The following is a 63,034-nucleotide window of genomic DNA, read 5'->3' on the forward strand; positions in this document are numbered from 1 at the left end:
GGGCCGAAGCCCACCTGCATTAAGCACGACATTACTACCTCAGCTGTGTTGGGCAATGCAATGGGATATATTTATGTACCGCCGGTGGCTTCCTGGCACCCACCCATGCTGTGGGTCCACAGGGAATTATAAATGCATCTGTTTCCACTTGTAAAGAACCCCAGTCTGACTGGGGCATGCAGTGTGGGCCGAAGCCCACCTGCATTAAGCACGACATTACTACCTCAGCTGTGTTGGGCAATGCAATGGGATATATTTATGTACCGCCGGTGGCTTCCTGGCACCCACCCATGCTGTGGGTCCACAGGGAATTATAAATGCATCTGTTTCCACTTGTAAAGAACCCCAGTCTGACTGGGGCATGCAGTGTGGGCCGAAGCCCACCTGCATTAAGCACGACATTACTACCTCAGCTGTGTTGGGCAATGCAATGGGATATTTTTGTGTATCGTCGGTGGGTTCCAGGGAGCCACCCATGCTGTCGGTCGACAGGGACTTCACAATAGGGAGTTGTACCTGCCTGTGTCTATGAATTAAAAAGCCCGGTCTGACTGGGGCATGCAGAGACAGCTTGACAGAATGAATAGTGTGTGGCACATAGGTTCCCCATTGCTATGCCCACGTGTGCAGCTCCTGATGGTGGTGGCACAGGATTCTATTTCTCATTGCTTCTGTACAGCATTGTGGGCTATTGCCCCGTCCCTTTTAAAGAGGGTCGCTGCCTAGCCGTGCCAACCCTCTGCAGTGTGTGCCTGCTTTTCCTCTGGCAGACGCACTTCTAAATAGACATGAGGGCGGTGTGGCATGAGGGCAGCTGAAGGCTGCGCAGGGACACTTTGGTGTGCGCTGTGGGGGGGAGGGGGGGCGGTTGGGCAGCATGTAACCCAGGAGAAGTGGCAGTGGAGTGTTATGCAGGCAGTGATTGTGCTTTGTTGGAGGTAGTGTGGTGCTTAGCAAAGGTATGCCATGCTAATGAGGGCTTTTCAGAAGTAAAAGTTGTTGGGAGGGGGGGGGGGGGGCCACTCTTGCCGCTATTGTGGCTTAATAGTGGGACCTGTGAACTTGAGATGCAGCCCAACATGTAGCCCCTCGCCTGCCCTATCCGTTGCTGTGTCGTTCCCATCACTTTCTTGAATTGCCCAGATTTTCACACAAGAAACCTTAGCGAGCATCGGCGAAATACAAAAATGCTCGGGTCGCCCATTGACTTCAATGGGGTTCGTTATTCGAAACGAACCCTTGAGCATCGCGAAAAGTTCGTCCTGAGTAACGAGCACCCGAGCATTTTGGTGCTCGCTCATCTCTACCTGCAACCTAATCTAGATTTCCTGTCACTAGCAGAGACCAGCATGTAACTGTGAAAGTATTAAGGTGATTGTTACACTTGTCATTCATGCGTTAATACAATTTCAAGTCTAAAACTTTTAAAGTAGTACAGCCCTGAATGAGTTATTCTTGGTAATGGGGAAGTTTGAACATTCCCTAGAGATAATATTTAGTCATTATATCCACATTCTTTCATTTTTATCAGTTGGAGGCAGGGCAGCCAGGCAATATCCCCCCCCCCCCTCCTTCACACCACCTCTTCTCCTGCCTCCATTCACTGTAAGCAGACAGTCCTTCAGAACTGACAGCTAGTCATTCAGTTTTCAGCATGCAGAAACTAAACGACTGATTACTTTTGCTCAGTTATTTAGTCCCTGCATGCATTTACATGGAACAACTATTGCTCAAAACCCCACAAGTGAACAACTCTTAACCCCTTAGTGACCAAGCCTGTTTGCGCCTTAATGGCCCGGCCAAATATTGGAAATCTGACATGTGTCACCTTAACATGGAATAACACCGTAAGGTTTTGCATATCCAAGTGATTCGGACATTGTTTTTTCGCAACATATTGTACTTCATTTAGGTGGTAAAAACAGACCGATAGAATTTGTGTATATTTATTTAAAGCATCAAAATTGGGTAAATTAAAAAAAAAAAAATCGTCACTTTTTCATATTTCCAACTGCAATATCTCAAATATGTGCAAACATAATATAGAAAGTTTTGATAAGATATATATTTCCATCTGTTTCCTTTATTCAGGGCGCACATTGGAAAAACAATGCAAAGGGCTCATAGGTGTCAGAATGATAGATACCACCACAAATGAACCCAATTTAAAAACTCCACCCCTTAATGTATCCACAGAGGGGTATCATGAGTATTTTGACCCCACAGTTTCTTTTCAGGAGTTAAGGCAATTTAGAAGAGAAAAAATAAAATTTTATATTTTTGCAAATATGTCAGGATTTTTTCTAAAATGCACATGAAAATGAGGATTTGTAAATAGATACCCCCATTTGTCCTGTGTTCAGAAATATTCCCATTGTGGCCCTAATATTATGTCCGTATATACAACGAGACCCAAACTGAAAGGAGCAGCCGGTGGCTTTAAGATCAGACATTTTGCTTGAAGGTGATTTAGGTCCCATTGCACACTTGTAGAGCCTTTAAGCAGCCAAAACGACAGAGGACCACCACAAATGACCCCATTTTGAAAACTAGACCCCTTAACGAACTCATCTAGGGGTGTACTGCGTTTGACACCACAATTTTTGAATGAATCTAAGCAAAGCAGTAGTAAATAATTACGATTTTTATTTTTTTTAGCAATTGTGTCATTTTAAAAACTATTTTTTTTGTACAGCATACATAAGAATGAAGACTTTCACCCCATGGATAGCCCTGTTTGTCCCGTGTTCAGAAACATACCCATTGTGGCCTTAATATTATGTCTAAACACCCCTGACTAAACACCCCTGTAATACGGACCTCACATACTCGCTTACAGGACTTCACCAGAGCAACACCCATCCTCTGGAACGCTCTACCCCAAGGCATCTGGCCAATTCCCGATGCACGAAATTTCCGACGTGCCTTAAAAATGCACCTCTTCAGGGAAGCATACCAAATCTCCTGACCTAGTCCCCTGCCCTTCCCTATGGTGCCCCACCCCGTCTGCCATCTAATAATTGATCTGCACATGAAATTCCCTATTGCCTGTGTTCTCCATGCCTTGCTCCCCCCCACCCTTTCCCCCTCCTGTAGCACCCCCAACCCATTTGTGTCTAACCCAATGTACCTCACATTGTAATTGTTGTATTGTTTTGCATTTGTCCATGCCTGAAAGCGCTGCGGAATAAGTTGGCGCTATACAAATAAAGATTATTATTATGTCCGTATGCACAATGCGGTCCAAATCAAAAGGAGCAGCCAGTGGTTTTAAGAACAGAAATTTTACTTGAAGGTGTTTTAGGCCCCATTGCTCACTTATAGAGCCCTTGAGCGGCCAAAATGATGGAGAACCCCCACAAATGACCCCATTTTGAAAACTATACCACTTAACACATTCATCTAGGGGTGTGCTGCATATTTTGACTCCACCGTTTTTGAATGAATCGAAGCAAAGCAGAAGGAAAAAATTACGATTTTCATTTTTGGCAGTTGCGTCATTTTAAAAATAATTTTTTTGTACAGCACACATATGAATGAAGACTTTCACCCCAAAATGGATACCCCTGTTTGTCCTGTGTTCAGAAACATACCCCTTGTGGCCCCAATTTTCTGTCTGGCTGCACAACGGGGCTCAAACTGAACGGAGCATCAAACTTGATCTGTCTTGTAACTTTTACGTGACCGGGGATCACTCACCGCAGCCCACTGTTACTACTCCAAGCTCTCGGCTACCTTTATTAGCCAGGAGCAAGGAGATTTTAAAGTTTCCGTGCACTCCCCAGTTTCTGTGCTTTTGTCTGCCATTTTGGTGACGGGCACATTCGCCAACGCTAAGGAAAGGACCACAGATAAGGATCGCATCGGGAGACATCACCTTAGTTAAGTAATTTCACCTCCCTTCATGGATCAGATCGGTGATGGGAGGTGAAGCTTTTATAACTTTTTCATGATCGCCGTTATCCATTGGATAACGGCAATCACGTGACCAATAGCCGCCCCCTTGAAATCTGCAGCCTTTAGGCTGCGGGGAGATTTCAAAGTACCCCGGCAATCTGCGGCTTTAGCGCATGTGTCCACCATTTTGTCGACAGACCCGCGTTCGCACAAGCCTGGGAAATGTCCACAGATTAATCCGGGGGCCTTAGGTACCTAATTTAATCTCCCCTCATGGCTATGTTTTTTTTTTTTTACACTTTTTTCAACTTTTTAAAATTTTTACATGATTGCTGTTATCTATTGGATAGCAGTGATCATGTGACCGGAAACTGCATACAGCGGCTCCCGGTGACAGCTCCCTGCTCTTGGCTACTTATTCTAGCCGGAAGAAGGGAGCTTTTAAATTTCCTGGGCCTCCCGGCCCTCTGCGCATGTGCGTAACGTAGTGCTATCTGGCACGCATGCGCAGACACTGGTGCCAGGTCCTGCAGGATCAGAACGCCAGTGGACATCGTGGAGGATGGGGGTGAGTACTCTCAGATCCCCTTACGAATCCGATCCATAATGAAATTTTAACTTTTATTTATTTTACATTCACTTTAATGCGGTCGCTAGTATCTGGTGCATACCGGCGATCGTGTCACCGGGGAAGGGGTCCTGCGGCCCAGGATGACAGCAACAGGATGCCGGCTACCTCCGGTAACCGAAAGCCTGGAGCTGTCACGTCCAGAGCCAGCAGGCCTTTAATCCCCAGAGGATGCATGTTTTTACGTCCTCTTTGAATAAAGCCCAGCAGGCTAGTATGTAAAAAGGAAATGGGCTGGTCACTGAAGGTTTCATTATAATCGTCCCGTGTAAAAGGGCTTTTAGGCCTCATGTCTACAGGTACGCATGGTGGCATCCCGCAGCAGTTTCCACTCGTGCCCGCAACTGTGAGGCCAAAAATGACAGCATACTCACGCCTCCGGATGCTGCGGGGCTCCGACGCGGTGGGATCTTCTTTCACGCGGACAAATTGCGGCCGTCTGCATAGGATTGCGTTTTGTAATGCAATCCTATGCAGGCGGGCACAAGCGGAATTTCCGCCCGTGTGCAGGGGGCCTAAATTGGACCTCCAGCTACGTCTCTGTAATAACTGCCCCCTCTTGCCATACACTAGGCATAACACAGTATATCAGTTTTGCCTTGTGTGTTCCCTTCATGCATGAATTAATAAAGGATCAGGAAGTGTGGCGCTTAGACAAGGCTTGTGTAAAGAGTCTGACATTGATTTGCAGCAATGCTGTCAGCCAATAGGTGAGGCTGCAGAGGTATTGTTCCATCCTCCCTATTTAAATAAATAAAATGAATGGCAAGATACGCTCTGGGTTCTCTGTTGTTTGATCACTCCTGCAGATCAGTGTCACTACAGGGTGGAGTGCGGTTTACTACAGCAGCTCCAGTGCATAGAGCCAGAAGTGTAGGAAGACCATCAAGAAGAAGGGACAGAACTAGTAAACACAAGAGAGGGCAACATCTCAGGAGGATCAAGCATGAACATCATCCCAGATTTTTCCAAGGAATCATGGATCCTGCTCCTCGTTCTGCTGGCACTTCTCACTTAGTAAGATTTCTATCATTCTCTCTCATAGTCTTTTGTCTTTGTTCCTTTCAGACAGATAATAAGTGAAGGGTCTTGATCCTCCATGCAATCCTCATCCATGACTGTGATACAAGTAAACACACAGCTCTGCCCCCACCTACTCCTGCAGCTGAGACCCCTGAGATCAGAAGTAGTGTACTAAACCTAAACATGTACTATGTTACAAAGTTACTGCATATCTTGTGTGCTGCTAAATAATCATCATAATCATCTACTGCCCTTAATAACATGTATATATAAGAATGTACAACAGGGAAATCATTACTACGGTACCAGCACGGTGCTTTAACCAAGACCTTAAAGGGGTTGTACCAGAATTACTAGTTATTCCCTATCAGCGCCTGCCACATGGCTTTTCTAGTCACTCGAGGGATTTTGACTACCAGCCTCTTCAGAAATATGTTGTCAGCCTAATAGCTTCCTCTTTCTTCTACGTCCAACAGTGTAGCCAGTGATCCTGTAACTGTGAAGTATACTTACAACTGTGTCTCTTCTATCCTTTTCCTTGTTTCTGCCAGGCAATCATCTATTCTCTTAAAGAGTGCTTGCAGTTGTTTTCTTTAAAAGTTCAGAATAGGTGATTTTAAGCAATTTTGCAATAGGTTTTATCAATCTGTTCTGTACATTTTTCTTAAATAACACTGTTCTGCTATGTAGCTAACTGAATATGCCGCTGAAAAATCTGTCTTCACCTTGCTGTATAACAGTAGAGGGCGCTATATCCAGATGTGTCTGCACCTGTTCTCTGTAGATCAGATGCAGACACTACTGTACGGTCATGTATAACAGTGTACGAAGGGTCTCTACTAGATATACTTTATTTTCAGTAAGGCTCTGGCCACACTCTGCCTCCCCTTCACTCGCTTCCGATGTATTATGCTGCTCTCCCCCCTCTTATACTGCCGCCATTCCTCGACATCCACACTACTCTACAAACGACATCTTCCTTCACAAAGTACCCGCATACCTTCTGAGCCGATGTGATGACTGGAGCACAATGTATCAGGTTGTAACGTAGTAGCTTACAACCGATGCAGTCCTGTTGGTACATTGGGTCAGGCTCAGCCCCTTCTAAACATGTGCAGGATGGGACTAGAGCATGCACAGAACATCCTGCTGTCTTGTGAGCAGACTTATCGGACTCCTCTGTGCATGCGCCAATCCCGAACTGACTTCCAGGACATTGGTGGGTTCACAGGCTTGTGGATGACAAAGGGAATGTCATCCACATCAATCAACATCAAAGGGTTTGGGTTACAGAGGAGACCTAGCTGGACCATTCAGATCAAATTAGCATATGGTGGTGGGACTTTTAAAAAGTGCTTTTCCACAGCTATGCAGAGGGAATGGCTACTAAAAGACATTTATTAGGCTTCATTATTTACTCATGTAGTGCAGAGCATTTAGCAGGGTGAAACCTGGTGATACCTTTAACAATGACTTACCAACATCTACAAGACTAAACCACTGCTCTAGGAGTCTACAAGGAGCCTTAGCAGGAACTATACTCTTTGATGTTCCAGTCGGATCTCAATGTGTCCGGTTAAACCAAAGTGGATATTCCTATAAATCTTACAATATGTATTGTGACCACATGTAAAAGTATAAAATAAACTTCACTTACTACAGTGTTTGCCTAAAGGGTGTAAGGTAGTAAGACTGATGTCAACTGGGACGGATCCCGCATGTGGCAGCCCGCAGCGGAATCCATCATCTGTATATAACTGTCTGTTCTGCATCTTCTCTGTACTGCGGATGGTCCACATGGCTTCTCCCGCGATGCCACTGCGGAAGGGCCGTGGCTCGGTTGGCTTCCATTGATTTTAATGGAAGCTATGCACATGGGACAGCACGCAAAAAAATAGAACATGCTGTGATTTTTCCTCCGCAAGTGGAAATCGCAATTGATTTCCGCTTGTGTATAGGAAAAAACGCTTTTCCATAGCATGCTATGGGTGGTATTTGCTGCGGAATCCGGAAGCGGATGCCTGCTCCAGATTCCGCAATGCAAATCCGGCAATATGCAGGCGGCCCAAAGCAACCCTCTGCTTTTGGTACAAAATTCAGTCCTAGGGCAAGAGGAATAGGGGTGTATATATTGCCTGCCACCCTTCCGAATCTCCAGTTCTAGACCATCAAAGATGGCTGCATCAATTTTCTAATAGTCACTGTGCAGTGCCCTTTGATTGGCTAGTGCTGATAGCGTGATCAGCTCTGGAAATCAAAGAGCAGGTGTGGAAAGGCGCTTGGTTGGTTATGGTGACGGGGGTCTGCTCTCTTCTTCTGCAGGTGGAAGTTCCCTGAGTTCCGCCTGGCAGATCCCGCACAAACGGGCTCCATGTGGCGTTATAAATGGGTGTTGTGGAATATATTTAATATTCCTATTAATTTGTTCGTGATGCCAGCACTTTACAGCACAAAATGAAATGGGTGATGAATAAATTACACCAAGCCAGGGTTTAGTAATATAAACATAATTAATTATTCTCTTTTGTTTTTCTTCTTTTTCCTTTCTTTTGTAACAGAGATGATAACAAAAATTAAATGGATATACAGTACAGTCATTCCACAGCACTTATACACTTTTACCAAATCCACAAACTGGTGACCTATATGTATGGACTTCCCTTTTATAGCCTTGCAATTGGGCCTCCTAACAAATAGTCTCCAGGGAAATCCCAATAAGTGACGGTATATAGGAAGGGGGGTTTTATTGGTACTTATTCCTCTTCAGTGAATACCTGTTCTCTTTCCCTCAGGGCTCAGCACTATCACTCCATTGTAGGGACTGTAAGTCACCGCAGGGTCTGGTGGCTCTCCAGTCGAGTTTTTCCGACATTCTGCCACTCACATTGTATGCAGGATTTCTTTTTCTTTCCTCTCGTGCACTGTTCTGGTCTATCCAGGGAATGGGCGCTCCAATCACAGGCTGTAAGGACTGTTGATGTAGAACCACTGTGTCAACCTACCGGGTAGGTAAAGATCCAATCCAGCATGGCTAATAGCCAACCCCAGAGTGGGAGGTAAGATACCAGATGAACAGACCCATATATGGATGGAAACTAGGGAAGGTATCTTGCCCTGAACTGATAACCAGGAGAGGGAGACCCCTGCCTATAGGCGGAGCACTGGTCCAGATAAGGTCCAAATACCTCAAAATAGAGCAAATGCTTTGTGGAACCCATTTTTGGCCACTACACAGATATAGTACATTGCTCTTGTAACATTACCAATGCACTATGAGACCTAAAACAAGATCTGCAACCAGTGGATCAAAAGGGATAACAAAGAAGAACAACTGCAGGCAATTTTTATTTACAGCAGAAATCTGAGGCTGATTCTTGGATTTCTGCAGCAGATTTGCATGGTATTAGTGTATCTTGACGCCACCTGAAGTTGAGATGGAGTCAAGATACTGAGTGTTTGACAGGGGGTTGCTCCCCCTGTTCCTGATTGGCTGTCCGGCTGTGTGGCACTCACAGGTCCTGTAGCCACCGGCGTCCCGCATGCATGGAGATACTAGTGTATCCCTGTCCTAACCCTGACAGCTCCTGTAGGCAGCGGCGTCCGGTGTGCAGCAAAGTGACACGCGGCATTGGGGGGGGGGGGAACTATGAGCGCTGCTGCTGTTCAGTTTACCTTGCTGCTGTCCCAGGGAGCGGTGAAGTGCTTGCTCCACGGACACACTGTGGGATACAGCGGTTCCTCCACGCCAGACGACGCTGGCTACAGGAGCTGTGAGGGAAGACAACCGGACAGCCAATCAGGGACAGGGGGCGGCAATCCCCTGCCAAACACTCAGTTTCTTGACTCCACCACAACTTCCAGTGCCGTCAAGATACACTAATACCGATTTGCATTATTAAATGCCACACATTCATGGTAGGAAATGTCATGTCTTTCCTTTTTTTAACCACAATGAGGATTTAAAATCTGTATGTGGAAAATTCTGCACTTTATGAACTTCCATTGAAAATAATAGGTTTCGGAAGCCATGAGGATTCCATCACTAATTTCGTCGTGTAATCCGCTTACACATTCCTCAGTGTGAACGAGGCCAAAGATTTGTGAATATTCAATTTGTAACCCATATAATATTATGATCAGAAATGATTGGACAAATGTTTAGATGCGGACTGTTTGGATTGGATACTGGGGGCAGCATTTCCTTTGTTACATATTAATGGTAGTCTGATTAATGTGATAAAGTCCCTTGTCTTTGTGTATAATAAAAAAAAAATCACAATAATAAAACACATTTTTTTTCCAGTTATGCGATCTGGCCATATGGAGTATTCAAAAAATATGGAATACCCGGTCCTAAGCCCCTCCCTTTTTTGGGAACTTTTCTGGAAAGCAAAGACGTAAGTTGAAAGATGCATCATCTGATAAAAGGTTTTATTTTAATTACCATTTATATAAACTCATGTTTCATGTTTTGTTAATTAAAAAATATACAATTCATTAATCTCTTGAGGACAGGACTACTTTAAGGCCTATTCAGACATGCTTATATCGGATGGTTTTTAACGCCTGGCTGATATACGCTGTCCCTCCCACTCACCAACTCTCTGCTTCTCTCCTCCCCTCCCAGCAATTTGCAATGGGAGTGGGCGGGGCGGAGCTAAGCTTCTGCCCCCCCTTCCCGCCCCTTGTTCATAGCCAGCAATGGGAGTGGGCGGGACAGAGTGGAGCTTGGCTCTGCCCCTGCCCCTCCCCTTCCCATTGCAAACGCAGGAATGGAGGAGAAAGGCAGAGAGGCGGTGAGTGAGAGGGAATGGGTCACTATTTAGATGGAAACGTATATCGGCCGGCTGTGAAAACGCTGGCCGATATACACTCTTGGGAATAAGCCCTTAAATTGTATTTGTACTTTCTAAAAAATTTTCAGTTTTGTAAGTACAGTTATGCTTTAAGGGCTCGGTCGGTCACACGGAGTATATTCGTGTAGCTAACTTACATGTGCAAAAGAATTGCAACAAGTAGAACCAATGGTTTCCTATGAAAACATTCAGACGAAGGAATTTTAGCTGCACAAAAAACTCGCACCTAAAAGGAAAGGACATCAGTGAATGAAATTCACGCAATCCAAATTTCCTGCTGCATTAAAAGATAGGACCTGACCTATCTTTGGTGCGTGATGTGCAGGTCTGCGCATGCGCAGACGACCTGTGCGGCGCGAGCACGCTGGAGCGGCCCCTTCAACGGGACAGAAGAGGCAGACTGCGCAAGCGCGTCTAAATCAGCCAGGAGAAGGATTCAGTCGGCGCCATGGAGACGGGAACACCAACACAGGGGGGTAAGTATATAACGTCTGTATGGCCAATATTTAATGCACGATGTATATTACAAAGTGCATGTATATGGCCATACAGAAGTGTTTACCTTTACTTCATTTTGCAGGACAACCCCTTTAAGTATTTTCGTTTTCACTAGCTTTTTCCTATAAAGCTATAAATTATAGTCAATGGAAACTCCTGCAAAACACACACCTATGTCCTACCTTTTTTAGATGTCCCCTGTTTTGCGCTTCAAATTCTGCACATATGAACGCTTCTATAGGAACCGATTGGTTCTTTTAGAAGCGTGCAGTATGCGCGCGCAAAACACACGCTCGTCTGGCCGAGCCCTTAGGATGGTGCAAGACAATTTTTTTTAAAATTGATCCTGGCCTGCTAAAACAATAAAGGCCGAAGCTTTGTGTTTCTGTGCTTGATCGGTATCCATATTAAGGATTAGAGGTTATTATCATTGGTCTATACAGAGTTTTACTGACAAATTTTATTTACCTACAACAAATATGCTGATTGACTAAAGGCCCATTTAGACAGAACGATTATCGCTCAAAAGATGTCTTCTGAGTGATAAACGTTGTGTCCATTTACAGCACAAGGTGATCACTCAAAAGGTTCAGCGATCACCTTGCACTCCGAGCGGGGGATGCAGAAGACAAGCGGCGCTGCTTGTCTTCTGCATCCAGCTGTTTCCCGCTCGGAGCGCCTGCCTGTTTTGCAGCCGAGCGCTCCGAGCGGAAGATGCAGAAGACAAGCAGGGCCGCTTGTCTTCTGCATCCAGCTGTTCTCTGCTCGGAGCGCCCGGCTGTTATACAGCCGAGCACTCCGAGTGGGGTATGAAGAACGCAAATGGATAGCTGTGTTCTTCATCCCCCGCCTGTGTTCATGAAGTGGGATACAGCTGATATAATAGTATCAGCTGTATCCCGCTGTGAATCGCTGATAAGGCTCATCGTTGTCTTTTAGCATTGTGAAAGACAACTATGAGCAACTGCTTAATGAAAACTGCATGATGTCAGTGCAGTTAGACACAATGATTGTCACTCAAAAGACGGCTTTTGAGCAAATTTTGAGCGATAAATTGTGTCTAAATGGGCCTTAAGAACTTCAACCTTCAACATCTCTGACATTGTGGATAACGAATCTAGTTGCACCATAGGCAGCATGATTAATGTTTCAATGGGGTTGTCCAAAACGTTGAAAACAATATAACAGTTCTGAGCTGCGCATAGATAGAACTGCTTAGTAGTGAAGCTAATCTGGCGCTGTAAATGTAACACGCTGTACCCAGTATGTTACTGCAAGCCATAAATTAGAATCCTGATTTGACCTTTAACCAGGCTACACTCAGTAATCAGAATTTAATGAACATACAATAGATAGTAAGATACAGTTTCATGATTAACCTAAAACACAACAGATGCAGCCAGTAGTAAGAACGAAGCAAATGTAAGGCCGGACTAACCAGACCGGATGTGGAATCTGCTGCGTGCCTCCCATTCATTTGATTGAACTGCATATTACAGCAGATCACACACTTGCGGAATCCGCAATTCAAATCCAGTCTTGTGAGACGAGCCTAAATATTAAGCCCCATTTACACGGAATGATTGTTGCTTACAATTTGCTCAACTGAATGAAAGTGCGTAATAATTGTTACATCAAAATGTGAGCCATCGCTCACTTTTCTTTTGATTGTGCTCAGTTTCAACCTGCTTAAAAATCATCGCCAGTTCGATCACTTCTCGTTAAGTCTGAACACTCCCCTCTCAGTGTTTTACATACTGTACTTCCCCGAAATTAATACCTTGTCTTATGTTAATTTTTGTCTCAAAAGAGGCACAGGGTTTTATTTTTGAAGGGTGTCTTTTACTCTCCTATAAGCTGCCGTCCGGAACCCTCCTGCTGGCCTCCAGCGCTCTGGCAGGCTTCCGTGCAGTCCTCAGCAATGACAAAGCATCACTTGCTGGTAACAGGGTTTGTAAACCCCGCCTCCAGTAAGTGATTTTTCTTGCGGGAGTCCTGTGGGAGGGTCCGGATGGCGCCTGCTAGGTAAGTATTGGTTTTTTACTCATGTAGTGTAGCTAGGGTTTATTTTTAGGGTAGGGCTTATATTTCAAGTCCCCCCTAAAACCACGGTTGGGCTTATTATCAACGTAGGTCTTATTTTCGGGAAAACATGGTAGAATGTGAGCAGGGAAAAATAAGGTGCACTGTTCAGACACAATCTTCTGTGTCTGGCAATTATGGGCGTTGGCATATTCTCTCTGTTCCCTGAGCTTATATTCACTCTCTTCCAGCACTCTCAGGTTTAATAGCTTCTGGTCTCCTGTTCAGCTGATGCTCCTTTTCTAATCAGCGTCCTATATAGCTGCCCTAGGCCTTTCAGACCTCGCTGCAGTGCTGATGAGAGTTTGTTCCCTTCACGTCCAGCTGCTGCTTCGGCAGTTACCTTGCTACCTTGAGTTCCGCTTGTGCTCTGTGTTCCTCGTTCGTGTACTCTGTAGTCTGTTGTTCCCATTGAGCGTTTCTCTGTTTATCCTTGTCTGCTTCTTCTTCCTTTGTTTCTTTACTCCCCAGTGTTGTTCTATCTTTGTCTTACAGTTGTTCTGGCCCGCTAGGGTAAGTCAGCTCCTAGAGGAAGACCGTGGGGTCATCCTTATCGGGACGAGTGCTCCACTTATAGGCAGGGGTTTCCCTCTCCTGGTTATCAGTTCAGAGCAAGATACCTTCCCTAGTTTCCATCTATATACGGGGCTGATCATCTGGTATCTTACCTCCCACGCTGGGGTTGGCTCTCAGCCATGCTGGATCGGATCTTCACCTACCCGGTAGGTTAACACAGTGGTTCTACATCCACAGTCCTTACAGAAGTGATCGAGAAGTGACTCCATACAGTCTGCATGAGCTTGAACAACTAGCGGTGACGTCACTCGCTCGTGCGCTCATTCAAATGAGAATCAACCCATATAAAAGTGGCATTAGGCTGCCTTTACACATAGCGTAAATGTTGCGGAATTTCCACTCTGGACTTTGCTGCAGAAATTCCACAGTGTTTGATTTCAATCGGTTAGTTCATATGCGCATATTTCTGTGCATTCCTGTTGCACAAAAAACCATGCAGCATGCTCTATTTTCCTGCTTATTTGCACACCAAATGTCCCCATCAAAGTCAATGGGGAGGCACAAATACGTGCCCAATCTGCAAGGGGATTTGTGATACGCTGCTGATTCCAATAGAGAAACAACTCATCTGGAACTCATTAGACTAACTAGTAATTATGAGGACATTATAGTAGCAGTGTTTCTGGTGGCACATCACACATAGTAGCTTGATTACCACACAAGACAAACACAGCTTTGCTCCTCCCACATCAGTGACATCACCACAGGTCCTTTAGCCCACCAAATCTCTGTGGTGGAGGAAGGTCAGTGTGTTCTGTCAGGACTGCTGAGTTGTGTAGGAAATTATAGTACCCATGTTTCTTGTGGCGCAATGGCGCCACCCAGTTCTGCTACATGGTACATGCATTATGATCCCCACACATCACATCCAGCAGCTTGATTACCACACAAGATAAACACAACTTGGCTCCTCCCACAGCAGTGACATTACCACAGGTCCTTCAGCCCACCGGATCTCTGTGGTGGAGGAAGGTCAGTGTGTTCTGTCAGGACTGCTGAGTTGTGTCTGACATAATAGCGGTTTAGTTGTATTCTCATTTTGTTATTTTTGGCCTACCCTTTTCAAGAGCCCCAACTGTGTTGTTCTTTTGTCGGTCAGACTCTGTGTTTTATATATGTTGTAGGACCTTCAATGATGTCACCAGGGGGCAGAGCGATGACATCACCAAGGGTGCAGCATAAGAATCATTCACACACACACACAAATACATACATACATACTCATAGACAAGTGGTTGTTAGTAGAGATGAGCGAGCACCAAAATGCTCGGGTGCTCGTTACTCGAGACGAATTTTTCGCGATGCTCGAGGGTTCGTTTCGAGTAACGAACCCCATTGAAGTCAATGGGCGACTCGAGCATTTTTGTATATCGCCGATGCTCGCTAAGGTTTTCATTTGTGAAAATCGGGGCAATTCAAGAAAGTGATGGGAACGACACAGAAACGGATAGGGCAGGCGAGGGGCTACATGTTGGGCTGCATATGAAGTTCCCAGGTCCCACTATTAAGCCACAATAGCAGCAAGAGTGGCCCCCCCCAACAACTTTTACATCTGAAAAGCCCTCATTAGCAATGCATACCTTAGCTAAGCACCACACTACCTCCAACAAAGCACAATCACTGCCTGCATGACACTCCGCTGCCACTTCTCCTGGGTTACATGCTGCCAAATCCCCCCCCCCACGACCCAGTGTCCACAGCGCACACCAAACTGTCCCTGCCCAGCCTTCAGCTGCCCTCATGCCACGCCACCCTCATGTCTATTTATAAGTGCGTCTGCCACAGGAAAAGCAGGCACACACTGCAGAGGGCTGGCACGGCTAGGCAGCGACCCTCTTTAAAAGGGGCGGGGCGATAGCCCACAATGCTGTACAGAAGCAATGAGAAATCCAATCCTGTGCCACCTCCATCTGGAGCTGCACACGTGGGCATAGCAATGGGGAACCTATGTGCCACACACTATTCATTCTGTCAAGGTGTCTGCATGCCCCAGTCAGACCGCGGTTTTTTATATATAGTCACAGGCAGGTACAACTCCGCAATGGGAATTCCATGTGCACCCACAGCATGGGTGGCTCCCTGGAACCCACCGGCTGTACATAAAAATATCCCATTGCATTGCCCATCACAGCTGAGGTAATAATGTCATGTTTAATGCAGGTGGGCTTCGGCCCACACTGCATGCCCCAGTCAGACTGGGGTTTTTTAGAAGTGGAAACAGATGCATTTACAACTCCCTGTGGACCCACAGCATGGGTGGGTGCCAGGAAGCCACCGGCGGTACATAAATACATCCCATTGCAGTGCCCAACACAGCTGATGTAACGTCAGCTGTAATGCAGGTGGGCTAAAAATTAATTTGATTACACTGTAGGCGAGGGCCCCCAAAAATTGGTGTATCAACAGTACTAATGTACCTCTGAAAAATTGCCCATGCCCAACCAAGAGGGCAGGTGAAACCCATTAATCGGTTTGGTTAATGTGGCTTAATTGGTAACTAGGCCAGGAGGCAGCCCAGTTAAAATAAAAATTGGTTGAGGTGAAAATTTCAACGCTTTAATGAGCATTGAAACGTATAAAAATTGTTTAGAAAAATTATATGACTGAGCCTTGTGGGCCTAAGAAAAATTGCCCGTTCGGCGTGATTATGTGAGGTTTCAGGAGGAGGAGCAGGGGGAGGAGGAGGAGGAATATTATACACAGATAGATGAAGCAAAAAGGTCCCCGTTTTGGATGGTGATAGAGAACGATGCTTCCATCCGCGGGTTCAGCCTACGTATTGCTTAGGTATCGCTGCTGTCCGCTGGTGAAGAAGAGAAGTCTGGGGAAATCCAGACTTTGTTCATCTTTATGAGTGTAAGCCTGTCGGCACTGTCGGTTGACAGATGGGTACGCTTATCCGTGATCATTCCCCCAGCCACACTAAACACACTCTCTGACAAGACGCTAGCCGCAGGACAAGCAAGCACCTCCAGGGCATACAGCGCGAGTTCAGGCCACGTGTCCAGCTTCAAGACCCAGCAGTTGTAGGGGGCAGAGGCGTCACGGAGGACGGTCGTGCGATCGGCTACGTACTCCCTCACCATCCTTTTACAGTGCTCCCGCCAACTCAGCCTTGACTGGGGAGCGGTGACACAGTCTTGCTGGGGAGCCATAAAGCTGTCAAAGGCCTTAGAGAGTGTTCCCCTGCCTGCGCTGTACATGCTGCCTGACCTCTGCGCCTCCCCTGCTACCTGGGCCGCGGAAATGCGCCTTCGGCCACTCGCGCTGTCGGATGGGAAGTTTACCATCAGTTTGTCCACCAGCGCCCTGTGGTATAGCATCATTCTCGAACCCCTTTCCTCTTCGGGTATGAGAGTGGAAAGGCTCTCCTTATACCGTGGGTCGAGCAGTGTGTACACCCAGTAATCCGTAGTGGCCAGAATGCGTGTAACGCGAGGGTCACGAGAAAGGAATCCTAACATGAAGTCAGCCATGTGTGCCAGGGTACCTGTACACAACACATGGCTGTCCTCACTAGGAAGATCACTTTCAGGATCCTCCTCCTCCTCAGGCCATACACGCTGAAAGGATGACAGGCAAGCTGCGTCTGTACCCTCAGCAGTGGGCCAAGCTGTCTCTTCCCCCTCCTCCTCATGCTCCTCCCCCTCCTCCTCCTCCTCCTCTGGCCATACACGCTGAAAGGATGACAGGCAAGCAGCATCTGTCCCCTCAGCAGTGGGCCAAGCTGTCTCTTCCCCCTCCTCCTCATGCTCCTCCCCCTCCTCCTCAACGCGCTGAGATATAGACATGAGGTTGCTCTGACTATCCAGCGACATACTGTCTTCCCCCGCCTCCGTTTCTGATTCCAAAGCGTCTGCCTTTATGCTTTGCAGGGAACTTCTCAAGAGGCATAGCAGAGGAATGGTGATGCTAATGATTGCAGCATCCCCGCTCACCATCTGGGTAGACTCCTCAAAGTTTCCAAGGACCTGGCAGATGGCTGCCAACCAGGCCCACTCTTCTGTAAATAATTGAGGAGGCTGACTCCCACTGCTCCGCCCGTGTTGGAGTTGGTATTCCACTATAGCTCTACGCTGCTCATAGAGTCTGGCCAACATGTGGAGCATAGAGTTCCACTGTGTGGGCACGTCGCACAGCAGTCGGTGCACTGGCAGATTAAACCGATGTTGCAGTGTCCGCAGGGTGGCAGCGTGCGTGTGGGATTTGCGGAAATGTGCGCAGAGCTGGCGCACCTTTCCGAGCAGGTATGACAAGTGGGGGTAGCTTTTCAGAAAGCACTGAACCACCAAATTAAAGACATGGGCCAGGCATGGCACGTGCGTGAGGCTGCCGAGCTGCAGAGCCGCCACCAGGTTACAGCCGTTGTCACACACGACCATGCCCGGTTGGAGGCTCAGCGGCGCAAGCCAGCGGTCCGTCTGCTCTGTCAGACCCTGCAGCAGTTCGTGGGCCATGTGGCTCTTCTCTCCTAAGCTGAGTAGTTTCAGCACGGCCTGCTGACGCTTGCCCACCGCTGTGCTGCCACGCCGCGTTACACCGACTGCTGGCGACGTGCTGCTGCTGACACATCTTGATTGCGAGACAGAGGTTGCGTAGGAGGAGGAGGAGGGTGGTTTAGTGGAGGAAGCATACACCCCCGCAGATACCACCACCGAGCTGTGGCCCGCAATTCTGGGGGTGGGTAGGACGTGAGCGGTCCCAGGCTCTGACTCTGTCCCAGCCTCCACTAAATTCACCCAATGTGCCGTCAGGGAGATATAGTGGCCCTGCCCGCCTGTGCTTGTCCACGTGTCTGTTGTTAAGTGGACCTTGGCAGTAACCGCGTTGGTGAGGGCGCGTACAATGTTGCGGGAGACGTGGTCGTACAGGCCTGGGACGGCACATCGGGAAACGTAGTGCCGACTAACAGCATCTCTAGGCTGATCAATTTGGCAATGTGCACGTTTAACGCTTGAGCGTGCGGGTGCGTGGCGTCGTACTTGCGCTTGCGCTCAAACTGTGGCGCTAGCGATGTCAGGACGCTACGCTGAGAGACATTGCTGGATGGGGCCGAGGACAGCGGAGGTGAGGGTGTGGGTGCAGGCCAGGAGACGGTACTGCCTGTGTCCTCAGAGGGGGGTTGGATCTCAGTGGCAGGTTGGGGCACAGGGGGAGAGGCAGTGGTGCAAACCGGAGGCGGTGAACGGGCATCGTCCCACCTTGTGGGGTGCTTGGCCATCATATGCCTGCGCATGCTGTTGGTGGTGCCTCCCCAGCTGATCTTGGCACGACAAAGGTTGCACACCACTGTTCGTCGGTCGTCAGGCGTCTCTGTGAAAAACTGCCACACCGTAGAGCACCTTGACCTCTGCAGGGTGGCATGGCGCGAGGGGGCGCTTTGGGAACCAGTTGGTGGATTATTCGGTCTGGCCCTGCCTCTACCCCTGGCCACCGCACTGGCTCGGCCTGTGCCCACACCCTGACTTTGGCCTCCGCGTCCTCGCCTGCGTCCACGTCCTCTAGGCCTACCCCTGCCCCTCAGCATGGTGTATTAGCAGTAGTGCAGAAACAGAACGCTGTAATTAAATGTGCCGCTTATTGGCCTGTGCTTGGAGGCTGACTTCGTTTCCGGAACGCCAGGAAATAATTTGGCGCACGGCTGCTGTAACACTTAGCTGGCTGCGTATTTATTTGTAGAACTACTACACCCAGCACACATGGACCCAGAACACTGAGCAGCACAGTGACAGGCAGGCCAAATAGATTTTTTGCCCAATATTTTTTTGAAAAGGACCACTGCGTATATTCAATCAATAATATATGTCTTCTGGCCCTGGAGTGTGTGACAGAACTGCAGAGTGCTGCACTGTTATTAACTGCAACAGAGCGGTGATTTCAGAGCCAGGAAATAATTTGGCGCACGCCTGCTGTAACACTTAGCTGCCTGCGTATTTATTTGTAGAACTACTACACCCAGCACACACGGACCCAGAACACTAAGCACAGTGACAGGCAGGCCAAATAGATTTTTTGCCCAATATTTTTTGACAAAGGACCACTGCGTATATTCAGTCAATAATATATGTCTTCTGGCCCTGCCTACACAATTCTGTCCCTGGAGTATTACTGCAGGGCGCAATGCTCTGCACGGCCGATATACCAAAAAAAAAAAAAGTGCAACACTGCAAAAAGCAGCCTCCACAGTACTGCACACGGTTAGATGTGGCCCTAAGAAGGACCGTTGGGGTTTTTGAAGCCTACAATCACTCCTAACACTCTCCCTGCCTAACCACCACTTCTGTCCCTGTAGTATTACTGCAGGGCGCAATGCTCTGCACGGCCGATATAGCAAAAAAAAAAAAAAGTGCAACACTGCAAAAAGCAGTCTCCACACTACTGCACACGGTTAGATGTGGCCCTAAGAAGGACCGTTGGGGTTCTTGAAGCCTACACTAACTCCTAACACTCTCCCTACAGCAGCTCCAACATGATAGCACTTTCCCTCAGCTAAGTCACAACGCATCTGAGGCGAGCCGCGGGAGGGGCCGATTTTTATACTCGGGTGACACCTGATCTCACCAGCCACTCACTGCAGGGGGGTGGTATAGGGCTTGAACGTCGCAGGGGGAAGTTGTAATGCCTTCCCTGTCTTTCTATTGGCCAGAAAAGCGCGCTAACGTCTCAGAGATGAAAGTGAAAGTAACCCGAACATCGCGTGGTACTCGTCACGAGTAACAAGCATCTCGAACACGCTAATACTCAAACGAGTATCAAGCTCGGACGAGTACGTTCGCTCATCTCTAGTTGTTAGTAATTAGATTAGCCATTTCAGTCAGTGTGTCTTTGATTGCTACGTGCAAATGGATCTGCCTTGCAGCTGCAAAAAGTACAAAAAAAATACTCCAATGTGCGAACTAAAAAGTGTTGCTCATTCTGCAAAAACGCTATACTCATGTGCGTACAAATACAATCGAGTAAAGGGGGGCTTTTAGAGTTATTGCTATGCCATTAGTAATACTAGTAATAATTGTATTATTTCACTCTTAGTCAGTGATTTAGATACTTTTTAGACCACGGTCAGCAATCTATAGACTGAAGACTAGTAATTATTAGGACTTTATAGTACCAGTGTTTCTGATGGCGCAATGCGCCACTTACTAATATAATATTGTGAAAGAGATTGAAGTTGTAAGCACAGGGCTGCTGTTTTAGGACCCGTGAAGATGTCACCATCATGTGATCAGGGTGGGAGCTAAGAGCCCGGTGACTGATCGCATGACGGTGACATCATCACATGTAACTCACACAGTCATGGACAGGTGGTCATTAACAAACTATACAGCTAATGTTGTCCTTAGTTCACATATTATCACTCATTTTATTTTTCATTTGTAAAACATTTTTTATTTATTTTCAGGGGCTTTTTGAATTTGACATGAAGTGTTTCAAAAAATATGGAAAAATATGGGGGTGAGTACAAAAATATAATGTGTTACTATGAAATTATGTGTGTGGATCATTCATAAGTGCAGTGTACTTTCCCATATCTCACAATATCCTGTGCTAAACTGTATACCAGTGGCTGTAAACCAACAGACTGTACACAGAAATCCAAGGTTATCAGCAAAACACACAAATATTTGTTTTGATATTTCTGTACATTATGCAAAAGCCGGATACCGCATACGGGAGCCCGCAGCTGATTCTGACCCTGGCAGCAGCGGCGTCTGTGTGTACCGGTCTTTCTTTCTCTTCATCTGTACTGCGGATGGTCCGCATGGCTCGCGTCATCGCTATGAACACCGAACGCAAATGTGAAACCACCCTAATGTTCATAAATTCTAGATCTCTTTACACTGTAAAATCCCCCGAAAAGTATACCTATTTGTTGTGTGACAGCGCACAATCCGCCATCTTGCTTCAGGTTGCAGATACCAACACAAGTGGCAGCACCCTACAATACAACATCTATTTTCATTAAATTACACACTAAGTGCCCCGTATGTTCATTGTTTTATATTAATAGGAAACATTATTTAACATTTTTGTCCTGTTTCACGTGGATCGGCCCTCTAGTTTTGGTCATCACAATATGTCTGAACAGCTCTATTTTCTGTACCAGGTTCTACGATGGAAGACAGCCAGTACTTGCTGTTATGGACCCAGTAATCATTAAGTCCATTCTCGTTAAGGAATGCTACACTATATTTACAAACAGAAGGGTAAGTCTGCTAATCAAATCCAGTTTTGTTTGCCACTATTTCTGGCAATGATATATATATCATATATATATATTTGCTTTCTTTTTAGGATTTCGGTCTTAATGGCCCAATATCCTTATCAGTGGAAAATGCTACTGATGACCAATGGAAGAGGATACGAACAGTGTTGTCGCCAACATTCACCAGTGGTAAACTTAAGCAGGTAGATTATATAGATGTATCATAAATACAACCATGTTTTTCTTAATCATAGAAGAAGCGAAAAACTAAACTACAGTGTGCCTGGGGTGACATCCTCTCCAATTTCTTATGGGGATCTGTCCAGGAATAGGAAAAAGGATCTGCTATGCTTTCAGACTCAACAACATGTCTGTCCATGGAATGCGTATGATATTGTAGTTGGTTGAGCTGAATTCACTTGAATGGGGATGATATGCAGTATGAGACACGGCCTGTGGACAGAGGTAGTGCTGTTTCTGGAGAAAACAGTAGACCCTTTTCTTTAGTTCTGGACAAAGCCCTTTAAAGGAGTTTTCCTACTAGTATAACTTTTGGCATAAAAATACCGTCCAATATACCATTTATTTATGATTATGTTGAGCGACCGCTGAGACCCAGTGGGCAGTTTATACCAGATTCAGTTGTTTGGCTTGGTCCTAGGAGTCGAACATGGGGAAAACCTGAAGCATTGAATTTGGAAAGTGCCAATCAGACCTCATTCATTATAATGGGGTCTGGATAACTTCAAGGATGTTGTCCTGAATTTCATGCAGCATATTATGCTGTTTCTGCTCCGGAGGCTTCTAATATAGCTTCCAGTGCAGATGTGAACATAGTCATACTTCCCATCCACTCAGGTTGTAGCAAATTTGTCTGTCATAAATTTGTGGTAGTTCCAATTTGAAGAAATATCTTGTACAAAAACACCAGTGATACCTGAATCCAACTATCTATTCCCACCCTATCTACACTATAGATATCACATATACAATAAGAGTAGGAATATAGATGTTGATACTGTTGCTGACACCTGAAACCTGATATATTTCTGCAGAAGAAGCCTAATAATCTCTTGTCGTTCATGCAGATGTTTCCGATAATAAAACAGTACGGAGACCTTTTAGTGAAGAATATTCAGAAGAGGGTTGATAACAAAGAATTCATAGATGTGAAGGAGTAAGTGCATAACTTTATTACAGTTTATATACACTAGAGCACAGCTGTTACCAGGTCTTCAGGACCGCTTCCTGTACATGAGGGCACGGGGAAGGAGATCCCTCTCAGCCTAGCTGACTAGCTAGAAGGATCCGCCACATATATTAATTGGGATATATGGTGCTCCTTAGGCTAGAACTACACAACGACTTCGGTCACAAAACTTTTCTAAGACACAGTAGCACAACTGTTTTAGCACTGTGATATGGATGTTATAAAGGAGCCAAATCGCAGACAGGATGCAGGCAGGTCACAGTTGTATGTGACTTGCATTGCAGTTTACGGTGGCAAAGTCACTTGCAATTCTCGACCTCTGACCAAAAATCCGGTTTCAGATTTTTTGCTGCTGTCTTTTTATGGATCACATTAGCTTGAAGGTTGCTTTATTTTCCATGCTTCCACTAATTAGTTCCTGTGTAGAGAAAATAAAGTTATGAGATCCTGGATTTGTATTGGATTTTCAAAAATAAAACATTTTACAATAACAAATCCCAACGCCCCCCCAAAGATTTTTACAAATGTAGCAATACCAAATTTGTGATTTTCTTTTTTTACATAGTAAGATGGGAAAGGTAAGGTTTTGACTTTTTAAATCTCTTTTCTTACTTTTTCTTTTTTGTCCCACTAGGTGACTTGATTGTTATTGCATTTGATCATTTCTTTAATACACTGCAAAACGTCAGTATTGCAGTGCATTATACTGGACAATGAGAGATAGGCCACCTTAGATGGCAGACCCGGAGACCAACTTCAAGCCTCTGATTCCTACTGCCTGTTGAAATTCATTGGAGTGTGGCGCTGAGCTACCACTATTGTTTCTCCATTCGCTCCATTTTGGCCACCAGTTGGTGACTTTATCTGGTCGACAGCTCCTCCTAGTGAAATCAATTTTCACACAAATCAGCACTATTTTTTCTACAGCTTTTTGAGGCTTATAGTCCCCGGACATTCTACCGGGCTCCGGACCCTCATACACACCAGCTTTGCTCCTCCCCTTTTCTATCTCTCTAGCAACTTATTGGCAGCCTGTGATCACAACGTGGGGGTCAAATAGGTGATGGGGAGCCCTTTCCTCTGCCACCCTTTAACATGTTATGTTCGCATTGACTGTGGCATGTAAAGGGTTAAATAGCTGGGATCTAAGGTTCCTTCAATTTCAGCTATTAGAGCTGGAGCCTAACTTATCATCAGAAAGCCAAGCCCCTGTATCGGCATGGGACACCCGTGTCAGTATTCTTATGCAGTACCATAAAAAGCCACATGCATCAGAATAAGACCCATTAGTGACTGTCGTAAAAAAGGTGTATGGGCAATCCCTAAGGGGTTAATAAAGGATTATAGTCCCACAAAACAAAGTTCTTGTCTGGTCTTCTGTACACAAGAGTATCGCACTGAACTACTAGTAGAAGACTTATGTATATAGCACGTTTAGGTCCTGGACTTATTTAGCGCCGTCTGTTACATCAGTGTTTTATATTTCCAGCATCTTTGGCAGCTACAGCATGGACATTGTTCTGAGTACATCCTTCAGTGTGAATGTGGATTCATTAAACAATCCCAATGACCCATTTGTGACCAATGCAAGAAAACTTTTCACCATCAGCCTTTTTAACCCTGTGGTCTTAATAGCACGTAAGTTAATGAACTATGTATATATTAAGTACCTTTCAATGATCAGCACTAAATAACAGGGCACACTTGCTAAGCAGAACAAATGGGAAACAGTCGACAATTTCCTCATAGATGGTATATTAAAAAGTGTCTGTTGCCCCACGCCATATTTGTCAAATCCCCAATAAAAAGTCACCTGCAGTCCTCAAACGTGTAGAGGAAAAATGGCATATGAATGTAACCAAATCTAATATAAATAAGCCTACATACTTTTTTCCTGCACCACACTTTGACCCCTTTGTCTGATCTTTGGTGGAACTTTTGGTGTCATTAGATTAGTGACATCCTCAAAGGCGCCGAAAAATCTTACAATTGAAGATTGGTACAGCGAATGACCTGTGAGGGCAGCCCAAACTTCCTATGTTAAGTCTGTGGGCGCGTGCCTGGGGACAGTTGCTAAGCGAGTGCGAGCAGCCAATACTGAATGACAGCGGCTCTTGCTGATGGGGAGCAGCGGCTACTGAAGGGCAGCGGGGTGGTGCAGAAGGGACAGCGGGGTGGCGCAGAAGGGACTGTGGGGTGGCGCAGAAGGGACAGTGGGCAGCACTGAAGAGACAGAGAATGGTGCAGGAGGGACAGCAGGCAGCACAGAAGGGACAGCAGGTGGCAGTGAAGGAGAGGGGCGGTTCTGAAGGGACAGCGGGCGGCGCTGAAGGAGAGGGTGGTGCTATACTGGTGCAAGTGGTGCTGAAGGGACAGCAGGGCGTGCTAAAGGGGCAGCAGGCAACATGAAGGAGAGGGGTAGTGCTACACGGGAGCAAGCAGTGCTGAAAATGAGCTTGCGACGGCTGTGATTGGTTCATCCTTTCAAGGAAGTGCTGGATAACTAATCACAGCCATTGTGTTGTGGAAGCGGCTTTTATGAATTGGCTGAGCTCCACTCATAAATCCCGCTCAATCGTGGCTCCTGAGAACAGTGAGCAGCTCCTGTGACAAAAGCATAGAAGGGAGCGTGACATCATCGACTGACACACCGTTTCTGGGCCACCAATCCCAGCCAGAGACAGAAGACAAAAAAAGAGCAAACAGAAATGATAGGCAGAGAAAAGACAGCTGCAGACACAGCAAGACACACAGATGCAGACACAGCCAGAGATTCAGGCACAGAAACAGAGAAGAGAGAAGCAGAGAAAGACCGACACAGGCAGAGACAGAAAAATAGGCAAAGAAACACAAAAAAAACTTTTCCAAACCTTTTATGTACGCAAACATGGGGTGCATCTGGCTATAATAATCTTTATTTGTATAGCGCCAACTTATTCCGCAGCGTTTTCAAGCATGGGAGAACACAGACAATACAACAATAACATGTGATATACAATCAATTTGAAACAAACAGGGTGGGAGTGATACAGGAGGTACAACGGGCGGGGGACGAGAGATAAGGCATTGGGGAACATAGGCAGTATGGGAATTACATGTCGAAATCGGGTATTAAAGGTAATCAGGGTGGAAGGTGTGGGGAGCCACAGGGAGGGGCAGGGGGACTAGGTCAGGAAATTTGGTCTGCCTCCCTGAAGAGGTGCATTTTTAAGGCATGTCTGAAATTCTTTGCATTGGGGATTGTCCGGATGCCTTGGGGTAGAGAATTCCAGAGGATGGGTGCTGCCCTGGTGAAGTCCTGTAGGTGAGCATGTGAGGTTCGTATTAGAGGGGTGTTTAGTCTGAGTGTGGCAGCGGCTCAGAGTGTGCGGGCTGGGTGGAATACGGACAGGAGGGAAGCGATGTACGGTAGTGCGGCACCATGAAGAGCTTTGTGGGTGAGGGTGATGAGTTTAAATTTACTTCTGCAGTGGATGGGCAGCCAGTGCAGCAACTGGCATAGTGCAGAGGCGTCTGAGAAACAGCTGGATAGAAAAATGAGCGTACCTGCTACGTTTAGTATGGATCGGAGAGGGGAGAGTATGGGGCGGGGATGCCAATGAGTAGAGAGTTGCAGTAGTCGAGTCAAAGGTGGATGAGGGCAATAACAAATGTCTTTAGCGTGTCCGTGGTGAGGAAACAGACTGATTTTAGCAATGTTCCTGAGGTGCAGGTGGCATGTTCGGGCAAGAGATTGGATGTGGGGTGTAAAGGAGAGGTTAGAGTCCAGTGTGACCCCAAGGCAGCGGGTGTGCTGTCTGAGGGTTATAATGGTGTCAGACACTGGAATGGAGATGTTGAGAGGAGGTCGGCTGGAAAGTGGAAAGACGACAAGGTCAGTTTTAGAGAGGTTTAATTTGAGAAAAAGGGAGAATATAGTATTAGAGACAGCGGACAGACAGTTGGTGATATTTTGTAGGAAGGATTTAGTGATGTACCGGGAGGAGGTGTATAGTTGGGTGTCTTCAGCATAGAGATGGTATTGAAGGCCGAATTTGCGGATGGTTTGTCCAATTGGGGCAGTGTAGATAGAGAAGAAAAGGGCACCAAGGACCGAACCCTGGTAGACCCCAACAATGAGAGGAAGTGGAGAGGAGATAGAGCCAACAAAGGAGACACTGAAAGAGCGGTCAGAGATGTTGGAGGAGAACCAGGAGAGAACAGTGTCCTTTAGGCTGATAGAGTGGAGCATAGTGAGAAGGAGGTCATGGTCGACAGCGTCAAATGCAGCAAAGAGGTGGGTGTAGGAGAATTAGTAGGGATTAGTCATCTCTAGACTTTGTTGTCATCAGGTCATTTGATACTTTTATGAGGGTGGTTTTGGTCGAATGTAGAGGAGGGGGTCGAGGAGAGAGTTGTCAGAAAGAAAGCACGTGAGGTGGCAGTAGACCAGGCGTTATAGTAATTTGGAGTTGAAGGGGAGGTTTGATGCGGGTCGGTAGTTGGCAGCGTTATTCAGGTCGAGGGTTGTTTTTCTTAGCAGTGGGGATATGATGGCGTGTTTAAATAAGGAGGGAAAGGTGACAGAGGTTAGGGAGAGATTGCAGATGTTGGTGAGGTGGGTGATAACAGCTGGGGAGAGGGACCGGAGGGAGTGAGAGGGGAGAGGGTCGCTAGTGCAGGTGGTGTGGCGAGCGGCAGAGAGCAGCCTGGAGACCTCTTCCTCTGTCACTGGTTCTAACATTGAAATTGAATGTGTGATGGATGCAGTGCTGAGGAGACTGGGATCGGGGCCAGCCATTCAGATTTCGGAGATTTCTTTTCGGATGTTGTCGTTTTAGGATAGTGAGGAGACGAGAGGTGAAATAAACTTGTTTGGTATGGTGAAGGGCTAGGTTTTCAGTTTTAAGCATGAATTTGAAGTGGAGGAAGTCTGCGGGCAGCTTTGATTTTCTCCACAGCCACTCAGCCCGCCGGATGAAGCACCTTTGGGATGTGAGCCAAGGTTGCCTTGGTCTGCGGTTGACAGCTCAGGTCATGGATGGTGACGCTTCGTCCAGGGCACATATGAGGGTGGTGTGGTAATGTTTGGCTGCTGACAAGATGCAGACAGTCTGGAGGTTTGTAGAGGTGCGATAGGTGGGAGGGCCTTGGGAGATGCTAGGGTGCCTGATGGAGAAAGAGAGTAGGTTGTGATCTGAGAGTGGAAGAGGGGAGTTAGCAAAGTGGAAGGCAGAGCAGATGCAGAGGAAGATTAAATCAAGAGTGTTGTCATCTCTGTGAGTGGGGGAGTCTGAGAGTTATGATAGGCTGAGGGAGGAGGTGAGCATTAAAAACCGGGAGGCAGATGAGGAGTTGGGGTCGTTAGTAGGCATATTGAAATCGCCATGGGTGAGGGTTTGGATTTCACAGGATAGGAAGTAGGGGAGCCAGGCGGCAAAGTGGTCTAGGAACAGGTGGGTGGGACTTGGGGGCCAGAAGATAACTGTGACGTGCAGGGACAGTGGGAGGAAGAGTTGTAGGGTGTGGACTTCGAATGACTGGAATGTGAGTGAGGGAGCTAAGGGAATGACCTGGAAGGTACAGTTCCATGAGAGGAGGACGTCTATTCCTCCACTGCACTTGTCGTTCGATTTGGGGATGTGGGAGAACTGCAGGCCATCATAGGACAATGAAGTGGGGGAAGTGGAATCGGACTGCTGTATCCAGGTTTTGGTGACAGCGAGCAGGTTGAAATATTTGGTAGTGAAAATGTCGTAGATAGTCGTGAGTTTGTTGCACGCGGATTGGGAGTTCCAAAGGGTGCATTTGAATGGGGCAGGTGGGGTGCATGGGCTAGTGGGGTGATTTGGTATGATTGAGGGGGGATTTTCATAGAAAGCAGAACAAGGTGGGCCAGGGTTGGGGGATAAATTGATAAATGTCCATTATCTCCTCTAATGAATCTAACATCAGATGGAAACATTGTTCTCATGTGTTTAAAGCACCTCAAAATTTGCAAGCATAACATTGAGAAACTGTTTAGAATCTCTAACACCTGTGACCATCTGTACTATTGGAGCATAACCGTGTCCATTCACTAGAGGAGATAAATGACATACAACATTGTATATCGACTTGGTTACACTCACATACCATTTTCTCTCTATGTGTCTGATGACTGAAAAATCCTTTTTAGTGGTTATTTGATCATATACTTGTATATGCTTTACGGCAGCAGAGATGTTTTAATTTTTATTATTCAATTTTATAATAAATAAATACCATATATACTCGAGTATAAGCCTAGTTTTTCAGCACATTTTTTTGTGCTGAAAAAGCCCCCCTCGGCTTATACTCGAGTCAGAGAAGGGTAAAAAAAAATCCCACCATACTCACCTCCCAGCCAGCATCTGTGTCCCCAGCGGTGGTGCGGCAAGCTGCTTGAATTCCTGTGTTTCCGTCGGCGATGCGGTAAGCTGCCTTAATTCTCCGTGCTGTCTTCCCCCGCTGTACTCTCTGCTCGGCTCTGTCATCCCCTGCTGTCAACGCTGTGATTGGATGGAGCGCCAGTCAATCACAGCTGGCGCTCGATCATTCACAGCCAATCAGTGAATGACATTCACTGAATGGCTGTAAATGATCGAGCACCGGTTGTGATTGGCAGGCACTCGATCCAATCACAGTGCTTACTTATACAGTACTGACAGATGACAGAGCCGAGCAGAGAGGACAGCAGGGAGAATTCAAGCAGCTTGCCGCACAGACACAGATCCTGGCTGGGAGGTAAGTATGGAGGTTTTTTTTTTACCCAGTATATACTCGAGTATAGCTAGGCTTATACTCAAGTCAATAAGTGTTACCAGTTTTTTGTGGTAAAACTTATTGACTCGGCTTATACTTGGGTCGGCTAATACTCGAGTATATATGGTAATTAAAAAGTAACAATTAATTTTATGACCGCACAGCTTGGTACATGTTAAACGAAGAGTATGGCTTTTCAAGAAACAGATCTGAAATTTTGATTTCCACCTGGCACCTATATTGAAATACACTGTCTGCCATCATTATATAGCAGCTGATATCAACAGACATGGTCCTATAATACACATTGTCAAAAAAAATGAAACATGTAGAAGAAGTTGTTGAAATCAAATGAAACTTTCTCTGTGTGATTGTAATGTTTATATAAGTAAGTGATTACAATATCAGAGCAAGAGGAGAATTTGTTGTGGAAAACTGAACACCTGAAGGCAGGCTCTAGTACCCTGTTGGGCCGCCTCTAGCTTGGATGCAAGATGTGATACTGGCGGGCATGGAGGTATATATGTTCCATATGATAATCTGCAGCATATCGGTCCACATTTGCTGTAACTGAGTCTCTAGATCATGCAAACTCAAAGTTGACATCCCAGATGATCCCATACATGTTCTATTGGTGATACATTTAGCGACCGGGCAGGTCAGGGAAGTGGCACAATTTTGTGGAGAAATTCCTGTGACATTCTTGCTGTATGTGGCCAAGCAGTATCTGTCTGGAAACATATCGCTGAGCTGTTATTATAGTCCCTCGTACCACTACTAGTGGGGACCAACTGTCATATGTGATGGACCCCAGACCATCAAACCAACAGTTGGGGTAGTATGCCGCTCCAAGCAATGGCAGGATTGCAGCGCTCACCCCTGGGTCTCCAGGCATAAACACGGCCATCGTTATTGCCTACACTAAACCTGGATTTGTCGCTGTAGACAACCTGTTTCCATTCTCCAGTCGTCATCCATGACACCACTGCAAACTGAGGTGACTGTGAGTAGGCAGTATATGTAACGGGCACTATGAGACCAAATGTCCTTCAACCAAGCACCTGGAAATGGTTCTGACAGACACAGTGGCTTGAAACAATGGTGTCACCTGCCTCTGTTGGAACTGTATCTGCTTGTCGGACGATTAGACGATCCTCTCTACTGGTGATCTGTCAAGGGCATCCTGAGGCCAGTCACCTTGTGTGCCCTCACACATCCACTGGTCCCAACACTTCCTAACAATCTGGTCAGAATAGCCCAGGTGGCCGGGAATTTATCGGTACGATTATCCAGCTTCTCACATTCCAAAAATGTGGCCCTTAACTTCTGTTAACTTGGTTAAATCTTTTTGCTTGTGTCTTAGAGGCGTCTAGTGGTCAACCAGCTTTACACAAATGGAAAAAGAGCTGTACTGCATACAAGTAGCCTTTGAGAGCCATTTTATAGTCCCAGGGTGGAACCACTTTTTGGGCGTCTGGTAGCAAGACCGTTCATCTAATCACACCACAACTCTAATCCTTTGCATATCTGCCTGAAATGTAACTGCATGACGCGTTTTACAGCAAAACAGCAACTCCTTCTAGGTACTTGATTTGTTTTTTGCAAGGGTGTATTTATTCTTTATGATGCGACCATGGCAAACTTTGAATTCAGATTTAGCTACACTTGACATCTGACTTGGCACAACCATCTGAGCAACCATTTTTTAATCGCCATGATTGCCTGCTCCAAAGAAAGCAAGGTGCAGACATCGCAGCAAGTACAATCATTAGCTTGCCTGTCCCCATAGAAGCTAGAAAGGGCCTATAGCTGCTAAAAAACATAGGCAATAATAACCCCTGTGCTCATGAAAAGATACCTGTTTTTATTTGTATTCTCTTCATCCTTCTGTATTTTTATTACAGTTTTGTGTCCATTCCTAATTCCTCTTATGGAGAAAATGAATTTCTGCATGTTTCCAATGAGTGTCTTCAACTTTTTTCAAGATGCCATAACAACTATTAAGAAAAACAGACTGAAAGGAGATCACACAGTAAGTGGATATTTAACTCCAGTTGGGAGGTACATGGTGGGATTCCATAATGATCCCATGCCACCCATCTTCATCGTAATGAAAGGTTTGTGACAAAATTCTTCTTTTTCGCAATTTTCAGCCAACATTGAGTTTTGAATATCAGAAAACTTCATTAACCCCTTAACGACCAGCCCATAGTGTTTTTACGTCCTCCCGAAGTGGGCTTTATTCTCTGAGGACGTAAAAACATGCTTCCTGCAGAGAATAATGCCCCTCGGGCTGTGGACGTGACAGCTCCATGCTGTCGGTGTCCGCAGGTAGCTGACAGCATGGAGCTGTCATCCCGGGCTGTTCGGACACCCCCCCGGCATTGCGATCGGCGCTATGCAATGGATAGCGCCGATCGCAAAAAAAGTAAATAAAAGTACACAAAAGTTAAAGATTCAGCTGCTCTGATGGATCGGATCCATCGGAGCAGCTGAAATTTCTCACCCAGGTCCGGCACGCTGCTCCCCGCTCTCCTGCCGCTCCGGGGCCCGAAGCCGGTCTTCTGCGCATGCGCGCCAGGCGGCATTACGTCAGACGCATGCGCAGAAGGCCCGGCGGCGCGGGAGATTTAAAATCTCCTGGCTCCCGGCTCCTGTAGGTAGCCGGAAGGCAGGAGATGTCAGCGGGGACTGCGGTGAGCGGTCCCCGGTACCGCGATCGTCGTTATCCAATGGATAGCGGCGATCACGAAAAAGTTAAAAAAAAGTTTAAAAAAAGTCCGTTTCACCTCCCCTCATGGATCGGATCCATGAGGGGAGGTGAAAATACTCACCCCCAGTCCTCAGCGGTGTCCCGATGTCCCGGGACCCGAATCCCCGTCTGCGCATGCGCGCCCGATGATTGACATCGGGCGCGTGCACAGACGGGCTCGAGCCCCGGGAAATTTAAAATCCCTCTGCTCCTGGCTGCCATGTGTAGCTAGGAGCAGAGAGATTATACCGGGGACATGATCACTGTCATCCAATGGATGACAGTGATCATGTAAAGTGAAAAAAAAAGTGTAAAAAAGTAAAAAAAAAAAAAAGTAAAAAAAAGTTTTTAAAAGTTTAAAAAGCGTACGTTTCATCTCCCCTCATGGATCATATCCGTGAGGGAGGATGAAAGTACGTACCTAAGGCCCCCAGATTTATCCGCGGACCTTACCACAGCTTCTGCACACGCGCCCGTCGCCAAAATGGCGGGCGCATGCGCAAAAGCTGTGGATTGCCAGGATAATTTTAATTCTCCCTGCTCCTGGCTACAAAACGTAGCCAAGAGCATGGAGATTTAATGGGGGTCCGCAGTGAGCGGTTCCTGGTCACGTGTTCGCCGTTATCCAATAATGGCAGTCACGTAAAAGTAAAAAAAAAAATTTGAAGTTTCATCTCCCCTCACTGATGCGATCGGTGAGGAGATGAAACTTTTTACCGGAGGCCTGCGTATTTGAACCCCGACGCGATCTTCCTCCGTGGACCTTCCCGAATTCTGCACATGCGATTGCCGGCAAAAAGCCGGACACATGTGCAGGAGTCGGGGAGCCCAGGAAATTTTAAATCTCCTTGCTCCCAGCGACCAACGGTCACAGAGAGCCTGGAGCAGTGATGGGTGGCCTCGTTGAGCGGTCCTCGGTCACGTGATAAAAAGGTAGCGATCTACCTTAGGCCGGTCTCACATGACCGCATAGGAATTACGGATTCCGCATGCGTCTGATCCACGGTATTACGCAGATCAATCGCATTGGATTACACAATTCCGCTCACATTAGCGGGTCGGAATTGCGTAATCCACTCGCAGAAAAGAGAACCCAGCAGGTTCTATTTTACTGCGGATATTTGCAACGTAGAGCCCATTGTGCTCCATGGTCGCGGATATACCCGCTGCCCATACGCAACTACGTTGTATACGGGCTGCGGGTACCCGGGTCATCGCTAAGCGACGGTGCGGGAAATACAAAAAAAGGTGTACTGTGCATGACCGCCTGTATGAGTAGGCAGTTATGTGCAGTACATTACGCAGCCGTACGCAGGGTCACAGCCGGGCTCACAGATGGGATCCGCTGTGGGCCTCCGCAAGCGGATTCCGCCTGCACCTGCGTGAGCCCGGCGTTATTCAGACAGCTACCTGTGATACGTATTTTACAAGAAGCCCCAGGAACGCTCGCCTTCCTGCAGTTCCAGGAGCACCTTGTTGAGCGCCTTCTGTGTGAGACCGCCGCACCTCATCAAGCTTACGGAGACTCACGGAACGCCACTTTTTACACCCCATACCCACCACTGAGGTCACGAAATACCCCCAAAAAGCATGAGAGGAGGGGGGGGGGATACCCGGTTTTATTGCCCCATGGGCCCATTCCAACCAGCCTCCGTAATTACCCCTGTCTTCGGAAATACTACACAGTTCACATTTTTACTTTTATCTAAGATTTGCGAACGCCAAAAAGGGCGCAGAGGGGGGGGGGGGAATTTTTAGGGAGTCAATCTTTATTCTGTACAAATAAGCAATGGGGCCTGGAATTTATTCAGTTGTGCCCTAAAATCCAACAGGTGTTCTGTCCTTTATAGGCCTAGCCATGCGTCCTGTAAGTAGATTAGGGCCACAATGGGTATGTTTCTGAACTCGGGACAAACGGGGGTATCCATTTTGGGGTTAACGTCTTCATTCCTATGTGCACTGTACAAAAAAAATGTTTTTAAATTGAAATAATTGCCAAAAAAATTGAAAATCGTAACTTTTTCCTTCTGCTTTGCTTAGATTTATTCAAATACTGTGGGGTCAAAATACGCAGTACACCCCTAGATGAATTCGTTAAGGGGTCTAGTTTTCAAAATGGGGTCATTTGAGGGGGTTCTTTATAGTTTTGGCCGCTCAATGGCTCTATAAGTGGGCAATGGGGCCTGAAATTTATTCAGTGGTACCCTGAAATCCAACGGGTATTCCTTTCATTGTAGGCCTAGCCATGGGTCCTGTAAGTCTATTAGGGCCACAATGGGTATGTTTCTGAACACGGGACAAACAGGGGTATCCATTTTGGGGTGAAAGCCTTCATTTATATGTGTGCTGTACAAGAAAAACTGTTTTTAAATTGACACAATAGCCCAAAAAATGAAAATCCTATTTTTTTCCTTTTGCTTTGCTTGAATTTATTCAAAAACTGTGGGGTCAAAATATGCAGTACATCCCTAGATAAATTCGTTAAGGGGTCTAGTTTTCAAAATGGGGTCATTTGTGGGGGGTTTCTATGGTTTTGGGCGCTCAAGAACTCTACAAGTGGGCAATGGGGCCTAAAAGGACTTCAAGCAAAATCTATGTTCTGAAAGCCACCGATTACTCCTTTTATTTTGGGCCCCGTTAGCATGCGGACATAAGATAAGGGCGACAATGGGTATATTTCTGAAAACAGCACAAACAGGGGTATCCATTTTGGGGTGTAAGTCTTCCTTCATATGTGTGCTGTACAAAAAAAGCAGTTTTTAAAATGACAGAATTGCCAAAAAAACAAAAATCCAAATTTTTTCCTTTTGCTTTGCTTGAATTTATTCAAAAACTGTGGGGTCAAAATACGCAGTACACCCCTAGATAAATTCGTTAAGGAGTCTAGTTTTCAAAATGGGGTCATTTGTGGGGGTTCTCTATGGTTTTGGGCGCTCAAGAACTCTACAAGTGGGCAATGGGGCCTAAAAGGACTTCAAGCAAAATTTGTGTTCCGAAAGCCACCGGTCGCTCCTTTCATTTTGGGCTCCGTTGTGTATCCAGACATAAGATTAGGGCCACAATGGGTATGTCACTGAACACGGGACAAATAGGGGTATCCATTTTTGGGTGCAAGTCTTCCTTCATATGTGTGCTGTACAAAAAAAGCTGTTTTTAAAATGACAGAATTGCCGAAAAAACGAAAATAACAATTTTTTCCTTTTGCTTGGTTTGAATTCATTCAAAAACTGTGGTGTCAAAATATGCAGTACACCCCTAGATAAATTCCTTAAGGGGTCTAGTTTTCAAAATGGGGTCATTTGTGGGGGTTTTCTATGGTTTTGGGCGCTCAAGAACTCTACATGTGTGCTATGGGGCCTAAAAGGACTTCAAGCAAAATTTCTGTTTTGAAAGACACTGACTACTCCTTTCATTTTGGGCCCCGTTGTGGACTCAGATATAACAATAGGGCCACAATGGGTATATTTCTGAACACGGGAGAAATAGGGGTATCCATTTTGGGGTGTAAATCCTGATTTTCATGTAAACTATAGGAAAAAAATATGTCTTTAAAATGACAGATTTGCAAAAATATGAAATTTTACTTTTTCTCCTCTAAATTGAATTAATTCCTGAAAAAAAACTGTGGGGTCAAAATACTCATGACACCCCTCAGTGAATACACTAAGGGGTGTAGTTTTTAAAATGAGGTCATTTGGGGGGGGTATCTATTATTCTGACACTCATGAGCCTTTCCAATCTTGGCTTGGTATAGGAAAACAAAGTGTTCCTCAAAATGCTAAAAAGTAATGTTAAATTTGTACGTCTCCTAAATGGTTAAAAAAAACCGAAAGTTTTTCCAATGTGCGCCCAAAATAAAGTAAACGGGTGGAAATATAAATCTTAGCAAAAATTTCTATATTATGTTTGCACATATTTAAGATATTGCAGTTGGAAATGTGAACAAATTACGATTTTTTCAAAATTTTCCCAATTTTGGCGCTTTTAATAAATAAACACAATTTCTATCGGTCTATTTTTTCCACCTAAATGAAGCACAACATGTGGCGAAAAAACAATGTCAGAATCGCTTGGATATGCAAAACCTTTCTGGTGTTTTTCCATGTTAAAGTGACACATGTCAGATTTGCAAAATTTGGCCTGGTCATTAAGGCGCAAACAGGCTTGGTCACTAAGGGGTTAAAAGAGAGCAACAAGTAAATATACAAGTATAATACTGCAATATATGAAATACTGAATGTAGTTACTAAGGCTCTTCTCATATGGCATCTACAGTGTATGTATACTGCATGTGCTGGGGAACCTGACGGCTCTGTGTTGGTGGTATCTGTCAGGGTTGCCATTGTTACTGCACCGAATGGCACAGAATAATGAACTCATCCCAAACAGAAGCTTCCAGCAAAAATACCATGTACTATGCTGTATATTTTTTTTTATACAATGGCAACCTATGGGTGATGGATTTCACTAAGGAGCATCTTTTAAACAGCTCAGACATAGTAGAATGTTGAATACTGAACTCCTAGAGCGATTATTTTTTGTATATCTGTGCTTATTCTGATATTTTCTTTGACCTTTTAGAATCGAGTAGATTTCCTACAACTCATGGTAGATGCTCAGTCTAATGACAACAGTGGTGGAGAGGTGGCTCATGGCTATAAAGGTAAGATGGCATATTTACTAGATCTGTCATAAATCAGTGTACTGTGTGGCCCCCAAACGTTGATGACTAGAAAAGTATTATAATCTAACAATAAACTAGTGAGAGGGTATACAGCATTGTTAATGACAGTACAACTTAAAGAATAACTACACTTTTAAAAAACTTTTGATATGTCAGAGTAACATGTCAAAAGTTTTGATCAGTTAGGGTCCAGGTGAAGAGACTGATCACTTAAATGAAGGGGCTGCATTGTTCACCTGAGCAACGACACAGCGGCTCACTCAGTCCATGTAAAAGTCTGACTAACTTTATTTTCTTGAATACTCAGCAATAACATGAAAATCAAGTGGAAACCCAGCAGCCACTGGCAGCACATACACTTTATGCTATAAACATAACAAACACTTGTCCGTCAAGACGCTAACTGAACAGTAGTTTCCTCACCACTACACGCAGCCAACCTAGCAGAGCCTGACCTGACCTCTTCATGTTACTTAACTGGCATTTTCCTTGCTGCTATCTCATCTTTCTTATGTTTATTCCTGAATTGCCTTTGGTTCTTCAGTTGCTTCTCTACAGGTCCTTGTGTGGAGTCTGTCTCTACTGACTGTTTTTCTACTCTTTGCAACTTTCATATTATTTTCTTTACCTGCAACTTTTGAGGCCTCTTTTCAAGTCTCTGCTTCTTTAGTGGATTTTTCGGACTCAGCAGCCTCACCTTCTGCCTTCTATTTGGTCTCTTGACCTTTACAGCAGGGGTGTCAAACTCATTTTCACCAAGGGCCACATCAGGCTTATAGTGACCTTCAAAGAGCCAATTGTAAGACAGTATAGTAAGGGCCTGTTCACACAAGCGTATTAACGTACATAATATGGAGTGAATAGAAGCCATTGATTTCAATGAGTTCATTCACATGATGTATATTTGTACACAGCATGGCCTATTTTGTTGCGCACTACGCCCCCCCGATAGGCCATTCAAGTGAATGGGCACGCAAATACATGGTGAATGCGCAGGAAACCTATGTATTCACTGCATATTTGTGCACCATTTCAGTGGGCCCATCTGCGTTGTTTTTTGCGTGCCCAAATATGCAGGCATAAGCGATTTTCGATTGCACAAATACGCAGCCTATTTGTGCGACCGAAATACAATTACGCCGATGTGAACGAGCCCTAATAGTGACCCTGATAGAGGCCCCAGTAAAAATAACGACCCCCACAGTGGCCCAATTAGTAATATTAACCCCCTCAGTAGTAATACCCCCATAGCAACATTAACCCCTCCCTCAGTAATAACAATAAGCCCCCCCGTCGGTAATAATAATAAGCCCCCCTTCGATAATGATAATAAGCCCCCCCCCCCCTCTGTAATGATATTAAGCCCCCCCTCGGTAATTATAAGCCCCACCTCAGTAATAATAATAAGCCCCCCTCGGTAATAGTAATAAGCCCACCTCAGTAATAAGCCCCCTCAGTAATAATAGTTCCCCACCAACCAATATACTTACCTCCTTGCTCCTTACCTCTTCTGCTCCCCCTGCTAAGCCCGGATGCACACTGATGTCAGTGTGTGCGCTCGGCGCATTTTCTCCCCGAGTCCTCTCCTGCGGAACTGAAGAGCAGGGTACTCAAGAGAGGAGGATCCTGGCTGCGCAGTGACATCAGAGTGTGCGCCTGGATCAGCGCTAGCAGCATGATTACTAGCGGGGAGCTGCGGCACCCCCGCTGGTAATCACTGCAGTGGTGAGTGGCATCAGCACGCCGCGGGCCATATAACACGAGACAGTGGGCCGGATTTGGCCCGCGGGCCTTGTGTTTGACACATGTGCTTTACAGGATTGCTCACCCTCTATCTGTTGCTCAGCCCTCACCTTCTCAATGTCTATACTTGGGGTTTACAGAGGCGATTTCTTCCCTCAAGACTTTCCTCATTTTCACAAACTGTTCATCTGTAGTGCCCAGGTCACCTTTAAGCATAATTTGGCATGCCTTACTACTTGTATCTCATTTTTAAGATTCTCCAACAAATCTTCTTTTCTTTTATTTGCTGTCTGAACTGGGCCCTTGACCTCTCTAGTTTCTGAACCTTTCTTTCAGCAACAAAACTATTCAATTCCCAGTGCCTAATCTTTGAGCTTAACTTCTTGGTGAACCTTTAAAGCACTGCCTTTTCTTTTGACACTATTTCCAGAGTGTGTGTCAAGGTTAGCGCTTCGGTCTTTGTCTTACAAGCTCACATTCAATGGCATATCTCACACAACTAATTTTCCCTACAGTAAGCCCCTGTTCACACATCTTCTGTTTCTTCTTCAGTATGGACACAATCTGATGTTGGTGACCACACTCCACAGTAATATCTTCTAATTCTTGCTGAAGACTCGTTTTACACCATAGGCCGCTGCTTTTTCTTCAAACCGTCGATTTGTGGCTTCTAATTCTCTTTTGAATTTTTCTCTTCTGCTCTTCAACAAAATCAAGCATGCAGTATTCTTCTCTGTTTTCCTTTCCATATCTGACACCTGAGCCTGAAAGGTTGAAGTCTGCTCTGCCAGGTTTCTTTTAATTTCTGCATAGTTTCTTCCTCTAACTGCATAAGGAACACATTTCTCTCATCTTCCATTCTCTTCAGGTACACAGAAGCACTCCTGCATTTTTTGCATGTACAGTGCAGCTATATTTTAAATTTAAGAATGCAGAGTACTCGTTTTAATTGATGTGATATATATGAGCTGTCTACGATCTTAAATATCTTTTCTGCTCCTAATGTGGGAGCTAGCAGAGCTGGCTGGGTCATGGAGCGGACAGCAGGGGGGTGGGGCAGGGCAGTGCAGTGCAGGAGCTTTCTCTCCTCTCGCTCTCCCGCCCCCCTCCATTGAGATAACACAGCAGCCGTTCACTACTGTGGCTGTTTAAACTGAACGATGAGTGATGAGCTTCATCGCTGATCATATATGCAGCATAAAAGATGAGCGATGAAGCTCATCGTGCAGTTTAAACAGCGGACGTTCAGTGGTGAACGGCTTCTGTGTTATGTGAGAGGAGGGGGGCGGGGGAGTGAGTGGAGAGAAATCTCCTACACTGCCCTGCCCCCCTGCTGGCCGCTCTGTGACAGAGCCAGCTCTGCTAGCTCCCGTGCAGGAGCACGTGAGCGCGGAGACAAAGGGACGAGTGTCGGGCAGTCGTCCTGTGTAAAGGCACCTTAATATACTCCCTATTGATGATCGTATTTTCATATGCACCCTTCTGCTTAAGCCTTAATGCATGTTAGAAAGTATACATTTTTGTTTTTAGTGCAGGACAGATCTCAAAAGTTACTACTTCACATTCCCATTGTATGCCCATTCCCTTGTAAGATACCAACTTGGCTCTGTATATATTCCACAGAATTGACAGATACTGAAATTATGGCTCAGGGACTTGTCTTTATTATGGCTGGTTTTGAGACCACCAGCAATACACTTATGTTTCTGGCTTACCTTTTGGCAACTCACCCCGATGTCCAAACCAAATTGCAGAAGGAAATTGATACAATTCTTCCCAATAAGGTAACACAAATGTGTAATAATATGGTACTAAGTATTGCCTAAGGGCCTATTCCCAGGGCATTAAGGACTTGCTAGCTTTCAAACATATCCGATCATTGACAGCTGCTATTGTAAAAAGATAATCAATGTTACATACCATATGTAGTCGAGTATAAGCCTAGTTTTTCAGCACATTTTTTTTATGCTGAAAAAGCCCCCTTCGGCTTATACTCGAGTGAGGTGAAAAAAAACCCAGCCTGCGTCTGTATCCCAGGCGCGATGGTCTCCCTGGTGGTGCAGCAAGCTGCTTGAGAATTCTCCCCGCTGTCATCTCCCTGCTCAGCTTTGAATTTCCCTGCCGTCAGCGCTGTGTAGTTAAGTGCTGTGATTGGATCGAGCGCCAGCCAATCACAGCCAGTGCTCGATCACTCACAGCCATTCAGTGAATGACCTCACTGACCTCAATCACAGCGCTTACTTACACAGCGCTGACGGTGGGGGAATTGAAAACCGAGCAGGGAGATGAGAGCAGGAAGAAGTCTGAAGCAGCTTGCCGCACCGCCGGGGAGACCATCGCGCCGGGTACACAGACGCCAGCTGGGGGGTGAGTATTGTGGTTTTTTTACCTACTATATACTCGAGTATAGCTAGGCTTATATTCGAGTCAATAAGTTTTACCAGTTTTTTGTGGTAAAACGTATTGACTCGGCTTATACTCGGGTCGGCTAATACTTGAATATATACCGTAATTCATCTGTCAGTAGTTTTACTGTTATAGCTGATTGGTGTTTATAATCAAGCAGAGTACTGATTAGTGTAATTAGTGTATATAATATTAAGTACACTGTCCCGGATGTACTAGGTACTTTCAGCTTGAAGTAGAAAGGCTAAAAAGGTAAGCTCTAAGTAAATGTACAGACCCAACTATTTACGTTACATAATTATCTTATGAATGGTATTAGAAAATGTATTCAAAGCACATTCAGATCAACAGTTTGGTGCTTTAGACCGCTCTCACACATGCGTTCACAAAACTGCTAAAAAGCAGGCTGTGTGAGAGGGGCTTTTGTAGAAAACTATTTCTATTTAGTCCACTAGCAGCATGATTAGTATGGGTCATGACCAAACGTTTTGAGACTGACACAAATTTGGGTTTTCACAAAAAGTTCCTCCTTCTACATAAGCCCGGCTGCACATGGCCGAGACGGATTCTGCATGCGGGATCCCGCAGCAGAATCCGGCTATGACCCTGGCTGGCGACCCTGCATTCCTGCATGATCTGTAATGCAGATGACTGTGGACGCTCGCAGACGGTCACGCGCAGTGGAGATTTTTTTTTCAATATTGTATTTCCCGTTGCTGTCGCTAGGCAATGACGCGGGTATCTGTGGCCCATCCGCAATGTTAACTGTGGATGGGCTGCGGCTCGGATGGCCTCCATTCACTTCAAAGCAGGCCGTCCGTGTGGAGTCTGCAGCAAAATAGAGCGTGCTGCGATTTTTCCTGCACAATTTTCCGAGTGTGAGGGAAAAAGTGAAAGTACATACCTTTCAATGCGTGCGGTTTGCTGCGGATCCTCCACATGGATGCCGACCGCAGATACCGCAATAGGAATTCGGTCGTGTGAAGCCGGCATTATACTAAAACTTAATCGTAAGCATTTCATATGTTTTTAAACTTTTATTGACAAATACATCAAGTTTAGACAAAGACCTAATATTTACAGTGTTGACCTTTTTTCTAGACTTCTGTATTTTGCCCTGGCATGCTGGATATCAGGTTCTGGCCCAACTCATTCTTGCCTAATCAGTGCTTGGAATTTATCAAATTTCTGTGCTTTTATTTGTCCACCCACTTTTTGAGGATTGACCACAGGTTCCCAATAGGACTGAGATATAGGGAATTTGCTGATCATGGACCAAAAATTTCAAAGTTTTGTTCACCGAGCCATTTAGTTATCACTTTTGCCTTGTGACATGGGGCTCCATCATGCTGAAAAAGCATTGTTCATCACCAAATTGGTCCTTGATCGTTGGGAGAAGTTGCTCTTGGAGTATGTTTAGATGTCATTTTTTATTTATGGCAGCGTTCTGTGAGTGAGCCCTCTTCCTTGTATAAGATGCAACCCCATACACGAGTGGTCTCAGGACGCTTCACTGTTGGCATATCAGGGGACTCATTATAGCACTCAACTTTCCCTCTCTGGAAATCATTCTTCCAGATGTCCCAAACAGTCTGAAGGGGCTTCATCAAACTCTTTAGGAGATAGTTCTGACACTTGTTGGTCTTTCTTGGGCACCCTGAAGCCTTTTTCACAGCAATTGAACTTCTTCCCTTGTAGTTCTTGATGATCCAATAAATGGTTGATTTAGGGGAGATCTTACATTCAGCAATGTACCTACCTGTACAGACCTTTTGATGCAAAGCAATGATAACTGCATGTGATTCCTTGGAGGTAACCATGGTTAACTGAAGAAGACAATGATTTCAGACATCATCCCCCTTCTAAAGCAACCAGTCTGCTCTTGCAATTCAATCAGCACGACAGATTGATATCTGCTGCCTTGTCCTCATTAACACTTTCTCCTCAACTAACCAGAAGATCACTCAAATGATGTTAACCGGTCATTTCATGGCAGGGCTGAAATTCAGTGGAAATTATGTTTTTGTGATTAAAGGGGTATGCCAAGACCAAAGTCAAATTCTAAAATAGTGATAAATCATCTGACAGTGCTATAGTAAATCCATCCATTACCTTTCCTCTGCTTTTTCTGTTTTCCTCATTCTGTAGCACCTGTTCTCCTGTTCACAATCCTCTTGCGCTTCTCTACTATGTCTCCCATAATCCTCTGGGCTGCATCTCTGCCTGTTCACTCTGTATCCTTCTTCCACGCACAGCTCATGAATGCTAAATCCCACCCACTAAACCAATGATGATCATCTCGCTTCTCTCATTGTTTCACAGAGGTAGAGCCTGTATTACTGATACTAGCTATAGCTGCAGCTGTAATCTGCCTTCATACAAGAGAACAATCCTGGTGTGCAGGGGATAATTTTATATATCTAAATATATATGCCCTTCCAAAAAACTACTGTTTTTGGACCCTGCAATACACACATTTATCTCCTAGATCTTTTTTCAAGAGAATACCAATGTTGTGAAATAAGATGCATATTGTAGATACACACCATCCAGAAATGTAACTTTTATTGCTCATTTAACCACTGTTATATATTTCACCCATGAATAAAACATGAGTTCCTATCTATGAAGAGATAAGATTCTACTACCCAATGCATGGGCTAGAGGGAGAAGGCAGCGGCGCTGAGCTGTGTTAGTGAGCATGCAGTATGCTCTTCTAAGGTTACAACTGTGTCTGCTTATAACTCTGGGTGATCTGTTCTCACTGCCCATCCAGCTGAGACAGGATGGTCAGGAGAGGAACCTAGGAGCCTCTGACCATGCTCATTACATCAGAGAGAGTCTCAAGATGAGGACAGCAGGGGTCATGGGACTCACGCTGATTGAAGCACAAACACTCATTTAACCTAAACAAATGGCACTGAGGCTAGCTGTGGTAAAAGGTTAGAAGGTTGGAAAGTCCTGGAATACGCCATTTAGTTAATTTTAATGGCAAGGAATGACTGTGCAATTTTTTTGCAATTCATCTGATCATCTTCATAACAATCTAGAGTTGATGCAAATTGCCACTATAAAAACTTCTGCAGCAAACATTTTGAAAACCAAAATTTGTGTCAGACTCAAAACTTTTGGCCACGACAGTATATGCAGCAAGTAGTATTTAGTATAATTCCCATTACTATAGACACAAAGCACATCTCTCTTCACTTGATCACAAGGCAAATCCACATTGCAAATATGCGTCATCAAAAGCTCTTGTGACCATAGCCTAGAATGCCATTATAGTGATATATGGCCTGCTCCTGTAGATTTGCCATTCAGGATTCTAAGAAGGTCCATATGGAAGCCATAATGACTGGCATTATAACTCAACTCTCTCAGAAAACTAATTGACTAATAATGGTCTGAATATAATTACTAACAACTTGGTAGCAATGTCATTGGGGAACATGGTGAAATGTATGAATGCCTGACCACATTGCAATCATACTAAGTACACCAAGGATAAACAAGCAATGTATTTACTGTCTGCAGGCTCCTCCAACATATGAAGCTCTGATGCGGATGGAATATCTTGAAATGGTGCTTTATGAAACCTTGCGACTCTACCCTGCAGCTGGGAGGATTGAACGTGTTTGTAAGACAACAACTGAGATTAATGGAGTAACGATCCCAAAGGGTGTTGTGACAGTTATCCCGGCCTTTGTTCTGCACCGTGACCCTGAGTTCTGGCCTGAACCAGAAGAATTCAGACCTGAAAGGTATCATATGTATAGCTACTTTTAGACATAACAAGAAGTGCCGGGTTCTCGTTTGCCCGTATGAACAAGATAGTGACGTCATCATCAGCTCATTCCCACTTGTGCAGCCTGTTTAGACTCCATGGTTCTCGTTGACTTCTTGTTCAGTGTTACACATTACTATGTCAGAGCAGCATGTAGTGTCTCAGACTACCGATGCATAATAATGTACAGTGTGCATCAGGTAGTCAGAGAAGCGAAGTAGCCATCTTTGTTTTGCCAGGATCGGAGGGTCACTTTAAACTGTACCTGTATTATTTATTTACTAATGGATTTTTGTCTTTTTCATGTACAGATTTAGTAAAGAAAACAAGGAAACACAAGACCCTTACACCTTCCTGCCCTTTGGAGCTGGACCGAGGAACTGCATAGGGATGAGATTTGCCAAGATCAATATGAAATCAGGCATCACCCTGCTGCTGCAGAACTTCTCTTTCAGAACGTGCAAAGACACTCCAGTAAGACACCTATTCGGATTGATTATTACATGTGAGAATTTCAGCTAGAGAGTCATTGAATAAATGAATTGTTTACTACCCTGTTTCCCCGAAAATAAGACACGTCTTATATTAATTTTTGCTCCCAAATATGCGCTACGTCATATATTCAGGAGGTGTCTTATTTCGCCGCGGCAAATCCGTCTGTGGCCGCTAATTCCTCAAATCTGTCACGGCAAAGCTGGGAGAAGCCGGTGTTGTGGTGCGGATTCACCGGCCACAGAAATGGAAAAGCGTGCAGCCAGGTCGCTTCAAAACAAGCGGCTGAGTGCCGTGGGTTTTGAAGCAGCGCTTTCCCGGCGGAAATCTCGCTGTTTATCGCTGTGGCCAAACTGCGAGATTTCCGCTGGAAATACGCTCTGTGGGAACCCAGCCTTAAGAATCACACACAGGTTGCCTGACTCACACACAGAGCCGTAAAAAAAATAAGGGCTGTAAAGTAACGTACCTGTCTGCAGACAGAAGTTCCTGTACCACTTGTAAGCAGGGATGGTATTGCAGCTTCCGGCCACCAGGGGGAGCTCATCACAGCAGACATGTACAGCAGGAACAGAACAGACAGTATGGACTTTTCCAGCCAGCAAGGGGAGCTCACAACAGCACACTCATACAGCACAGTAGGGACAGGATAACAGCAGACTGTCTGCAGATCTACCTATACATCTGGAGGTAGGAGACAGCGGGGATGGCAGCAGGGGACTGGCCTCTTGACTTGCCTGCACACTTTACTATGCCTTACTATCGGGGGTGCCTTATATTTGGGGCTTCTGCAAATTTCAGGGGGTGCCTTATTTTCAGGGGGAGCCTTATTTTCGAGGAGACACGGTATAAAGGTACTCAAGCAAAGTGATTAAAGGAATTTACAGTTTCCCACACATTTCAGATAGCTGTTGGCCAATTGCTCATTTAGCTGACAGCTAACTTTTCTGGCCCCTCTTAACTCCCAAGTACAAAAGAATTAGTTGAAATCCAACTGCCTCGATCCTTATTTCCCCTGATTTCTTCATTTTGGTGGACAGTCGATAAGCCACCATACACATTAGATAATTGGCCGGTCCCGCCTAGGTTGGTGGGTTTAGCTAATATATATCTAATGTGCATGGCCACTCCAAGCTTTCCTGTTTTGCATTATTATACTGTTGAAGGAAAACTTATGCCTTGTAATCAAGATGTCTAAGAAATGAGGTTCCTTGTTTCAAAATAATTTTTGCCTTCAAGATGTAAATAATGCATGCTCCTTTACTATAGGCCAGCTGTACACAAACGAGTCAGATTCCCCATGTGGGATCCTGCGGCGGAATCTGACTGTGTGCCCTGCCGGTGACCCTGTGTACGTTTAATCTTCTTAAATCTGTACTGTGACTATTCCGGCTGACCCACCGGCGCACATGCGTAGTACAGCTTTTGCTGCGCCGTCGCCGGAGGGCCGAAGGGCAGCGGGTCAGACGTCTTTCCTTGACTTCAATGGAAGCAGTCCACATGGAATCCACCTAAAATTAAAGCATGCGAATTTTCCTTCGAAAGCAGAAAATCACAATTGATTTCCGCTCGTCTCCAGGAAAAATGTCTCTTCCGTTGCATGCTATGGGCAGTATTTTCTGCAGAATCTGGAGGCGGACGCCCGTTGCGGATTCCACAATGGAAATCCACCCGTGTGCAGGCGGCCTAAATGTGCATATTTATGTCAGTGCATGAACAAAGGGGCAAACAGACGTCTCATAGTGGAACTTTCCTAAACCTAAAATTATTTGGCAATGGTTCAAGTGAAGACAAAGTCATGGAATTAAAAAGACATAGTTTCCACATGGTTTTAGAGAGGTCTAAAACATAATCATACTGAGCTGAGGGTATGTGACGATGTATCTAGCCCAGATCCTGTGACATTCTGGACTGTGGACTGTTAAATGTGACCTATATTGATTGATAGTGGCAAACAATCAGGAATACATTGTACCAAAACCTAAGCTGTGATAATCATGTCTGTTTGTGCTACAATTTCCCATAATTTACAACATCTAAGTATGTTATCCATGAAAGAAAACCCAAAGTATATACGAAAGTTGCATAGCTATTACAGAACAATTACAATGTATTAGGCCTCCTTCCCACGAACGGATTTACGCCGCGTAAATCCGCGGCAAAAATCCGCTGCGTTGCCCCCTGCTATTAGGTTCTATTGAACCTAATAGCACAATGCTCACGATGCGTAATTCCACCGCGGAATTACGCACCGTGAAATCTCCCGTCCTCACCCGCAGCATGTTCTATTTGCTGCGGGTGTACGCGCTGACGGCTTCCATTGCAGTCAATGGAAGCCGTCCGTTCACGCTATCTCCCGCTGCAACCAGCGGAAGATAGCGTGAAAAAACGCTTCCCCGCCTACCGCCGCGCGTCATATGACGCGGCCGGCGCGTCACGTGACACGGCCGGCCGCGTCATGTGACGCGGTGGGCGTGTCACATGACGCGACGGCGGTGGGCGGGGAAGCGTCTTCACGCTATCTTCCGCTGGTAAGTATAGGGTCTCTGGGGGGCGCCGTGACGGGCTTCACTGCGGAATATTACGTGGCGGAGCCCGTCACGCTCGTGGGAAGGAGGCCTTAATATAACACTGGAAAACCTCTTTAATAGACTACAAGTCTTAATCTGTTATATCTGATGTTACAGATCCCTCTGGAAATTGACACCCGAGGATTCGTGAAGACAACAAAACTAGTTATACTGAACCTTGTGCCGAGAGAGGCCTAGAAGACTGAATGGTGACCATGATATCATTAGTAGAGGCAGTACGAATGAGCTGACATCAGTGCACTGTACTCTGAAAATGTGTAGAAAGCCCAGGATCATTTATGTTAAACTGGCGAAAATTGATGTAAGGATGCCTGTAAAATTATGCAGCAAATCTGCGTACATTCATCCCTTGTGTTCTTTAAGAACCGTGGGAGAAATAGACTAAATCCAGAATTTCCGACACCAAGCTTACTAAAATTTTCTAAGCGCACAGTGCGCGGAATATATGAAGAGGCGCAGACCTCTTCATGTATTTAGCACATCCCCGGAAGCTTCACAGAAATGTATGTCAGTCTGGGTGGCCACGCCTCCTCTCACACAAGCCCTCCCCACATTTTCAAAAAGTGTCGGGGCTGGCGTAGGAGGAAGAGAAGAGAGAATTTCTCATTACCGCCGTCCAGGATATAAAGATTACTAAATGCAGGATGTATGTTTAATGGTAACACATGTATAGAGCTTCTTACAGCCACTTACTGATGTTTGCAAAACTCTAAAACTAGTTCTTATCTACCTACATACTACTAACTGACCTCAGATGACCATAAGGGAAATGAAGTACTAGTCATCTTTTGTATTAATTGTTTAAATACAGTATAATATTGTGTCTATAGAAGGCAGTATTGTATTTATATAGGAGGAAAATAAATGTCCCAGCCAGCAGCGGCCCCGACATGTATCACCCATCACGGGGAATGGAAGGATCACTTATATTCAGTTTTACATGTTGAGGATGTAAATCTGCACTATACACAGTCAATATACTTTATGTAAACTGTGCAGAGGCCTAAAGCACTGTCTGTCATACAATGTGATATAAAAAAACTAATGACAACATCAAGTTGCCTTATGTGTCAGACCTTTGTTTCTTAATGACAGATGACTGAATGTTACTGTGTGGCACATGTATGGATGAATGGAGAAGTTAATGGAAAGCATAGTCAGGACTTGTTATAAAGGACCTCCCACAACCATCAGTTATATGCGATATGTTGTACCCTCTCATTCCCAGATGTTTATAAATATATATATATATATATATATATATATATATATATGTATGTGTGTGTATATGTATATATATGTATCAGTGCCTCTTTATCAAACAATGACGTTCTTAACAAGCAATCTGTAGTAAGTATTTGTAGGTACTCACCTGCTGCTCAGTGGAATTCTCAAGATCAAGAATCCACTGGCACCTGTTGTCCTCGGAGGCTTATTAACCACTCACGGTTCACAATCCACATAACCGGAGAGACGTCCACGGGATGCAGCTCACTTGCGTGAGATCCAGAATTGTGTGCAAACAAACAAAAATCCCCGCGCTCCGGAACCCAAGGAAATTAAAAATAGACTCTATCATCCATATTATGTTGTTTTATTCTTGTGACGCGTTTCAGCAATAACATTTTTATCTGAAAATCTCTTTTTTTAAAAATGGGATTGTTTTATATAATCATAATCTTTAGTGCCATTCCACCCTAACCTTTTAAACTGCCCATATGGAATGTTAGTTTTCCAGAGTCATGCATGACAACTGAAAAAATCTACATAACTGTTACTATCAACTTTCTTGAAGTGCGTGGTGGTGATAATGTTTTTGTCCTCATGGCTCAGTTCTAGATCTTAAAAAAACTATTTTATCTGAATGAATGTTATCTGTGAATTTAAGATTATAATCATTTTGATTAAGATTTTAAATAAACTGAATTAAATCATTTTTATCCCCTTCCCATATGATGATGACATCATCAATGAACCTTTTGAAAAATTTAATACATTGATCCTTAAATCTACTTTCCTCGAAATTACCCACATACAAATTAACATAAGTCCGTGCGAATTTAGATCCCATCGCTGTACCCTGCCTCTGTTTATAATATTTTTTTTTATCATAGGTGAAATAATTATTTTCCAAGATAAAGGTAATGGACTCTATAATAAATTAGATCTGTTGATCAGACATGAGTGGATCTCTAAGTAGATGGTTTTGGATGGCTTAATTACCTTTATTATGTGGGATGCTTGAATATAAAGCTTCCACATCTAGCGAGCACCATAAGTATGTGTCTCTCCATTCTATTTATTTAAGTAATTCTAAAAGCAGGCCTGAATCTTTGAGATAAGAGGGCAAACTTTGCATATATTTTTGTAACTGTCGGTCAATGTACTCCAACAATCTACTAGTGCTAGTCTATACCTGCGATGATTGGTCTACCGGGGGGATTGTTACTATTCTTATGTATCCTAGGCAAATGATGGAAATAAGGTGTCTCTGGTTCAATTTGCGTGATGTATTTCCCTTCTATTTTGGTGATACCATTTTTTTCTATGCCTTTTTCTATCAGTGTTGTTGAGGATTTTTGTATATTTTTAATGGGATCTTCTTTTAATAATATAAATTGATTTTTATCATTTAGTATCCTAAGACTTTCTTTATTATATCTATCCTTATCCATAAGCACTGTTCCCCCTCCCTTACCAGCTCCTTTAATGACTAAATCTTCATTAGTTTCCAATTCTCTAAGGGTTCTCCATTCTGTTTTTGTAAGATTGACTTTTTTATTATTCCCTTTTCTCTCTTTATTAGAAGATGTATCTAATTTAGCTAGATCATTAAGTACATTAGTATAAAATAATTCAATATATGGTCCCTTGACCTCAGTGGGATAGAATTTGCTAACCGGTTTTAGATCAGTCTGTATAGGATCTTATAAATTAAATTCTATTTGACATTCCTCTGTTTTATTATCCTTATTTAGTAAAAAATAACAATTCAGCGAATCTCCTAATAAATTCATTTAAATCTACAAAGATATCAAATAAATTAAAATCTCTACTGGGGCAAAAACAGAGACCTTTAGACAATAGGTCAATATATCCTTATAATATATGGCCTGTCTAGATATATTATATATGCCATATTTTTGCGCTTCAATATCTGTTATTTCCTCATTTTAATGGTGGTGATCCTTCTGTCTTTTATTTTTCCTCTTTTTCCCCCTCTTTTACCTCGTCTCCGTTTATGGATTTTCTCATGATTGGTGTTCTTGGTGTAATAGGTGTGGTTTTCGTGAAGTATTGATTTAATTTTGATCTTGTGACTGGCGGGTTTTAAAGCTACATTTTTCCCGCTGAAATCTTGCGGTATTTCCATGTGGTCAAATTGTGAGATTTCCGCAGGATTTCGGTCCTGTGTGACCCAAGCCTAAAGCTTTCCAGGCACAGACGTGATTTTCTCATATGAAAACGATAATGCTGTTGCTGTTCACTGTTTAGTAAACCAGATAAATAAACTAAGGAGTCTGATAGGTCAAGAATTCCCTTATTATCAAAAATCAGATCCATTACCTGACCCCAGAAGGTGCGTAGAGAAGGCCTGTCCCAAATCACCAGCCAAAATACATATTTTTCTTACTTTTCCATCACTGATCATTCTGAGAAATTGTTTTGTGGGATCACTTTTTATTAGAACCATTTTGGGGGACATATGATTGATTTACATTTTTTGAGTGGGATGGGAGAATGGAAATAAGGGCTTATTTACACGAGCAATATTCTCAAGCGATCGTTGAGCGATGCGCACAAAACTCGCAATAATAAGAAATTCATTATTTTGAATGGATTCATTCACACAAGTATTTAAAATCGCAGCACACTCTATCTTTGGGCATTCTCTCGGAACGCCTCGCCCATTGTTTTCAATGGGACATTAAAAGACATCGCACGGCACTTGTATGCCATGCAAGGTGTATGCGACTGCGATATTTCCCACTTGCCAATGTGCGATTTTCACTGTGGTGCAGTGTTTTTCATTAAAAAAAATAGAATTGCTTCTGTAAAATTGGGATCCTCACACATGTGTTTCACACCCTAGAGGATCACAATTCCACAGAAGCAAAGTTAGTTTCAACCAAAAACGCCTTGCATTGCTATAAAAATTGCACATTGGCAAGTTCGATATAAGGCTTAGTTTCTCAGCTCAGTCTCACGCTCGCCCGTATGAATGTAGTCTAAAGAAGGAAAATACAACTGTAACACAGAAATACCTAACACCTGGTCAGGGACATACATAGACTGGCTCTTTGATTTGGGAAAGAGTGTATGTTGCCAGTATGTAAAACGGAAAAAATGGTTTGATACCGACAAGATTACTTGGCTTCTCTTACTGAGAACAATCCCACTGTTACCAGTATACTATGGCAGATAAGCATTAATACTATAATACAGTGATAATATAGTGGTCAGATATCTGTACTTTAAAAAGCACTCAGCAGAGCATCATCATGCTGCAGAAATTTACAAGGAAAACCAGTACTGATCAGATGCAGTCACAGACCAAATACATACTAACTACATCCAGTGACTTACAGGTGACTTCTTCTCTGATTGTACTTGTTCACTTTCCTTTTCTTCTCCATACAGCCCAGACCGATATGATGATGTACTCTGATGACTGCAGAGTTTGCTGCCCCTTGCTTCTGCTGCCATCCCAGTCTTCATATTAGCATTAATTCAGACAATAGACTACCTCTCTAAATTAATCAAGCACAGAAGTTCCCAGGTTCGAGTCCTGACAGTAGGATGCTTAAAACTGGCGGAGGAACAGCCAAACTCTATTACAAAGGTGAGGTTGTGAAAGATAGTTTCACAGGTCCTACACCTTGACAAGACTGAGCATAGCAACAAGACACAAGGTAATTAGTTATACTGTATTAGGCAAAAATTTCAAAGCGGACTGGGGTTTTAAGATATGCTGTTCAAACTCTTCTGAAGAAGCAATAAAGAACAAGCAACATTGAGAACTGTAGATGCAGCCAAAGAAACTTAGTGCAGTAGATGAAAAACACATCATGCTTACTTCCCTTCGAAATTGGAAGATGTCCAGCAGTGCCATCAGCTCAGAACTAGCAGAAATCAGTGGGACGTATTTTCTGTTTGGAGGAGTCTGGCCAAAAGTGGTCTTCATGGAAGAATTGTATTAAAAAAGCCATTCCTGCCAAGTGACTCAACTATGCATGAAAACGTAGGAACTGCTGTGCAGTAATATGGCAATGCTCTGGACTGACGAGACACAATTTGAAATATCTGGTTGTAACTAGAGATGAGCGAACGTACTCGTCCGAGCTTGATATTCGTGCGAATATTAGGGTGTTCGGGATGCTCGTTACTCGTAACGAGTACCACGCGGTGTTCCGGTTACTTTCAGTTTCCTCTCTGAGACGTTAGCGCGCTTTTCTGGCCAATTGAAAGACAGGGAAGGCATTACAACTTCCCCCTGTGACGTTCAAGCCCTATACCACCCCCCTGCTGTGAGTGGCTGGGGAGATCTGATGTCACCGGAGTATAAAAATCGGCCCCTCCCGCGGCTCGCCACACATGCCTTGTGACTTAGCTGAGGGAAAGTACTATCGTGCTGGAGCTGCTGTAGGGAGAGCGTTAGGAGTTAGTGTAGGCTTCAAGAACCCCAACGGCCCTTCTTAGGGCCACATCTACTAGTGTGCAGTACTGTGTTAGCACAGTATTTTTTTTTTTTTCCCCAAAAATTGGATCTGCAGAGCATTGCGCCCTGCAATAGGGACAGAAGTGGGGGTTAGGCAGGGAGAGTGTTAGGAGTTAGTGTAGGCTTCAAGAACCCCAACGGTCCTTTCTAGGGCCACATCTATCCGTGTGCAGTACTGTCCAGGCTGCTGTTAGCAGTGTTGCATTTTTTTTTTTTTTTCTGAAAACCGGCTGTGCAGAGCATTGCACCCGGCATTAATACTACAGGGATAGAATTGTGTAGGCAGGGCCAGAAGACATACACTACCGTTCAAAAGTTTGGGGTCACATTGAAATGTCCTTATTTTTGAAGGAAAAGCACTGTACTTTTCAATGAAGATAACTTTAAACTAGTCCTAACTTTAAACAAATGCACTCTATACATTGCTAATGTGGTAAATGACTATTCTAGCTGCAAATGTCTGTTTTTTTGTGCAATATCTACAAAGGTGTATAGAGGCCAATTTCCAGCAACTATCACTCCAGTGTTCTAATGGTACAATGTGTTTGCTCATTGGCTCAGAAGGCTAATTGATGATTAGAAAACCCTTGTGCAATCATGTTCACACATCTGAAAACAGTCTAGCTCGTTACAGAAGCTACAAAACTGACCTTCCTGTGAGCAGATTGAGTTTCTGGAGCATCACATTTGTGGGGTCAATTAAACGCTCAAAATGGCCAGAAAAAGAGAACTTTCATCTGAAACTCGACAGTCTATTCTTGTTCTTTGAAATGAAGGCTATTCCATGCGAGAAATTGCTAAGAAATTGAAGATTTCCTACAACGGTGTGTACTACTCCCTTCAGAGGACAGCACAAACAGGCTCTAACCAGAGTAGAAAAAGAAGTGGGAGGCCGCGTTGCACAACTAAGCAAGAAGATAAGCACATTAGAGTCTCTAGTTTGAGAAACAGACGCCTCACAGGTACCCAACTGGCATCTTCATTAAATAGTACCCGCAAAACACCAGTGTCAACATCTACAGTGAAGAGGCGGCTGCGGGATTTTGGGCTTCAGGGCAGAGTGGCAAAGAAAAAGCCATATCTGAGACTGGCCAATAAAAGAAAAAGATTAAGATGGGCAAAAGAACACAGACATTGGACAGAGGAAGACTGGAAAAAAGTGTTGTGGACGGATGAATCCAAGTTTGAGGTGTTTGGATCACAAAGAAGAACGTTTGTGAGACGCAGAACAAATGAAAAGATGCTGGAAGAATGCCTGACGCCATCTGTTAAGCATGGTGGAGGTAATGTGATGGTCTGGGGTTGCTTTGGTGCTGGTAAGGTGGGAGATTTGTACAGGGTAAAAGGGATTCTGAATAAGGAAGGCTATCACTCCATTTTGCAACGCCATGCCATACCCAGTGGACAGCGCTTCATTGGAACCAATTTCATCCTACAACAGGACAATGACCCTAAACACACCTCCAAATTGTGCAAGAACTATTTACAGCAGAAGCAGGCAGCTGGTATTCTATCGGTAATGGAGTGGCCAGCGCAGTCACCAGATCTGAACCCCACCCCATTGAGCTGTTGTGGGAGCAGCTTGACCGTATGGTACGCCAGAAGTGCCCATCCAACCAATCCAACCTGTGGGAGATGCTTCTAGAAGCGTGGGGTGCAATTTCACAAGCTTACCTCAACAAATTAACAGCTAGAATGTCAAAGGTGTGCAATGCTGTAATTGCTGCAAAAGGAGGATTCTTTGACGAAAGCAAAGTTTGATGTAAAAACAATGTTATTTCAAATACAAATCATTATTTCTAACCTTGTCAATGTCTTGACTCTATTTTCTATTCATTTCACAACGCATGGTGGTGAATAAGTGTGACTTTTCATGGAAAACACAAAATTGTTTGGGTGACCCCAAACTTATGAACGGTAGTGTACATTATTCATTGAATAGACGCAGTGTGGGTGTTCCTTGTAAAAAGCAGGGAAAAAATTCTATTTGCCCTGCCTGTGTCAGTCCTAAGGGCTCTGTGTACGTGTGTGCTGCGTGGAGAACGTAAAAAAATCAGACGCAACCAGCTACGGTTGAGTGCAGCCTTGCGCCAATTTCTTTCCTGCCTGGGAAATACCTGCTCTGCCACAGTTAGTAACTCTGCAACAGTAAAGTTCTGTGACAGTTTTGCAGGGCCGCAACACAGTTATTAAACTTATTATTCAGTGAATAGACGCAGTGGGCCTATCCTTTTAAACAAAAGGGAAGAAAGTATATTTGCCCTGCCTGTGTCAGTCCTAAGGGCTCTGGGTACGTGTGTGCTGCGTGGAGAACGTAAAAAAATCAGACGCAACCAGCTACGGTTGAGTGCAGCCTTGCGCCAATTTCTTTCCTGCCTGGGAAATACCTGCTCTGCCACAGTTAGTAACACTGCAACAGTAAAGTTCTGTGACAGTTTTGCAGGGCCGCAACACAGTTATTAAACTTATTATTCAGTGAATAGACGCAGTGGGCCTATCCTTTTAAACAAAAGGGAAGAAAGTATATTTGCCCTGCCTGTGTCAGTCCTAAGGGCTCTGGGTACGTGTGTGCTGCGTGGAGAACGTACAAAAATCAGACGCAACCAGCTACGGTTGAGTGCAGCCTTGCGCCAATTTCTTTCCTGCCTGGGAAATACCTGCTCTGCCACAGTTAGTAACTCTGCAACAGTAAAGTTCTGTGACAGTTTTGTAGGGCCGCAACACAGTTATTAAACTTATTATTCAGTGAATAGACGCAGTGGGCCTATCCTTTTAAACAAAAGGGAAGAAAGTATATTTGCCCTGCCTGTGTCAGTCCTAAGGGCTCTGGGTACGTGTGTGCTGCGTGGAGAACGTAAAAAAATCAGACGCAACCAGCTACGGTTGAGTGCAGCCTTGCGCCAATTTCTTTCCTGCCTGGGAAATACCTGCTCTGCCACAGTTAGTAACACTGCAACAGTAAAGTTCTGTGACAGTTTTGCAGGGCCGCAACACAGTTATTAAACTTATTATTCAGTGAATAGACGCAGTGGGCCTATCCTTTTAAACAAAAGGGAAGAAAGTATATTTGCCCTGCCTGTGTCAGTCCTAAGGGCTCTGGGTACGTGTGTGCTGCGTGGAGAACGTACAAAAATCAGACGCAACCAGCTACGGTTGAGTGCAGCCTTGCGCCAATTTCTTTCCTGCCTGGGAAATACCTGCTCTGCCACAGTTAGTAACTCTGCAACAGTAAAGTTCTGTGACAGTTTTGTAGGGCCGCAACACAGTTATTAAACTTATTATTCAGTGAATAGACGCAGTGGGCCTATCCTTTTAAACAAAAGGGAAGAAAGTATATTTGCCCCGCCTGTGTCAGTCCTAAGGGCTCTGGGTACGTGTGTGCTGCGTGGAGAACGTAAAAAAATCAGACGCAACCAGCTACGGTTGAGTGCAGCCTTGCGCCAATTTCTTTCCTGCCTGGGAAATCAAATCACTGGTAATACAGCATGCTGAGGGGTAGGGGTAGGCCTAGAGGACGTGGACGCGGCCGAGGACGCGGAGGGCCAAGTGAGGGTGTGGGCACAGGCCGAGCCTGTGCGGTGGCCAGGGGTAGAGGCAGGGCCAGACCGAATAATCCACCAACTGTTTCCCAAAGCGCCCCCTCGCGCCATGCCACCCTGCACATGTCAAGGTGCTCTACGGTGTGGCAGTTTTTCACAGAGACGCCTGACGACCGACGAACAGTGGTGTGCAACCTTTGTCGCGCCAAGATCAGCTGGGGAGGCACCACCAACAGCATGCGCAGGCATATGATGGCCAAGCACCCCACAAGGTGGAACGATGCCCGTTCACCGCCTCCGGTTTGCACCACTGCCTCTCCCCCTGTGCCCCAACCTGCCACTGAGATCCAACCCCCCTCTGAGGACACAGGCACTACCGTCTCCTGGCCTGCACCCACACCCTCACCTCCGCTGTCCTCGGCCCCATCCAGCAATGTCTCTCAGCGCAGCGTCCAGACGTCGCTAGTGCCACAGTTTGAGCGCAAGCGCAAGTACGACGCCACGCACCCGCACGCTCAAGCGTTAAACGTGCACATTGCAAAATTGATCAGCCTAGAGATGCTGCCGTATAGGCTTGTGGAAACGGAGGCTTTCAAAAGCATGATGGCGGCGGCTGCCCCGCGCTACTCGGTTCCCAGTCGCCACTACTTTTCCCGATGTGCCGTCCCAGCCCTGCACGACCACGTCTCCCGCAATATTGTACGCGCCCTCACCAACGCGGTTACTGCCAAGGTCCACTTTACAACGGACACGTGGACAAGCACAGGCGGGCAGGGCCACTATATCTCCCTGACGGCACATTGGGTGAATTTAGTGGAGGCTGGGACAGAGTCAGAGCCTGGGACCGCTCACGTCCTACCCACCCCCAGAATTGCGGGCCACAGCTCGGTGGTGGTATCTGCGGCAGTGTATGCTTCCTCCACTAAAGCACCTTCCTCCTCCTCCTCCAACGCAACCTCTGTCTCGCAATCAAGATGTGTCAGCAGCACGTCGCCAGCAGTCGGTGTCACGCGGCGTGGCAGCACAGCGGTGGGCAAGTGTCAGCAGGCCGTGCTGAAACTACTCAGCTTAGGAGAGAAGAGGCACACGGCCCACGAACTGCTGCAGGGTCTGACAGAGCAGACCGACCACTGGCTTGCGCCGCTGAGCCTCCAACCGGGCATGGTCGTGTGTGACAACGGCAGTAAGCTGGTGGCGGCTCTGCAGCTCGGCAGCCTCACGCACGTGCCATGCCTGGCCCATGTCTTTAATTTGGTGGTTCAGCGCTTTCTGAAAAGCTACCCCCACTTGTCATACCTGCTCGGAAAGGTGCGCCAGCTCTGCGCACATTTCCGCAAATCCCACACGCACGCTGCCACCCTGCGGACACTGCAACATAGGTTTAATCTGCCAGTGCACCGACTGCTGTGCGACGTGCCCACACAGTGGAACTCTACGCTCCACATGTTGGCCAGACTCTATGAGCAGCGTAGAGCTATAGTGGAATACCAACTCCAACTTGCGCGGCGCAGTGTGAGTCAGCCTCCTCAATTATTTACAGAAGAGTGGCCCTGGTGGGCAGCCATCTGCCAGGTCCTTGGAAAATTTGAGGAGTCTACCCAGGTGGTGAGCGGCGATGCTGCAATCATTAGCGTCACCATTCCTCTGCTATGCATCTTGAGAAGTTCCCTGCAAAGCATAAAGGCAGCCGCTTTGCGCTCGGAAACAGAGCCGGGGGAAGACAGTATGTCGCTGGATAGTCAGAGCACCCGCCTGTCTATATCTCAGCGCGTTGAGGAGGAGGAGGAGGAGCATGAGGAGGATGAGGAGGAGGGGAAGAGACAGCTTGGCCCACTGGTGAGGGTACACATGCTGCTGGGCTGTCATCCTTTCAGCGTGTATGGCCTGAGGAGGAGGAAGAGGAGGAGGAGGAGGATCCTGAAAGTGATCTTCCTAGTGAAGACAGCCATGTGTTGCGTACAGGTACCCTGGCACACATGGCTGACTTCATGTTAGGATGCCTTTCTCGTGACCCTCGCGTTACACGCATTCTGGCCACTACGGATTACTGGGTGTACACACTGCTCGATCCACGGTATAAGGAGAGCCTTTGCACTCTCATTCCCGAAGAGGAAAGGGGTTCGAAAATGATGCTATACCACAGGACACTGGCGGACAAACTGATGGTAAAATTCCCATCCGACAGCGCTAGTGGCCGAAGGCGCAGTTCCGAGGGCCAGGTAGCAGGGGAGGCGCAGAGATCAGGCAGCATGTACAGCGCAGGCAGGGGAACATTCTCCAAGGCCTTTGCCAGCTTTATGGCTTCCCAGCAAGACTGTGTCACCGCTCCCCAGTCAAGGCTGAGTCGGCGGGAGCAGTGTAAAAGGATGGTGAGGGAGTACGTAGCCGATCGCACGACCGTCCTCCGTGACGCCTCTGCCCCCTACAACTACTGGGTGTCGAAGCTGGACACGTGGCCTGAACTCGCGCTGTATGCCCTGGAGGTGCTTGCTTGTCCTGCGGCTAGCGTCTTGTCAGAGAGTGTGTTTAGTGTGGCTGGGGGAATCATCACGGATAAGCGTACCCACCTGTCAACCGACAGTGCCGACAGGCTAACACTCATCAAGATGAACAAAGCCTGGATTTCCCCAGACTTCTCTTCTCCACCAGCGGACAGCAGCGATACGTAAGCAATACGTAGGCTGCACCCGCGGATGGAAGGTACGTTCTCTCTCACCATCCAAAACGGGGACATTTCTGCTTCATCAATCTGTGTCTAATATTCCTCCTCCTCCTCCTGCTCCTCCTCCTGAAACCTCACGTAATCACGCTGAACGGGCAATTTTTCTTAGGGCCACAAGGCTCACTCATATAATTTTTCTAAACAATTTTTATATGTTTCAATGCTCTTAAAAGCGTTGAAACTTTAACTTGAACCAATTTTTCGTTAAACTGGGCTGCCTCCAGGCCTAGTTACCACTTAAGCCACATTAACCAAAGCGATTAATGGGTTTCACCTGCCCTCTTGGTTGGCCATGGCCAATTTTTTTGATGTACATTAGTACTGTTGATTCAGCAATTTTTGTGGGCCCTCGCCTACAGTGTAATCAAATGAATTTTTAGCCCACCTGCATTACAGCTGACATTACATCCGCTGTGTTGGGCAATGCAATGGGATATTTTTGTGTACCGCCGGTGGGTTCCAGGGAGCCACCCATGCTGTAGGTGCACACGGAGTTTAACCTACATGTGTCCACTTGTAAAGAACCCCAGTCTGACTGGGGCATGCAGTGTGGGCCGAAGCCCACCTGTATTAAGCACAACATTACTACCTCAGCTGTGTTGGGTAATGCAATGGGATATTTCTATGTACCGCCGGTGGCTTCCTGGCACCCACCCCTGCTGTGGGTCCACAGGGAATTATAAATGCATCTGTTTCCACTTGTAAAGAACCCCAGTCAGACTGGGGCATGCAGTGTGGGCCGAAGCCCACCTGTATTAAGCACAACATTACTACCTCAGCTGTGTTGGGCAATGCAATGGGATATTTTTATGTACCGCCGGTGGGTTCCAGGGAGCCACCCATGCTGTCGGTCCACAGGGACTTCACAATAAGGAGTTGTACCTGCCTGTGTCTATGAATTAAAAACCGCGGTCTGACTGGGGCATGCAGACACCTTGACAGAATGAATAGTGTGTGGCACATAGGTTCCCCATTGCTATGCCCACGTGTGCAGCTCCTGATGGCGGTGGCACAGGATTATATTTCTCATTGCTTCTGTACAGCATTGTGGGCTATCGCCCCGCCCCTTTTAAAGAGGGTCGCTGCCTAGCCGTGCCAACCCTCTGCAGTGTGTGCCTGCGGTTCCTCCTCATGGCAGACGCACTTCTAAATAGACATGAGTGTGGCGTGGCATGAGGGCAGCTGAAGGCTGCGCAGGGACACTTTGGTGTGCGCTGTGGGGGGGAGGGGGGGGCGGTTGGGCAGCATGTAAGCCAGGAGAAGTGGCAGTGGAGTGTCATGCAGGCAGTGATTGTGCTTTGTTGGAGGTAGTGTGGTGCTTAGCTAAGGTATGCATTGCTAATGAGGGCTTTTCAGAAGTAAAAGTTTTTGGGAGGGGGGGGCCCACTCTTGCCGCTATTGTGGCTTAATAGTGGGACCTGTGAACTTGAGATGCAGCCCAACATGTAGCCCCTCGCCTGCCCTATCCGTTGCTGTGTCGTTCCCATCACTTTCTTGAATTGCCCAGATTTTCACACATGAAAACCTTAGCAAGCATCGGCGAAATACAAAAATGCTCGGGTCGCCCATTGACTTCAATGGGGTTCGTTACTCGAAACGAACCCTCGAGCATCGCGATAATTTCGTCCCGAGTAACGAGCACCCGAGCATTTTGGTGCTCGCTCATCTCTAGTTGTAACAAAAGGCAGTTTGTTCGCAGAGGGGCTGAAGAGCAGTACAATAATAAGTATCTGCAGGCAACAGTGCAGCATGGTGGAGAGCCGTACAATAATGAGTGCTCGCAGGCAACAGTGCAGCATGGTGAAGGTTCCTTGCAAGTTTGGGGCTACATTTTAGCAAATGAAGTTGGGGATTTGGTCAGAAATAATGGTATCATTAATGCTGAGAAATACAGGCAGATACTTATCCATCATGCAATACCATCAGGGAGGTGTCTGCTTGTCTCCAAATTTATTCTGCATTAGAACAACAACCCCAAAAATACAGCCAATGTCATTAAGAACTATCTTCAGTGTAAAAAAGAACAAGGAGTTCTGGGGGTGATTATATGGTCTCCACAGACCCCTGATCTTAACATCATCAAGTCTGTCTGGGAAGAGACAGAAGGATTTGAGAGGAAGAGAAGGATTTGAGAAAGTCTATATCCACAGAAGATCTGTGGTTAGTTTTTCAAGATGTTTGGGATAGCCTCCACACAGTGTTTCTTCAGAAACTAGGTACAAGTATACCTGGAAGAATTGATGTTGTTTCAAAGGCAAAGGTTGGTCACCCCAAATATCGATTTGATTTACATTTTTCTCTTGTTCATTCACTTTGCATTTTGTTAATTGACAAAGATAAACTATTAATAATTCTATTTTTAAAGCCATGCTTACTTTGTAGCATTTTCCACACTTGTCTCAAACTTTTGCACAGTAGTGTGTTACTCAGGGTTCTGTGTAGGCATTGTTACTATTGGTGACACCCTGGTTCACATAAATATTTTTGGAAGCACTACTTGGGAACACAATCATTTTTTAGGAACTAAATAAGCAAAAAAGGGGCATTATTACCTTGTGAGGGGCACAATAGTACAGATAATTACTGTATGGGAGCACAAAGGGAACACTATTACTGGGGTTGGCACTGAGAAGATCATATTACTCTATTAGTTGCAAAGGTTGGCACTATTACTGTTTAAGGTTCAAAAGTTGGTGTTTTACTAGCTTGGTACATTATTACCATCTGGTGCATGATACGGGGCAATATCTGGCAATATTAATTTTAGCGGCACTATTTATCTGGCACTATTGTTTTTTTTGGTTGCTGTATGTGTAGAACCACAGTACATAGAGTAATAAGGGCAGGTGGGGCAGCAACAAACACAG

At 45.4% G+C, this 63,034-nt stretch overlaps 1 protein-coding gene across 1 annotated transcript; it reads left to right on the forward strand.

The window, feature by feature from the left end:
* Nucleotides 1–5,325: 5,325 nt before the first annotated feature.
* LOC136572677 (cytochrome P450 3A24-like) lies at nucleotides 5,326–49,235 on the forward strand. Its single transcript, XM_066573488.1, has 13 exons — nucleotides 5,326–5,542; nucleotides 9,852–9,945; nucleotides 20,960–21,012; nucleotides 21,665–21,764; nucleotides 21,853–21,966; nucleotides 22,852–22,940; nucleotides 24,463–24,611; nucleotides 31,640–31,767; nucleotides 37,069–37,150; nucleotides 40,538–40,698; nucleotides 44,855–45,081; nucleotides 45,416–45,578; nucleotides 48,284–49,235. Exons 1-13 carry the CDS (start codon nucleotides 5,472–5,474, stop codon nucleotides 48,362–48,364), a joined length of 1,512 nt encoding a protein of 503 aa, XP_066429585.1. The 5' UTR covers nucleotides 5,326–5,471; the 3' UTR covers nucleotides 48,365–49,235.
* Nucleotides 49,236–63,034: the final 13,799 nt, after the last annotated feature.

Source organism: Eleutherodactylus coqui, chromosome 7 (genome assembly GCF_035609145.1).
Source record: "Eleutherodactylus coqui strain aEleCoq1 chromosome 7, aEleCoq1.hap1, whole genome shotgun sequence".
Lineage (NCBI taxonomy): Eukaryota > Metazoa > Chordata > Amphibia > Anura > Eleutherodactylidae > Eleutherodactylus > Eleutherodactylus coqui.

What these genes read in the sequence shown, in the direction of transcription:
- LOC136572677 (XM_066573488.1), top strand. Translation starts at nt 5,472, where the DNA reads ATGAACATCATCCCAGATTTTTCCAAGGAATCATGGATCCTGCTCCTC. An exon ending in GAATTCATAGATGTGAAGGA is followed by an intron (nt 22,941 to 24,462) that starts GTAAGTGCATAA and finishes TTATATTTCCAG; the next exon opens with CATCTTTGGCAGCTACAGCA. An exon ending in GACTGAAAGGAGATCACACA is followed by an intron (nt 31,768 to 37,068) that starts GTAAGTGGATAT and finishes TTGACCTTTTAG; the next exon opens with AATCGAGTAGATTTCCTACA.